At 52.1% G+C, this 64692-nt stretch overlaps 2 protein-coding genes across 7 annotated transcripts; one reads left to right on the forward strand and one right to left on the reverse strand.

Annotated features, from left to right (window-relative positions):
* Positions 1 to 5691: 5691 nt before the first annotated feature.
* Positions 5692 to 53633, reverse strand: BCOR (BCL6 corepressor). Of its 6 annotated transcripts, none has more exons than XM_064278143.1 (15): positions 53588 to 53633; positions 33628 to 33753; positions 32284 to 32362; positions 28429 to 31275; positions 27687 to 27740; positions 27019 to 27205; positions 20182 to 20442; positions 19439 to 19783; positions 18460 to 18785; positions 17894 to 18148; positions 12563 to 12729; positions 10494 to 10639; positions 9902 to 9979; positions 9555 to 9711; positions 5692 to 8300 (listed from the first exon to the last, which is right to left on the reverse strand). In XM_064278143.1, exons 2-15 carry the CDS (start codon positions 33711 to 33713, stop codon positions 8009 to 8011), a joined length of 5280 nt encoding a protein of 1759 aa, XP_064134213.1. In that variant the 5' UTR covers positions 33714 to 33753; positions 53588 to 53633; the 3' UTR covers positions 5692 to 8008. The 6 variants fall into 6 exon arrangements, with proteins under 6 accessions (XP_064134213.1, XP_023413733.1, XP_064134212.1 ...); XM_023557965.2 differs by lacking the exon at positions 53588 to 53633 and adding an exon at positions 52082 to 52386; XM_064278142.1 differs by lacking the exon at positions 53588 to 53633 and adding an exon at positions 52866 to 53122 and having other exon boundaries at positions 5693 to 8300.
* Positions 53634 to 59438: 5805 nt separating this feature from the next.
* LOC135228933 (collagen, type I, alpha 1b-like) lies at positions 59439 to 62266 on the forward strand. Its single transcript, XM_064278424.1, has 4 exons — positions 59439 to 59444; positions 60505 to 61189; positions 61248 to 61360; positions 61880 to 62266. The coding sequence occupies exons 1-4, from the start codon at positions 59439 to 59441 to the stop codon at positions 62264 to 62266; spliced, it is 1191 nt and encodes a 396-aa protein (XP_064134494.1).
* Positions 62267 to 64692: the final 2426 nt, after the last annotated feature.

Genomic DNA, 64692 nt, shown 5'->3' on the forward strand with positions numbered 1-64692 from the left:
CGAGTGTTAACTTTGGTGAAGGGAAAGACAACACACAATATAGAAGTTAGCACAACTTGACCAAGGCAAAGTCAGAGAAGCTTCCTAGGCACACTCAAATACCTTGAGGGACTGAGTTACTGGGGCTGAAGGCTGGGGACCATGGTCTCAGGGGACATCCAGTTCAACTGGCATAACATAGCTCATAAAGAAAATGTTCCACGTTGTATTTTGGTGAGTAGAGTCTGGGGTCTTAAAAAGCTTGTGAGCAGCCATCTAAAATAAATCTGTTGGTCCCATCACATTTGGAACAAAGGAGAATGAAGAAAACCAAAGACACAAGGAAAATATTAGTCCAAAGGACTAACAGACCACATGAACCAAAGCCTCCACACCAGCCTGAGCCCAGAAGAATTAGATGGTGCTCGGCTACTACCCTGCTCTGACAGGGATCACAATAGAGGGTCCCTGACAGAGTGGGAGAAAAATATAGAACAAAATTCTAATTCACAAAAAGAGACCAGACTTACTGGTCTGACAGAGACAAGCGGAACCCACCAAGACTATGGCCCCTGGACACCCTGCTAACTCTGAACTGAAGCCACTCCCAAAGTCCACCTTTCAACCAAAGATTAGAGAGGCCTATAAAACAACACACGTTGTTTTATAGGCCTGTCTTCTCAGTTCAACAAGTATACAGACCAAATGGGCAACACCTGCCCAAAAGCAAAGACAGAAGGCAGGAAGAGACAGGAAACGTGGAGGAATGGATACGGGAACCCAGGGTGGAAAGGGAAAGAGGGAGAGTGCTAACACAATGTGGGGATTGCAACCCATGTCATAAAACAATTTATGTATAAATTTTGGAATGAGAAACTATTTTTTGCTGTAAACTTTCACCTAAACCAATAAAATTAAAAAAATAAAATGGTTAACAAAAAAATTTCAAACCTGTAGAAAAGTTGAAAGAACAGCTTAATATATCCTTTACCTAGATTCACCAATTAATGTTTTGTCATGCTTTTGTTATCTCTCTGTATGTACATATGTGTGTATATACTTGAAAGTAAAATGCAGACATCATGATAATTCACCCCTAAACACCCTAGACACATACATAACCCAAAAATAAGAATATTCTCCTACATAACCACGATGTCACTATCACTGCTAAGAAAATGAACAATTTATTCAATACCTTCTAATTTACAGTCTTTATTTCTATTTCCCCATTGACTCTATACTAATCTAGAACATTCTCTCCTGCTTATTTTGTTTCTCATGACATTGATTTAAAAAGAAAAAAAAAAAAGGCTAGGCCAGTTGTCTTGCAGAATGTCCCACGTTCTGGATTTAACTAATCGTATCCCCATGACTGAATTCAGGCTGCCCATTTTTGACAAGAACACTAGAGGCGATGTGTGTTCTTCTTATTCATCACATCAGGAGACAGATGGGGCCAGACTGCCCCACAATTGATGAGGCTCATCTTGTACTTTCCTGCTGCAGATTCAGGACCAGCCATTTCTTCAAGCAGCCCTTGGTTCTTCACAATTGGGAATGGTATTTAGAAACCAAGAACTGTGTGCTAGGTGTGCTCAATGCTATGAGGGTGTCATTGCTTCTAGGCTTTTAGTGGACAGAGCTTGGAAATTCACATTTTATTTAAATCTTAAATTGACACTTCAAATCCAACATCACTGGGTTCTTTCTCCCTTTCCCACATTCCATATATCTGTCATCTCTCTTCTCCCACACTGGTTCCCGACATTACCATTTATCATTTGTTCTTACAGTGCATATAAAATGTTTTCAGAATTATAATACCACTGCCACAAGTGATTTGCTAAGTATAGTACAAGACACCTTTTGCAGTTATCTTTGTCCTAAGAAAATATTTCACTAAGGATGTACAGAGTATTGCATTCAAAACTTACTTAGGTTCTTTTCTGTATGATAATGTTATGCAATACAAAGTCTCCTTTGTTCCTGTTTATATTCAAATTCATCATTTTCCTTTATGTATCTATTTTTGCTTTTTGAGTATTTAAACTTTTACATGGTGCAAAGGTAAAAGCTATATAAGAAGGCACACACAGGGAAGTCTTGACCCCATCTCTGACCCCTCTGGCCATTCCTGTTGAAAGACAGCATTTGCCACGGTTCCTTTCTGTGTTTTTCCAGTGAACAGGTTCTCACCAGACAGGAGATATAAGAAACCAAAAACCAGTTGCCATCCTACCATTACTGAACCTTTTTTCCTTTTTTTAAATTGTGCTTTAAATGAAAGTTTACAGTTCACGTCAGTTTCTCATACAAAAACTGATACACACATTGTTATATGACCCCAGCTGCTCTCCCTATAATGTGACAGCACAGTCCTCCTCTCCACCTTGTATTTCCCATGTCCCTTACTGAACATTCTGAACAAAGATTCTATAGAAGAATCCTGGTCAAAAAGGGGAGAAATGAAAATGCAGAACAGTTTCAAATTCTCATGGAATCCAGACTTTCTGGAGCTATGGAGGCTAGATGAACACCTGAAACTATTGCCCTGAGATAACCTTTAAACTTTAAAAATATCCCTTAACGTTTAGGGTCGCTATGAGTCGGAATCGACTCTACGGCACTGGGTTTTCTGGATTTTTTAACGTTTACTCAAAACCATTGTCCATATCCACTGTTTCATTAACCCAAATCCCATTGCCATTGAGTCCCTTCTGACTCATAAATGAAAAAAAAAAAAAACCAAACCCAGTGCCACCGAGTCAACTCTGAATCACAGCAACCCTATAGGACAGAGTAGAACTGCCCCATAGTTTCCAAGGAGCGCCTCATGGATTCGAACTGCCAACCCTTTGGTTAGCAGCCATAGCACTTAACCACTACGCCACCAGGGTTTCCATTCTGACTCATAGCAGCCCTGTAAGACAGAGTAGAACTGCCCTGTAGTGTTTCCAAGGAGTGGCTGCTGGATTTGAACTGCCAATCTTCTGGTTAGCACCCGATCTCTTAACCCACTGAGCCACCAGGGCTCCATTATTTTATTTAAAAAAATGGGGTTGTAAAATGGTATTCTATCTTCTCTTCATATATTGGCTGGAATGCTTCACAGAGAAACATCTTCAGATCAACTATCAACCTGAGGTGCAATTCATGAAGGAAAGGCAGGAAAAAATGCTTGATTCTTTCATTTGCCAGTTTTCAGGTCAGTGAGTTGTTTTGTTGTTTTGCATATCACCATGAACTCTTAGATTAAGCAGTTAATGTTTATATTCATTGTAGCTTTCCTCACTGAGGTTCATAGTGTCCTGGACACACAGTACGTATTCAGCAGCCTCTTCAAGTTGGCTACTTAATCTTTTTGACACCATTGCAAGGGCTTAAAAAAATTATTTTTTTTTATTGTGTCTACCCATATTCCCCCTTCCCCCTTGGAGTCAACCACTTCTGCAAGGAACCTTGGTTCTTTTTAGTAAGAAAAGGTACTTAGAAACCACAATCTGGAAGTTTGTGTGCTCATTTCTATTGTACTGATCAACGTTTCTGGGCCATTTCAATGGAGAGAGCTAGGAAAAAATACTTAAGATAATATACATCATGAGTTCATATAGTGATACTTCTAATTCAAGTTCAGGACTATATAATTTTCTTAATTGTATCTAATTTAAATATATAATATTTAATCTCATCAATCCTATGTTTGCATTTTCTTTCTCCTGTGCTGAAAATCCCAGTTCTCAACAATACCAACATAATTTTTTTCTTTCTCTCACGTACAGTCCCAGAATAACAATACTGACACTACCCCCCAATGATATGATCACTGAAAACAACTTAAAATGTTTTTGCAATTCCTTCTGTCATCAGGGTAAGGGTTAATTTATTGAGTTTTAGAGTCACTTGAAACAGTTCCTTTCTGTGGGTTGTGCCACCAACTGGATAGTTAGGTTTATTTCATTTTTCCTTTTTTTTTTTTTTTTTTGGCATTGCCTTTTGATACTTATTTTTGACTTGTAATTATGTAAACTTTAAAGCAGGAGGAGCCCTGGTGCTACAGTGATTAAGCACTCAGCTGCTAACCAAAGGGTCGGCAGTTCAAATCTACCAGGCGCTCTTGGAAATTCTATGAGGCAGTTCTACTCTGTCCTATAGGGTTGCTATGAGTCAGAATCAACTTGACGGCAATGGGTTTGTTTTTTTGTTTATAGTACTAGAAAAACTCAAAATAAAAAAAAATAATAACAGTGGCTTAAACATAATAGAAGTTTATTTTTCTCAAACATAAAAGACAATGGCAGCAGTGCAAGGCTGATGTGGTAGTCTGGTTCCACTAGGACCTCAGAAACCCAGGCCCCCTTGGTCCTGTCGCTCTACAGTGCTTCATCTCCACACTTCATGGTCCAAGGTGGCTGCTCTAGCCGTGGTCATCAAAACCACACTGTAGCCAGCAGGAAGGAGGACAGGGCAAAGGGCATGTCTTCAACCTTCAGGGACAAGTTCAGAAGTTGAACTCCCCACTTTCGTTTTATACCCAGAGCGAGCCCATCTCTACCTGTGGTGAGCTCCCTACACCCATTGTGTGCAAGTCTTCCGCACGCTCTATACCTGCTCTATACCTTTAGTGAGCTGCTCTTCCACAACCCTGGTGAGCCCTTCCAAACTCATGTGAGTTTCTCTATGGCCAGTGTGAGCTCACCTATACCCGTGATTACCTCTAAACCCGCAGGGAATATCTCTACACCTAGTGTGATTCCCTCCGCACCTGTGGCAAAAAAGCTAAACCAAACCCATTGCCGTCAAGTCGATTCTGACTCATAGCAACCCTATAGGACAGTAGAGCTGCCCCATAGGGTTTCCAAGGCTGTCATCTTTAAGGAAGCAGACTGCCACATCTTTCTCCCACAGAGTGGCTAGTGGGTTCAAGCTACCAACCTTTTGGTTAGCTGCTGAGTGTTTAACCACTGTGCCACCAGGGCTCCTTAACTTCTGTGGAGAGCACTTCAATATCCATGCTGACTTCCTCTAAACACACAGGGAGCTTCTCTACACATGTGGAAAGTCTCTCTATACCTTCCACAACCCACTGCCATCGTCTACACCTTATGTAATTTAATTTACACACGATCCCTTTTACACCTGTGGTGACTTCCTCTACCACCCATGGTGAGCTCCTTAACACCCAGTGTGATCTGGTTTATACACACGATCCCTTCTGCACCCATGGTGAAATCCTTCACACCTAGTGTGATTATATTTACACCTGTGATCCCCCCATACACGTATGGTGAGCTCCTTTATACCCATGAGGAGTTCCTTGACAGAAGCAGTGATCTCCTCTACGTTCTGGTGAGTTTCTCTACCGCCATAGTGATCTCATCTATACCCCCGACCAGTTCTTTAACGTCCATATTTTCAACCACCCTGATGGCTCTTACAGTAAATGTTCTGTCTAACTGAATGAACCACAACCTTAAATGTCTCCTAAACCAAGCTTATTACTTTCCTCACAGCCCTTAAACTTGTGTTCTCTCATGTTTTCTTGGCTTAATTAATAGAATGACCATCATCCAAGATGGAAACCTCCGTTGGCCTCAGGCCCTCCCTTTGCCTCCAGCCCAAAGACAAATACAAAGAGCCAAAGGCTCTAAAGTTATATATATATATATATATATATTTTATACATATATATGTTTCTTTTTTTTTTAAATTTGGGCTTTTGAGAGTACCTGATTGCCTACAGTAGTTCAGGCTCACCAGTCCTCTTTTGCTTAAATCATTTTTGCAGGTCTGTTTTACAGGGCTTCCTATCTGCTCTTTTCATTTCTCCATTCCCACCTGCCGTTTGACGTAACTTCCTAAAAAACAAAAATTTAGTGAATTATTAACAGTGGTTAACTCTCGAGTGGGGGAGGGGTGTTGGCATGAGATGACAAGAAATTCTATTTCTGAAGTTTTGGATCAGAAATTGAGAGGGATCTTTTTTAATTTAAAAATAAATATATAAAAAAGTTTTATTCAGAAAAAGCTTATTGGCTTTAGTACTCAGTCTTTCCCAAGCAATGGCACCCTTTCTCATTGCTCACACCCACTATCTAACCATCCTGGATTATACCATTTGCAAGTGTTCCTCACTTCCCCCACCTGTCACGTCACAGTATTTGCTGGCCCCTTCCTCGCCCGTCTTCCCCCTTTTCTTCACATACTTCAAGACCCAATATGGTTTCCATGACCTCTTCCTTGACCCCTCGCTTCCTTTCTTTTGCTCTGCCACTGGCGAGGCATTTTAAGCACAAATGGATTTGATACAAGGAATCAGATGCTTAGCAATCTTTGGAAGGGGATGACACTAGAAATACTGGGTTCAACAACAATTTGCTAAGGCTGCCGCCCAGAGATTAAAAATCTGCTGCTGCCACAGCCACTACTGCCTCTCATCACCCACAAAGCTGAAAATTAGCTGTTGGAATTCTCCACCTGGCCAGCCCATCTCCCTGACCCTTCTTACCTTCGGTCTCTGAGGTGGGAAAGTTCCCCTACCACACTTTGCCTTCCAACCCTAATGTGCATTCAGAAACCTAGCTGCAAGGGAGTCTGGAATATGTAGTTTTCAGCTCTCTAGCTCCTGCAGTGAAAGGAGGGCATAAAAGGATGCAGAGACAGAAATCAAATATCAACCAGCCGTACCCAGCACAGACACTGTTGGAAAAATAAGAGCAATGGAGTTGAGAGGTAAAAGCTACGGTCCTTGACTATCAGGCCAAGGAGTTTGGACTTGATCGTAAAGGTACCAGAAAAACATCTGAGACCTGGAGGATGCGAGATGACACAATGAAAACTGTTTCAGGAAAAAGCCTTCCTAAAGATAAAGGGCTGGCCATGATGCGGCTACTGCAGTACATCAAGGCCGAAGGCAATGAAAAAAGCCTACAAAGGCATCAAAGGAGATGGAGGAGAGAAGGATCTGAGACATAAAAACATATGCCCAAGAATTGAGGTTTTAGGATAGGACTCCAAATCATGTTGAGTGCAATTCCTCTGAAATCCTCCAGTTTGCTCAAGTTCTGCATAGGGACTTGATTATCAACATCGTTTAAAACAAAATCAGTGACAACAATAATATGTTTCAGGAATACATAGGACACAAGGTACTTCAATTTTCTCCTTTCCTCAACAGGTTTATTGCCTTTTAAGAAAATTTTTGTAAAATATAAATACAAAGGCAGAGAATTTACTTACAAAGTTAAAACACAGATTTCAAACATAAACACACGATTCAGAAAATTTTAGTTTTATGTACATTTTCAAGCAACCTCAACATATTATTGTTAGTTTTCAATATTTTACAGGGTACAGAAAAAAATAGCTCAAAGTCTTCTTTAAATAAGAGCATAAAATGTTTAAACATATAAACAATCCGGTTTGATGCGTGAAAACTAATTTCACAGCTTTTAAATTAGGATATAAAAGTTTCATACAATTAGTTGTTGTGTGTGGAAATGGTTTTAATTTATATTACACACTACTGGATTACATCCAATAGCATTTACCTGGCCCGAGCAGGTACTCTGTAAACAAAACATAAAACTACATCACCAAGTGCCTTTACCCAATTCGCTCCCCCAAACCAACCACACAATCCTGACCACACTTTTAACAGTTACAGCTTCTGTCCTCAGAGCTTTGTATGAAAGAAAGCCAAAGTGTGGATTTCCTTGTCCTCATTTTTTTTCTCCTTAAAAAAGAAAAGATGAGAAAAAAAAAAAAAAGTTCCAAGTAAAAACAAACATCCCAAAACATGTGTGCATTTGAAAGTAAAGAAACATCATAACAATTTCACAAAAACTGACTGAAGTTTAAAAAGAAAAAACATGTTTCTAAGTCCTTCCAATTGGAGTCACTTCTCTTATATAAAGAAGAGATATTTTCATATGTAATAGTGTCCTTTCTTTACAGAAATAGTCGTATTATGACACATATGCACAAGGATTAACACTATGACACACTGTACACGGCGGGCCTGGTGCGCTCACCAGTAGTCATCCGAGGTCATGTCGCTGGGGTGTAGCCACTCCACAGAGGAGCCAAGCAGAGCCGGCAGGTCGCTGGTGAATTCTACCAGGTCTAACAGCTCCTTGCTTTCAGGGTTGAAGGCTTCCAGGTCTTTGGAGCAAGAGAACAACAGACTTGCTGAAACCTGACGGTAAAACTCTGCCTCTGCAATTGTGACAACTTCCACATTTGGAAAATTGCAGCGGAATATGCGGGATGACATTTTCAATTTCTTAAGCACGTCTGAAAGCAATAGCCAATTTCGTGGCCTACAAAAAAGAAAGGAGAGTGCTTTAGGCTTTCGGCAAAATTAAAAGAGCTTCCAACCATTAACTACCACTTGACCAGTCCCCACAGCTGTGACAAGGGCCAGTTACTTCTACTTCAAACTCCACCCCTGTCATTTCTCAACATACTCACTCCCTGACTGACTGGCCCCTTTCCAGATGAGGGAAAAGTCTCTACTGCTGGTGGTGGGGACTCTGGACTCATGTGGCTTTCTTAACAGAACACCTAGAGAGGACCAACCGATTCAGACAGAAGCCGAAGCCTCTGTGGGGGAGGCTCCTCACAACGCCCACCTCATTGCTCCTGTGGCTGACAGAGACTAACAGTTCACTGAAGCCCCACTCACCCAGCTTTGCTCTCAATTGGGTCATGACTGAGCATCCCAGTATGGTGGCCAAGGGCAGTGTCTGCATCCCAGCCCCAGAGGGGTTGATCTCTTATTTCCTCCTCCCACCCTCCAGGACATTTTAAAATAGAAAAGGCCGTCTCTCCTTTTCTTTCACATGTCTCCAACCCATCCCTCATCTCTTTTGGGAGAGACGCTTTTGCATCAGGGCACTGCAACTTTATGGGTTCTGCTACTAATAAATGTGGCTATTTGTAATCGCATATGGGTTTGTAGCTTCAGAGTCCGAGGAAGGTGTCATTCATTAAGCATCTTTGTTAACACACGACAGAGCGCAGGTCTCCTGATAATATATGCCCCAAGGGATTGGTCACCAGCTTGACCAGGAGGGGCGAGATTGGATCTAACCAAATCTGACAGCACACCAACATCCTAAGGATCACGTGTAATGACTTTCCTAACTCTAGTCTAGAAGGTACAATTTCAGTACAGCCCAGTTCACCGGAAGTACCCGGGAAGGCCCCCATGGTGGCATGTTGAGAGGGGCAGCTCCTAAGGAGGGCCCCTTCCCAAAGAGTTTAGTGACCGAAGGTGCCAACTCTTCCAAGAAATTTCAGTGACTGACTTCAATGCCCACTGGCCTCTGGGGCGTGACTGGCCTTGGTGGTGTCCTGATAGGGACAGTTTATACTATGCTGTGTTCCCTCACCCCCACTGGATATAATTAAACTTATATATACCTTTTTGGGAAAAGATTTACTGTGTTAAGTGAGATTCATGCACACTTAGAGCTCATTCACCCAACCTCGTCTGCTTAAAAGGAATTTCTAACCCTGACACCCCAAGAGCAGCTCAGCTTTGTTCTCAATCCAGTGGTAGCCATGCTCACCCTTGAGAGACAGACACTTGGATGTTGTAACACGGTAAGAGGGGGCTTTCTGAAAATTCAAATTCAAATACATCGCTATAGGCATCATCATCCTCCTCCAGGTCCTCTGGTCCTGGTGGGTTTGCCAAAACATCATATCCACTTTCATCATTTGGTTCTAACGCAGAGAAAAAAAGGAATCAGTGAGCCAGAGCGAGATCTCCACTGTTGTCAAACAGGACTCTAAATAGAACAAGAGCCTTGCCACCCCAGCCCTGTCTCCAGCACCCACCACCCACCTCCCCTCACCCACACCAGAATGTAACTCATTCACTTCCCACTGAGCCGAAAAGACCAATGGTGCTCACCACACACAGAGCTGCCATAGAAGTCCCAAGAGCCATTGGAGTCATCATCACTGCGACCCTGAAGGTCATTTAAATAATCTGGAAAGAAAAACATAACAAGATAAAATCTGCTGATGAGACCGAAATGCCAGCACAAGTTAGGGGTCATTTTTCCTAAAAATTCAGAACGGGCCGGTGTGTTGCTTCCTGGAGATCCCGCGACCCTCCCCTCCCTTCCTGCCCGTTGGTGCATTCTGCCACACCCTGTTCTCTGCAGCATCTGGCAAAGACCTACATACCACTCAAACAGGAGATGCAACTATATGAGCCACGCCTGAGGTTGAAAGGCATTTTTAGAAAACGCAACTAATTTTAGGAAATGTTTAAAACATTAGGACAAATAGATCAAAGCAAATATAGAATCAATGGCTAATCACCAAAATAATCGGCTTCACTACAGTACTATTTTGTACACCCCACAAAAGCCGAACACACTGCGGCTGTCCTAAAGACATGAAAACTCCACCATTTTACATTTCTCCCCAGTAAAGTCCACATCTGATTTTTGAACATTTCTTGAACTTTGTTATTCCCGTTTCTCGAAGGGACCTACCTGTTAAAAACCTTTCCATAAGTTCGCTGTGAGTCATTTTCATGATGGTTCTACCTGAGTACGTAGCCAGAGTGGGGTCAGCACCGTAGGAAAGGAGCAGGCGAACAATTTCCAAGTGATCATTCTCGACTGCGTCATGGAGAGGCCTAGAGAGAGGCACACAGTGGGAACTGAGCGTGTATACATCATGCTCATTTCCACTAACCACTATAGGCAAAAGTGGATGCAAAAAGCCATGTGTGCGATGTGTTCCAGGCACACTATTTCACCGAGGAGGCGTGCTCTGTCACTGCCATTCCAGATAGGGGAAACCGAGGCACAGTGACTGTCCAAGGTCAAGTTATGAATTAGCCTGCTATTTCTAGACCTAGTCCTTTCCAGAGCAGGGGAAGGACTACTTCAGGCCTAATTCTCAAATGCAAATCTATCTGAATCCAAGGCTGAAGGAGGAGTTCCAGACAAAAATGAAAATGTTTTCAAGAAATTTAAGCAGTGACACAATGTATGAAGATGACTTACACGTAAAAAAAATAATGATACAACCATGACAGAAGTCAATACAACAAACTTTTTTTTTTCTTAAAGCCTACTCTTTTTAAAAGAATGGTCGAGTACAGAAAGAGATGATTAGTGAAGACCCTCTGCAAACCTGACCCTAGGACCTTAGATCAATAATCAACCTTCTGGCCGAGAAGCTGAGGAGAAAGAAGAAACCTGGCCTGAAGCTGACCCAGACCGGTGCATTCTCAGGAGGGTACAAAGCCCTCTCACCCGCATCCATAGGGGGACGGAATGCTGCCCGCGGTCCCTCCTGAGGAAATGCTATTTAGAAACTGTGAAAGAGCAAACAGATTTCAGTTTTACTGTTTTTATGACTGTCCGGAAAGTCCTAGTGACCTGCCTGACAATAACCATCCCACTCACACAACCAGGAAGATGTTCAGACTGACTCTGACCTGAGCTGCGGACCCAACAAACCAAGGTCAAGGACAGAGGGAAGGCCAGGGATAAGGGGGGATCATGGCAGGTCCTATACCAAGCCGGTGGCCATGGGCCTCTGTCTGTACTCCCACGATTTTCATATTCACATGTACTTTGATTGTGTTGAAACAAGGAAGAGCCCAGGGTCTTAAAGCGCAGCACCACTGATTATTCATAAGGCCTCAACGTTTTCATGGGCTTTTGTCCACAGCATCTGACCAGGCCCACCCTTGAGACTTCCCAGTTGAGGGAAGTGACAGGCATACATATGCACACCAGTAGGAAGAAGGAGGGTCCCAAATGCCCCCCAGGTCCCCAGCTGAGGAAGAGGGGCCCTGATAGCGAAGGTTGGAGGTAATGATGAGTGTGACCTCAGAGTTGCTGAGAGGCCAGGCCTCAGCGTGGAGGACTGTGGAGATCACAAGGCCTCGGGCAGCAAGGAGCCCCTCAGCTTCTTCCTTTGGGCTATAGTGCAAAGCTATGCCAATTCAGAGAAAAAAAGGTTTTGAAGCAGCAACAAAATGTACCGTTGGTCTCCATCTCGGCTGTATGTTGTTTTTTCTTCACTTTGAGTACTGGGCTAGCTTGGTCACTGAACTTTTAGAAAAAAAAAGTCAGAGACCAAGAAATTAAGGGAAAAGGCCAGGGTTTATAAAAACAACAACAAAAGTTTTACAAAACCGGAATCACAACGTAAGTTCAAGTGTAACACTGAAGCATACCCTACGTGACCCAGGGAAAGACACACACACACACAATCAGTTTAGAAGCCAGAATCAATCCTACTAGGGTAAAAACGTGCTGCTCTTTTTCATTAAAGGAGTTAGAGATCACAGTCAGAAAAGCCCACGAATGCTTTCTAGTAGCATCTTGGGATGAGAGGAAAAAGAAAATGATGCTGAAAACCCCAGGACGTGTCATAAACGTTTAAAGTTATACCTAATTTGCCAGAAAGGTCTGATTCAACTCCAGAGGATTTTGTCATCAAGGTACTCACATGTCCCTCCCATCTTTCCTCCAGGGTTTCCTGCACACCCTGAGAACCACCACCTGTGCCCAGGCTGAACGAAGCCAGACCCACCACTGACCTGGTTCCATCCTGGGCGCTGCAGTTGACGTCTGCACCATATTCAAGGAGGTGTCGCACGATGTTGAGCCAGCCCCTTGCACAAGCTTCATGCAGGGCACAGTAACCTGCATTGTCTCGATGATTCACGTCACAAATCTTGTTCTCCAGGCAGTACAAGACCACTTCCTGTGGAGACGGGACAGGGGACCACCATCAGATCACTGCCAAATGCACCACGGAAGGGTGACCTCTCTGAAGCTTGGCAGTGCCCACTTTCAAAGACACACACCCTTGGGCCTGGGCAGGCAGAGGATGTCTGGGCTTGGTGCTGGGGCAACTGTACTCTAGGACTATGTCTGAAACCTGGCTCTGCTACTGCCCAGCTGCCTGGCCCGGGGTCAGAAAGAAACTTCTCCAAGCTTCCATTTCCTCCTCTGTGAAAATGAGGAGAATCACAGAGCCTACATAGGGGTGTTGAAAGGATATGATTAGATAATCCTACAAAAGCCCTTAGCCCAGTGCCTGGCATCATGTGTACAGAGGGATCCTGGTTGCTAATATCTTAAATGATGCATTAATACGTACAAGGGCATTCTAAATCAGTTAATTCAGTAGGCGACAGTGATGACAACACAAGCTCAGATAAAAGTACGGCCGAAGGGCTCACGCCAAGAGATTCGATGAGCTAGACCACACCTCGACTTGAGAGAGGGACACCCAGGAGGCTAGCTATGTTCTCACACCCTTTTTAGAAGGACAAGGAATCTGATCCTGGGCGGCAATGCTTCTTCTGATTTTATGCCAAGTAGAGTTAAAGAGAAATCTCTGGACATAGACCATATATATCATCAAGAAACGACGTGAAATGCTTCAAGTCACCCCATTTCCTACTTTGCCTCACTCGCCACCCTACTCGGGGCTGAATCAATAGAATATTTTCATATTTACCTAGGTTAAGGACAGAACCTGATACACCACGTACTACAACCTACACATTTTAAGAACTAGATAAAACAAGTCTATCCCTTCCACCTTTTCGGAATGTGCTCTGTGTCAACAGTTTGCATGAGAATCACTGTTGTTAATCTCACTTCTTCCGGTGCGTTAAAATATTAAAGGAACCTCTCCTGGTAAGCAGAACAGTAATTTATTCAACGTTTTATTACCTTGATTAAAAAGTTTTCCAACACAGAGAAGAATATCTGCCACCAGAAAACATGGTCTACTATTTTCCTACAAGTCACACCCAGCAAGAGCTGTGCGGTTCTGAGAATTGGGGGTAGGCAGAGAGCACGAGTGGCCCAACACACGGTTCACATGCTCAATGGGATCAAAGTGGGCTGCCCTTTGTGACGACTCTTTAATTACTCATCTGATAAATCTAAGACAGGGATCATCTAGCCTGCTCATCAACCCAAGGCAGGTTCTGAAAACCTGTATGCCTTTCTGGGACCCGTCAATCAAAGTGCTCACTCACTTGAGGGCTAACTAGAATGTTCCATATGTGCACCCTATAAGCCCAGTATTCCATCAGTGGGTAAACCTCCATCACTGCCGTCTTGCTTTAGGCTACAGTGGCAGCTCCCTTCCAAAACAAGAGGCAGAAGAGAAAAAGCATGCCCACAAATGCGTTTCTTCGTTCAGATCCTAACCTGCCAGAAAGCCCACAATCCTCTGGGTTCCCGGGCCACCTGCCCTGAGCGCTGGTATCCAGGATACCGCATGAAGCTGCTGCTCTTTTAGCAGGCCCTCACTAGCCAGACTCGAGTGGACGGCTGCAAGCTAATGAGCTGTGTGCCCCAGCCAGGGAGAGGCCCCGTCACGTGACTCCGGGATCAGGTCTGAGCGCCACCGACTGCTGTGCACAGATCAATTTACCCAGATCCCAGCGGCCTGCCTGCTGTCCTGTCAACCCAGGGTTTATTTGTTCTGACAATCATGGCCTTCACCTGGAAACCTTCGTGGCTGCTAGGGCTGATTTGAGGGTAAGTCAACTCTCCTCCTGGAGGATGGCAGTAATGGCACTAATGGCCCGACAGCCAGGTCACACTTTAGTCATGGGCTGTCCTAGCTCAACAGTGGTGATTATCACTGTTTACACCGTACTTCTCAGGTCGTCAAATGAGAACGCCTCTGCTGTCCCACGGTAATGTAGGAGACGCCCGGAAGGGAAGGTGGGACTGCTCTCGTTTGATATTTGGGGAAATTAACGCCCAGAGAGGTTAAACCTCAAGTTCAGATTAATGAGAAAAGTACTAGACCTACAACTCACGTCTCTTGGTACCTGATCCACTGGGAAGACTCAAAAGTCCCAATCACCAGCCCCAGCTCGAGGGCTGCAATCCAGCTCCCTAATCCAGCATCGCTAGACCCTCTTTGTTGGGGTCAAGTGGACTAACTACACCGTCCTGGCTGGGAGGGCAACCTCTAAAGGGATGGCAACTGCCATCAACAACAGTTAGAGAGAATGGCTAAGAGGCCAGACAATTTGTCTACCCAATAGACTTCTTGGTTTATTTTCTACACTAGAAACGGGAGGGGCTGACAGGCAGTCCACCCATTCCCAAACGAAATCCCACTGTTTTTGTTGGACCATTCTCTGTTAAGCGGCTATAAGCCGAATGCCATTAACCGTAAGATGTAACCATAAAGGCCATAAACCCGACATTGTTAATTAATTAAACGCCTCATTAACTTTTTTAAAAACATGATTTATTCAATTCATAGGAAATTTAACCATCACCACGAAACACACAAGCATGTGATGGCACATGCGCATTTTAAACTAAGGAACAGCAGCCTTTTACAGGACGGAAAAGGTTTGGGCGTCTCTGGCCATTCAGGCGTTGTCTTTAATGCATATGTGGGGACAGAGTGTTTCCCAATCTCAAGAACCAGATGAACATGACACAAAGCTCGGACAGCCTTTCCTGCATATGGCATCTTCGGCTAAGCAGTATGTGATAATGGTGAAGGCCAACTTCAGGAAAACCCTTACACTAATGCTGTGCAGTCCAACTGCACCTCGACCAGGTTAAGGAGATTAATTGTCCTTCCACTTGAACAGGCTGAAATCTCCACATGTGACCTAGCCACCTTAACAGGTTTAAATCTCACATGTGATCTTGCCACCATCCCAACACTTTCAATTTGGCAAAGAAATCCCAGCTTTCACCCTGGTTACCTGTGAAATGTACATACTGCAATTTACACTTGAGGAGACAAAAATCAGTAATCCTTATACACACACCCTCATGGCCTCATGTACCACCAAAGGCCTGGTAGCCTACAAAAGTACGGAGCTCTTGCTCCTTGGTTTGGACCCAGCTCTACCCAAACAAAAAATGGAAACTGCTACTTAGAGGACCAACAAGGGTCTCTTGAGGTCTCTGGTCCCAAAGGGAGTGAGACTAGTGAAAATGATGCCAAGTGCAAAGGCCAGGCCAGGGCCTCAGAGAGATGGAGCCCGTGAGCCCTGCACTGTGCAAACCATTAAGCCCTCCCTCCACTCTGGTGCTTGCTGATTTTCTCAGTCCCCGTTAGCCATCATTGGAAGGGAATGCTCGTATGCAACATCCACCGGTCCTCTTAGGTACTAAAGCTCTCAGCTCACAGGATACCACTGGCCGCCGCTTGGATTTCATTTGCAAGTAACTGACCTAACTGTACCAAATCATTCCAGAGAGCTCTCTTCAAGATAATCAAGAGATGTCAAAAAACAAGAGACACGTTGATACAAACCACAACCAAAAATACCCTGAGCTAAGAAAACGCTGGGGCTTCAAAGGACGATCCCACAAGGGTGTTAGCCTACTTCCAACTTCCCACCTATGCAATCATTCCTCAGGGACTGATTCTGGGTGGGGGTGGGGAGCCTGCTGCTGGGCAGTCGCACCAGGAAGGGCTAAAAGGCATAATGGACAGCAGCAGAGCTGGTTGAGGTGTGAGAGCAAGGGTTCTGGCCAAATCCTGGGCGTCTGCAGCCGAGCCCAGGCCAGCCTCAATCCTGCCACCTCCACACATCTGCATGCAGCTTGCCGAGCCACATTTTATTTTCACCTTTCAATTTCCAAAGGGCTGATGCCAGCATTAAAAAAACGTCTTTGCCCTGTGGGCTACTGCATCACAATTTCAAGTCACAAGTGTGGTAGGGGAGCCTCCCCGGAACAGTGGGAGCCATCTATCTAGCAGGGGGTTGCACTGTAAAGCGGGCAATTCCAGTGCGAGCCAGTCCTGGAGAGCTTAGGCAGAGGGGTGAGCTTTGGAGCCAGACAGCAGGGGCTGAATCTGGACCCTCCCACCTATTCCCTATGCAGTAGTGGGTGATGCCATTTAATCCCTCTGCGGCTCAGTTTCCTCAGCGGAAAGCGGGGATATTACTAGTTACTATCACATGAAGTGCTTGAAAGGGTTAAATGAGTTTTTTTTTTTTTTTATGGGCCCATATATGAGTCTGAATCGACTCAATGGCAACTGGTAAGGTTTTTTTTTTATGGACCATATATAAGAAGAGCCCTAGTGGTGCAGCGGTTAAGCGCTCAGCCACCAACTGAAAGGTCTGCGGTTCTAACCCACCAGCCACTCCAGCTGCTCCACTGGAGAAAGATGTGGCAGTCTGCTTCCGTAAAGACTGCAGCCTTGGAAACCCTGTGGGGCAGTTCTACTCTGTCCTAGCGTCACTGTGAATCAGAATCGACTTGACAGCAATGAGTTTGGGTTTTGATGGACCGTACGGGTCTAGAAAGAGCACATAGTCAATATAAGCTATCGGTCTTGTCGGCCGTGCTGGTTGGGGACTGTGGGGATGGGGAGGCAGAGGGGCAGAGAGTCCCCCTCCTCCTGAACCCAGCTCTTCCCTCCTGGGGTTCCCTTGGCCTTTCGCAGAGAGCAAATGCTCAGGTCTGCTCCTCCCCGCCGCTTCCCCCACAGGAGCCCTCTCCACCCAAACAGCACAGGCAGCCCCAAACCCAGCAAGTCATCTCATCTCGCTCATCAGAATCCAAAAGGGCTCATTAAAATTCCCCCAGTCGCCAAGCCCTGGGTTATGTCAGATTTTGTATCAGAGATAAGCGAGTGAGACTGGAGGATGCCGAAGAAGCCTACCTGCCCGAACATGAACTGAACATCAGAGAGGCCTTTCTTTTCACACCGCCATTGAACGTGCCACCAAAGAGACAGCGGTGGGGCAGGCTAACACAAACATCCTGCTGGAAAGCCTGGCCCAGCCCCTCATGGAGGGGGAGAGGTGGGCTCTGCTCCAAGACTCCAAGTGCGCCCCCCTCCACCAGTGTGGGAGCCCCCCCACCCACTGCGTGGCTTCTCACTCCAGAACACCCACAGGGAGACTCACCTCGTAGCCAAGCCGGGCAGCCCGCTGCAGGAGGGTCTCACCAGCATTCTTATTGACAATCAGTCTCCGGGCTTCAGGTGGCATCGGGCGCGACTGTGTCGTCTCTTGAGGGGAAGTTGCACGTGGCAGCTGTGAGGACTGGGAAGCTGGGAGAAACTGTTGCAAACGGTCAAAGGGCTTCTGCTCCTGCTTGGCTGGTGACAGATCATAGTCTGAAGTGGGCTCTGGTCGCTTGCGGAATCTTCGGACGGTCACCTGTCACAAAACCAGGCAGTGCACACAGGTAAGGCCATGTTTCCCAACGCCCCTCCTCCTTCCTGTCTCCTTTCCAGGTTACAAATCCCAGTGGAGGAATGCTTTTTCTTTATGGGGGGGGAGGGGCATCAAAGGGGAGGGGTTTGAATCTTTCTTGTTGGAAACTTCACCCTACCCTCCCAAACCCCTAAAAAGACATACACCTCTAGGACAGGATAGCGATGTTTAGGGGAGGAATCTCTGTGAGCAGCAGGCTGGTGGGATGTGCTTGCACAGGCCCGTGGGGGGGAAGGGAGAAGGTCAAGAGGTACCTTGCCGTCAGCATTCTCCACGTAGTAGTCTCCTGTCAGTGACAGTCCCCGCCTGGGTTCCTGAGGTATCAAGTGCTTAGTTTTGCACAGTCTCTTCCCGGATGGCTTCTCGCTGCTGTCGGTGTATTTCTGCAGCAGGGAGGCGGCCTGGCAATCCTCGTCTTCGTCTGTGCACAGCACATCTGTCTTCTGGCTTTCTTTAATTTTCTGCTGTTTGGCAGGCGGCCTCGAGGCTGGCGTACAGCTTGGCTGGGTCTGCTTTTTGCCGTTTGCACTGGTGGATGAAAGGCTCTTCATGGGCGGAGAGCCGGAGAACACAGGCAAGCCTAAATACGGAGGGGGGCAGGCGGGCGGGCAGGAGAGAGGGGGAAAAGAAGCAGGCATTACACAGTTGTAGCCGGTATGGAAAGAAAAGCCCATTGTTAACACTGATCACTGAAGTGGCTTCAGTTTTTAAAGATATACCAATTATGTTTTCAAAGCATTAATATTTTAATTATCCCACATTCAAATGGCAAATAGGTTAACCCACAAGACACCAAGTGGGAAGTTTCTTCAAAGGGCCCAGACAAGTGGGCAAAAGCCAGCTCTTCCTGCTCTCCCGCCCAGACCCGCTGGAGCCGGTGCAGGATCTTCCAAAGGCAGGCCAGCCTGGGTGCTCAGGGCCCAGACAGGAGACAGCCTGAGGCTGCAATGCGGGCACTGGCAAGCTCCCGGGGCCACCTGAACCCCACTTCCAGCTGGGTGAGGCAGATGGGGAATTCAAGCTCCCCTCTGCCCACTGCACTCCTCACTGTAGGTTTGGAAGGAAGTGGGGAGGGATGGGCAAGGGGGTGTGAATAGACATCATGGAAGAAGTTCCTCATCTGCCACATTCTAATCAGAGTGAACTTCTATGGCCCTAAGGGCCCCTCCGTGGCGCAGGGGACCCACCCTCTAGGCATGCCTCACAGGACAGTAGAGGGGCAGCCTCACATACCTTGTTCATTGTCATTGGATTTGAGGGACTCTTCCGACCAGCTTCTATTGCCTTTGGCCTCTGATCTTTTCCTGCTGGGTTTCTCTTCGGTGATGTTATTCCCCTGGGCAGTGACCTCAGGCTGAACTGCCTGGGTCACTTCCTTCCTGTTTTGTCGGCCAGGTTTGCTCTCTGCTGGTGACACTTGGTGCTCCCAGCGTTCTCTAAGGTGCAGCAAGTGGCGTTGCTTTTTAGGATGGAGCCCTGTTAATTCAATGCACACCTTCAGGTTGGTCAGCTCATTATAATGTGGGTCTTCTAAGTGGTTAGAGGAATTGTTTGTCATTTCCCTCTCAGGCCAGTCATCTAATGGAAAAATAACTACAAATTAATCAAAAAGCCCCCTCGGGGAACAAACTGTCTTATGCATCACTAATGGGGCAGGGGAAGGGGAGGGGCGTGGTCACTGCCTCTGCCTGAACAAGTCACCAAGTCTTGGGAAGCAGGCCTAGTTGTCTTTGGCCATCTTTAGGCTTGAGCTCCTACATCTGGCTTTTGGGGAGGGGAGGTGCAGGTGGTTTCCTTAGGCTCCAGGTATCCAAATCCCTGGAGCTCCCGGGGGCCTTGCGCTCACTGAGAAGAGCTAGGAGGCAGCACCCTGTGTCTAGGCGGGCAGCGTGCCTCACACCCACACCTACACATCCGTCTACCTCTGGCCGCATGCACAGGCCCCCAAGCAGACAGCCGAAGCAGACCAAGCTCACCTTTTGAGACCCGTCTCCGCTTGGCTTTTAGCAGGGGGTCCTCTGGCGTATCTTCCACAGCGGTCTCATTTTGGACGGTGTCCCCTGAGACTTTGCGTTTTCTGTCTAGTCGGAGGGTGGGACTGTGGGGCATGTCCACAGCCACTGGGTCAGTGGGCGGCTCGCTCAGAGGCTGCCTCTCCACGAAAAACTTCTCCACAGGGAGATCTTTGTCTTCCTGGGCTTCAAAGGGATCAAGTTTGTTCCCAGCACTATACTCGCCTGGGGGGAGGGGAGACAAGACAAATGAAGAGCCAAAAGGCCACCGCAAGAAGGAAGGATTTGGGGAGCAGGCGGGACCCTTATGCCCAAGGTGGTTGTTGCTGTTAGGTGCCATCGAGTCGGTTCCAACTCAAGGGCATCTGCTATTATTGATAGAGCCTTCTGTGGAGACCAGAGCCCATAGCCATTCGAGGCATAAGAACCTCAGAAACAGAACTCTCCAAAGGGAGGGCACACGGAAGACAATCAAGAAGTAAAGCAGAATGCAAGTGGTACACCAGACCCACAATTTTCTTTTTCTACCTTTTCATAGCTGGGGGCATGAGGGAACCAGAAAGGAGAGAGGGCATCAACACTCTCTTAAGGGGGAAAAAAAAAGAACATGAAGTTCTTTCCTTCAGCAGCTAGATCCAACCAAGCCAAGGCTAACCTAAAAATCTCTGTGGAAACATCTGCTGAGGTTATTATGCTGAAATAAACTGAAGGCTGATGATGTAACAGTGAGACCAAAGATCCCCAAAATGGCACCAACAGAAGGGATAACACCAATATTCACTTGGGTCAACAGGGGAAATGATGAAAAAAGGGGACAGGTCCTTTGTGGGCAGTGATGGGTGTCTCCTGGAGGGCTCCAGGCCCGCAGAGGCAGGCTGCAGCTGCCTTCAAAGAGGCAGAGAGAGGCAAGAAGCTAGGCAGACCAAGGGTACTGGGAAGAGAGTCCTGGAAAGGCCAAAGGCAAGTCGTTCTAGCCCATGCACAAGTTCAGAGGCAACATCAAATAACTTAATCTGATCACTGCGCCTCACCCTGTCCTCTTTCTCACACATGTGGAGGGAAAAGCTAAACCAAGGGACTGCCCCCACTTCCTGTCCTAGAAGGGAAGCTTCTTCCTGTCCAGAGGAGGCCCTCCAGAGCCCAGCACCCCAGGGACACCCACAGTGACATGAGTCACCCCGGCAGGCATTCCTTCCTTCACACTTCCGCATCCAAGAGAAATCCCCGGACAAGCTGCTATCCCCAGCCCTGCCACGTGTTACCTATCATATACTAAGTCAGCACCTGCTACCTCTGCTCACTCTAGCACCCACCACTCAATCCTCTCTGCCCAACATCACTTCCTACTTTTACTCCAGCCTAAGAACTAACTCATCAACTGCCTTGCTGGTTGCATTCTTTCTAAGGTACAATAAAGTATTAACAACGATTACTTCATAATCACTATAGCATTCAGGAGTTCATCCTCATCCCGCCTAAAATGATCCTGCGCTTCACATCACCAGGAAGATAGGTTTGGTATTTTGGGAACACTGAGCTTAGTGATACAAGTTAATTTCTACATCAGATACTAAACCTATGCTGCCCATCCTCCTACCCTAGTGTCCAAATGGCACTCCCATTTCTGACCAGCTGGGCTCACCCCCTGGTGAACCTTCTCTTGGCAGCATTCCCAGCATCGTGTCAGTCATTTCTGGTGGTGAGCTTCACCCTGGCCTTAGCTAGCCTGTCCCCTCAACCGTGGATGGAGTGCATTCACCTCCTCTTCAAGGGTTTCCTAAGGCAGGACGAGACCGCTGGGGCTGAGTCTACTCTTGGAAAGGAATGGCTGAGCCTCCCAGCTCACAGTGGTCCACCATATGGTCTGGGAAAACTGGAAAGCCAGGCAGTAAGAGTCCATGACTTAGCAGCCAGGCCCACCCTCCACTCCCGGTCTCTGGGATACACCTGGCACTGGTGGGCATCAAAACAGAGCCAACACAGGCCTTTTGTCACGGCAGGGTCCTAACACATTGCTCATTGGTGGCGGTGGTAGCAGCAGCAGGAGAAAACACACAGAATCCCCTAAACCCCTGCATACAAAACTCTGCAAACAAGAGGACCGAAGGACTAAGTGGTGGCCAGGAGACGAGCACAGGCGGGCTGCAGGTCCTCCTCTTGTCTGCTCTGCGACCCTCTTAACCACACTAGCAGTAACAGCGCCACTTTACAACTCGGCCCCCTTCAGCTGTAAAATGGGAATTACTGTGAACCTCCTCCCAGGGGTGGCCTTCATAAACACAGGCTAAGCATCGCCAATGGAAAGGCCAGAGAACCCGCTTTAACAAAAAGATGCTGTGACTCTCAAACCAGCTGGCATTCAAGCCCCTTTATTTATTTATAAGATTTCAAGATATGACCCCTGTTTACTATGTCATTGGACTTCCCTAGTCCAATCCGTCTTCCCTAACAGTCCTGTGGGAGGGGGCGGGCACACAGTGTGAAAATGTAAGAGTGATCCGAAGACCCACCATGTTGTGCAACTGTACCGTTAGGTTAAAAATGTACTTTTCCCCACTTTGGGTAAGGAAGATGGTTTCACACCAGGTGGTTTGAAAGCTAAGTTAGCTGGTGATGTCACAATGCCTTTCAGAGTCACAATCAAACAGCAGTTGAACCGGTGTGGGGCCCCACCCAAAATGAGCTCCCCTCCCTAATCAGATTAAGAATCCATTTCCAGATTCAGCTTGGACATTTCATATTTGGACTCCAGGTTCCACGTAGTCCCCTTTCTCTGGAACAGTCTAGACCAAGTCTTTCTCGGAGAGAAGGTTTTCCACTTAAGTTTTCCCTTCAGTGCAAAGTCCATATTCCCTGCCAACTTCCTTCCTAACAGTGAGATGAGCTCATTATCTCACCTACCCAACCTTCTGCCAAAAGGCCAGCATCTTTTGCCCATAGCAAGCCACCTGGAGAACTTGTGGTCATTATTTTCATAGATCTGAGTGTGCAGTGACCGACTGGGGACCTCATCTCCCTGCTCCACAGGTCACTGCCCCTTGTAAAACAAGAGCACCCCCCTATAAGATGAGCCCTTCCTGCCTGTTTCGTTTCGTACAGCCCTTCTGGGTTCCCCATCTGGTAAACAACCCCCCACTGCCAGTGGAGAGGGCTCACCTTCACACACTATCGCCTGTACCCCCACTCACGGGGAGGCTAGGGGGTGAGTTTTTGCCGCTGTGGGATTGCGCTCCTGTGCTTATGGTCTGGGAGGCCACAGATGACCCTACAGACCTTCCTCTCCTGCCTGGTCACGAGGGACCCATGTCTGTGGTTCCTCATCGTGGACTATTATCAGGAACCCTGGACTGCTAAATTCGGTGTTCACCGAAATCACACCCGCCCACACACACGGTTTAGCTGCTTTTTTCTTCCACTTCTCTGAGAGGATCTTTTCCCAAACTGGTTCCACCCCAGCCCCCCCCCAAGGCATTATGAGGAAAAACTTAAAAGAAGTGAGACTTTTTCACTACAGCGTCTCAGGGCAAAGACTGATTCCCCTAAGGGAAGCCAAGACCAGGCCATTTGCTGGTGTAGCTTAAGCAGTCCAGTAATAAAACTGAAGACCACCCACCCTGACTGCCCAATATACACACAACCACCAGCTACCAGTGGAAGGCTCCATGTTACATTCTTATACACCTCAACTTGGGCTCCACACATGAGGCTATTTCAACCACTAACCAACCACAGGATTACTGTTGAGGGCATATGCGAAAGGAGCAAAGCCAATAGGCAGGGCTCCTAACCATCAGGTTCTACCATCGCTGCTACTTTTGGCCCTTTTAAAAGCAAGAAGCCATGTGTCCTTGATCACGCAACCTAGGCAGATGTGAGCAGACGTGAATGCGGCTGGGTTGGTTGTGGTTTAACACTTGTTCCCTGCAGCAGCACTATCATATGACTCGCAGCACACGCATCCCATAATTTATCGTGGTTGTGCCACAGCAGTGCCTCACAGAAGCATCTCCATGGCAACATTTACAAGTCGCCGTGGCAACAAAGCAACCTCACCACTGTGGTAAAAATGCACAGAGAGTCCCAAACAAGATGGGAGAGTATTAAGACATTTGAGGGCTACCCATGAGTTAAACTCTCTCCTCTGCAGGTAACCATCACCTCTAGCAGAGGCTAACCTTGTTAAAACTTACACACTCTATGGAAAAGGCACTGGGAATCTCTCTGCTCCAAATTCAGAGTAGTTTACGAAACACGCAGGTGCTCTGCCAGAAGTTTCCTGAACTAAGTTATGTGAAGCCCTTGTACTGCTCCTCACTAATTAAGAGCACCCCCTACAAGATGAGCCTTCCCTGTCTGTCTCGTTGTCCAGTTCCCACCACAGTAATGCCACTGAGTAGGGCCTAGGTCCACCCAAGCCAAGTGGCTAGCAAGGAAAACGGTCACTTCATGCTCAAAAAAGGAAGGGAACCAACACTTCTTTGTCCTCCCCATCTTCGAAATGCCACTGAGAGTTGGTTCCTAGCGGCAAATGGCCTAATGAACTTTGAAGTATGAGGCTCTTCCTAACTCATTTGTTGAACTTCTAACTAAAATACAAACTTAATCCCGCTGCCCATACTATCATAAAGAGTAAATGAAAATTCTGACCATTGTGTTTCAAGTTAACTAACTTTTCTCAAACAAACCCTTCCCAAAAAGACACACCCGCCCCCAGGTGGCAGAAGCATCCACCCATCTCAGGTGCTTTTTGGAGGCAAGACCCGAAGTTACTAGTGCCTCCAGGAGTGGAGGGCTGCCTCAGAAGGGGGAAGGCTTCTGGGAAGTGTCCCACACCCTTTTTGTGACCCCTGCCCTCCCCAAATCTCTACCCCAGCTCACATCTGCTCACAGCTCAGTTCTCTTGCCACACTGACACCCAAGGCAGGTGTGGTGGCCAAAAGGACAAGAAAGTCCAGTTAATTTGCAGCTGAACAGATCCAGCACTGGCTGTCCAGGCCAAGACCCTAGCCCTGGATGAGGTGGGAGCAGCAGCAGCATGGCTTGCTAGGCCTGTTCTGGGTGCTCTGGGACAGAGCCAATTGGACTGAAGCTTGGAGGGGTCTAAGGGTAGGAAGAAGAGACCTTGCTCCTCATTGGCTACACCGTGTTCTCTTCTCTAGGTTCAGCAAGAAAGACAGGGAAGGGCACAAACTTCTCTGGGAAGAAGGCAGGGGAGATCCTGAGCTGCTACCGCCACTAGATTTGAAGGGCAGTGGCCACCCTGGGCCTGGCCATCTTAAAAACCAAAGGTTAAGAATACTTGAGGCTGACCTATTTCTTGCCCCCCTCCTCCAGCCTCCCTCACCATCCACGCAGAACCTGTTTTCCCTCCCCTAGAAGCACCTTCCTGTCAACTCGGCCTCATCCCACTTCTACCAAGTCTCTGAGAAACCGAAGCAACTCAGATGGGAAATGCATCAGAGGAGAAAGCTTGCTCTTTTCTACTTTACTGAAGGACAGTTTGGACCCTCCTTTCCCCATATCCAGCTCTTTGCCCTCAATCCTCTGAGGTAAAAAGGAGTAAGGAAACCTTTCCTTCAGGTACACCAAGAGTCCCTCACACTTGGGTAAGGCCATCATTTATTAGCAATAGTACTCGCTCTTCCTTGGGACTAACTTTGAACAAACTGGTCTTGGTTTGGCTTCGGGAGAGAGAACCCTGGCCCTGGCTGGTGGCCTTTGTCTGTCTGAGCCAAGGAAGGTCTGGGGGTTGAGGGAGCAGGGTGAGGAACATGCTCTCCCAGACCACAAATTCTCTCAAACTCCATCAGGCACTGGGGCATGGGTGGGAGCACCAAACCTAGGATTGCTCCAATGGCAGAGCTCTCAAATGTACCCAGTGTTCCTGACTGTCCTGTCTCAGGAAGGTTTTACACACCCTCTCTCCTCAATGTTCACTCAGACACCTTTGCCAGTGAGGTTTCAGAGGTCCGGAGCAGGCCTCAGGCCTAAATCACACACACTGAAAAATGAGGAGCAAGGCCCTCACCACTTGCTGCCAACACATTTTATCAATTGTAAGCAAGCCTGAAGTCGACCACAGTGGGAGGGAAGAGAGTGACTTGAGGAAAGCGCTAGATGGCTTTTCTCTCCACAGTTCGCCTCCCAAAACATAATCCGCCCTCTGTCTGGTGGAAAGAACACCCTCATTTATGCCGTGCTTGCTTGGATTATGTTGCCAATTCCTAATGGTGGCAAACAAACCTGACACAGTACAATGATTATGCTCCTCTTCATGGTGGCTTCACCACCCTTGCTGCCACTTCAACGAAACCTGTGCCTTTGGAGGGAAAATACTAGAACTGTCCATTCCCTATCAGGCTGTCAATACTCGTAGAGGCGGAAGGGAGTGGGGAAATGAGGAAAACCTATGGTGCCTTTGGCTGGAAAGTGTAATTCCACTGTTACAAAACGAAACATGTCTGAACCACACCTGACCTCTAGCATTGCCATGCCTCTGCTACATTGTGTACTCTCCCACTAACTCTCCCAACTAGACTGTGTTTCTAACTATAGGACAATAACCTCTCCTAGATGCTTCATTCCTGGAGGACACAACATTCAAAAGGACAATCAGCCCTTCATTTCATGGGTAGCAAAGCAGTCCCTTTCTACGAAGCAGACACTAACTGGACCCTGGGCCATTGGAAGTGAATTGCTTCCTCTCATCTCCCTCTGCTCAAGAACACTTTCAGGTTAACAGGAGGATTGCCTTGTTCTCGCCAATGTGGCAACACACACAAGTCACTCGGGTTTACTTACATCTCTCACTGTCATTCTGGTCTGCAATGGCCTCCTCCAGGGCGACCGACTTTGGCTTTTTGTCCTGATTTCCTTTCAGCCTCTCCCAGTCTGCTGGGCTGAATTTGCACACCTCGGAGTCTTTGGTTGCTGGGTGGCCACCTTCTCGCTCTTTCATCTCCAACTCGGAGAAGCGCATCATTGCACGCTAGAAAGAGAACGGAGATGAAAAAAAAAAAAAAAACACCACCTTACCATAAAAGCTAGTTCATTGGCCTTACCTTAACGGAAATTATTTTCAAAGAAAATTTTGCCCAAAACCAACCACAATTTATGAGGTACAACTCAGATACTTTTTAAAATTTAACAGATAAAATATAAGAGTATCTATATGTAAGGAGTCACACATTCTTTTCATAAAGTTGTATGTGCAGAGATTTATATGTGGTGTGTATGTATGTCCATACATACACCATCGCAAAGAGACAGACATTCTCTTTTGAAGATAAATAAAACAAAACAAAAACACAACGCAAAGAAAACAAAACAAAAACACAACAGAAAAGAAACAAAATGCACAATGAATAAAGACGACCATGGCCCACAAACTTCCCTTTGCATATTTGGAAATGAAATTTAACTCAAAAGGTTTATGTAAGATTCTAGTAATAAAAATTTGAAGAACTGACCTCACAGTAAGCAGCGGGTAGACATAAAATACTGTCCTCTTGTAATCCTTCCATCTATGTAATTAAAATGGGCACTCAATGGATCATTTAGATAATTTCATCCATTTTTATAAGCATAAACCAATTTTTTTCTTAACATTGCAAAACAATTTGGCTTTATTCATCTTTTAATTAAAAGTAAAATATCTTAGGAAATTCCTATACAACATCTATCGAATTCACTAGCAAGTTAAATACATACTCTCTCCCTTCAAGCGAGCTTTTCTTTCCTCTCTCTCTCTTTTTTTTTTTTTTTTTGGTGAAAAAAAATTGCACGAATCCCACAGACATGCGGCTGCTACACATTTCCACCAAGTATCACGTAAGGCACTCTAAGCAGCACTTCTAGCCATATTTGCTATCTTACAGTAAAGGCAGAGAAATCAAAGCAATTGATAGGTAACCATCATGCAATCTTTAGATATCCTTCACAATATTTACAACTTACGTTATCAGCTTTCGAGTGGAGTTCTTTTAAAAGCTACAGAATAAGTTAATGTAGCCACAGACACACGAATCTCCTTAGTGTTACCACTCACATCCCCTTACTGGGCACGTTTTCATACGTTCAAGTTCAAATTACCATCAGCTGAGCTAACCACATCTGACTGGGGCCCTGCCCTACCATGCTCCCCCAATTCTCTTTAGACATTAAAAAACTGACAGCTGGTGAAGGGGCTGAAGTTAGGGTGGGGGGGCTCACCTGCAATGCCCGCTGTTCTCGGCTGAGCTGACTGGAATCCGCGTACAGTTCGGTAGTGACACACTTGAATCGGTCACCAACGTAACCAGCGGAGTTTGCAATTCTTTTCGCCAGTTTGGATGGCTTCGGTTTCAGAACTTTGCCATCATTTGATTCGGCATCATCAGATCCATCTTTGGTATAGGTGGGGGTGCCATCCACACTCGACGGGGGGGCACTGCCTACACAAAATGGTTTGGGCTCCTCTTGGGTTTTACCAAAAGTTATGGCAGGGCCATCGCCCCCCAGAGCCGGCTCAAGGAATGAAGTCGCAACAGGCACCCCCAGGTTCTCTTTGTTGGTACCCGCTGGAACAGTCTCCTTGCTTAAGCTGAACATCGACTGGCCTGGGGCCTGTTTGAAAGCATATGGTTCGTTGAAGTCGCTGATGTGCCCCAGTTCCTCCCTCAGGGCGATGAAATCCCGGTGCTGCTGCAGGCCCGGGTCAGCCGGGGGCTTGGTGGGCTCTGTGCTCTGGCCAACACTCTCAGCTGCGAAGCTAGGTTTGGACACATTTGTGTCTGTTTTAGTATCTTGTTCTTCTCGGAGAAGGTCTACATAGACGAGCTTGTCGCTTTTGACAACGGTTTTCCCTTGATTCCAGCTGGGGTTTGCCTTCGAACTCTTGTCAGCGGGGACTTCTGGATGTAACTTGGTGCTGCTGGCTTCCAACATCTCAGAAAACCGATTCCGAAGAGTTGGGTCCTCGTAGCGGGCTCTCTCATGAGACCGGGACCTCCTCTCTGGTTTCTCCTCTTTAGAGATCTCTATGGGCGTGTGTGGTATCAGCATGGGATGCACCATGCCCAAACCCAGTGCATCTTGGTAGGTCACAAACTCCGGCCGACCTGTGGGCAGCCCATAGGGCAGTCCAGGCTTTGGGGCAAGGTGCCCAGGAAAGAGACTGCCATTTGGTAGCAAAACTGGGTGAGGGTAGACAGGTCCCTTGCCATGTAAGGAGAGGGGACTGATAGCAATGCCCTCGGGCGCTGGGTAAGGGAGGTAACTCCTGGGGTAGGGGATTGGTGGGGACCTGAATGCCTCATTTGGAGATAGAAATATTGAGCTTGGCGGGAGGCCATTCTCATTTGCTTTGAAACTCGGTTCTGGGTTGCTGGCTTTGGCGCCCTTGCTGCTGGTGCTGCCACTATGCTTGGCAGGCGTGGTCGGGGGCTGGCCCACATGCTGAATGACGGATGGCGTGGTGTCCATGGAGCTCCGGCTTGTCTTGGTGCCATCTGCATTGGCATTTGGGGCGGGCGAAGCGGAGGCTGGACGGCCTGCGCTCGACACTGACCCCGAAACATTACTGATCACGGCGTCTGTGCCACCCATGCGGGGACAAGAAGAACTCCGCTGCTGCGGTATCGCCCAGTCCAATGCTTTGTTTTTCAGTGGCATGCTTTTGCCATTGTTCTCTTCGTTAGGACTTGGCCCGGGCACCACCCAGGATGAGGGAGCAGTGCTAATGATTTCAGATCTATAGATAGCACAGCCATTTCCTGGAGGAGATAATGTTTCTTTCGGAAGCTCACTTCCAGAGAGCACTAAGCCACTTCCACCTCTGCTGTGAACTAAGACCGTGGGAGCCATCTTTTTCATGTGGTCAGCTTTGGAGGCATCCACGTCCACCACTTTAGAAGACAAGTCTAGTGGCTTATCAGTGACGTCTTTGGTAACTGTCTGCTTCTCCAACAGAGGAGGTGAGCCGCCATCTTTTCTGTCTTGAACCACTGTTTTCCGGGCATGCCCAGGAACTGGTTGGGCACCTTCACCCCCTTCCGGAGCCTTAGGATACTTGCCATTGGACAGCCTGGCTGTGGGGAACTCGCTGCTGACCGTCATGTATGGCTTCGACAGGGTGACTGAGGGAGAGGTGGAGATCCTGGCGTAGTGCTTGTGGAATTCTGAGTAGGTGTCTGCAGCAGGCTGTGTAGGGAGGTGGACACGGGGCGAAGGCCGAGGTGAAGGGGGCAGCAGGAGAGCTGTGTCCCCTGGGAGGCCACTAGCGACCGCCTTGGCAGGGGGCACCCTGGGTTGTTTACTGTTCTGGATGTGGGGATAGGCATGTGACTCAACGGGGTTCCCAGGACTGACGCCCATCTTCCACGGTAGGCTTTTGTCTGCACAGTGGACAAGAGGTGGGATGGCAGGGGAGGCTGACGGTGTGGAGAGCCTCATGGGCGAAGCCAAGGATGATGGGATGTGGGGACTGACGTAGTGAGGCGGTGGCAGGTAGAGAAAGCGCTCCCCGTTGGTGCAGACAGGGGAGTACAGCGGCTGGGCTAAGCTGTAGGACTGCTGAGGTAGCAATGCCTTGTACATGTTCAGTGAATACTTATTTGGCGAGTCGAGGAAAGGGTAAATGGCTGGTGTGGCCCCCTCCATGTAAGGATTGACCCAGGGCAGCCGCAGGTAACTAGCACCATTGATGTTGAGAGGGCTCTGTTTGTCACTTGCAGGCCTGTCCAAGCCCAGCGTTTCCGCCGTGGGCACAGCACTTTTTTGTATTCCAGGTGGTGTTTTGTAGATAGCACTGAAGCCATTCGGGGGTTTTCCAGAGACAGTGGAAGCCTCCACTGTCTCGGGTGTATTCTGTTTGAACTGCATCTCTGGATTTCTTTCAGAAGAAAACCCAAGACCACCTAGCGTGCTCGTGGCAGCCTCTCGACCTTTCTCTGAGCCCAGTCCACACAAGCTAGAGTAGACGATGTTTCCCGGGACACGGAGCCCTTCGCGGATCAGGCCAGTGCGGTCCATGCTCAGCGCTGCCAGGCCATCAATCCGATGGGCCGTAGTTGCATCCACCTTTGCAGAAGAAGAATATGCATGTTACTTAGGACACTCCTTCAAGCCAGCAGTGCCCATTCCCACACAGACATTCTTAAGAGAAACCACGCTCTAGTTCGAGATATAACATTAGCCTTAAAATCTGAGCAGAAAGGGCTAAAAAAAAAAAAGCAAAGAAAGAAAGAAAGGGTAAAGGGTTAAAGAAAGGACTTGCAGGGCCTGCTTTTCCCCACTTTCTGAAACCCTTTCCTAGGGTGGGTTGCTACCTGCTTGCTTTCTCACCTCCATTCAACTGGTATTCTGAAAGCACAGAAAACATTGATCCCTTTAGACTTCAGGACCATACATTAATGCAATCATCTATTTACTCTGGAAATTTCACTTTCTCAGCAAAAATTCTTTGCTGCTACTGAGAAGACACCAATTTCAATCCTCTCGGCGCCACCCTGATGGGGTACAGTGCAGGCACTAACACTCCCAGGGCCTGTTAGGCTTGGGGGAGGGGGTGTTCGTTTTGCCTTTTCTGGACAGAAGAAGGCATTATTTAACATAACAAGAAACAATCTTCGATGGGACAACAGGAACGGAGGACTTTGTCTCGTTTCTAAATCAATAAAGAGGCCATGGGTCAAACTATGGTTGCGTCCTCTTTTGACTTCCTCTCCCCGGTGCCTAGAGAGACAGTCCTGTTGTTTCATGTTTTCCTGGAAAGGTAAACCCTAAGGGTCTATTGGAGGCTGGAAATTTATCCAGCTGGGAACATCAATGTGCCACAGGTGTATCAAAGGGAATGCCACACATATCCCACCAGTAAGAAGGCACAGACTTAAGTGGTGAATATGTCAACTCGAGCACACCACTCAGAAGGCAGGAGAAGAGATTTGAAGAGAGCCTCCCCAGCAGCCTTTCTACTCAGGCTTGCCCCAACCAGGGACGGCCCTTTAATCCTATGCAAAATAACGCACCATTGATTACAGAATACTGACATTCAGATACCGCGCCAACACGCAGCCATTAATCTCTTACCACAGTGTGGTTCAAGGGATTTTCTTCCCTCAGTTCCAGTCTGGCTTTTGAAGCGTCCCCATCACTTACAGGAATTTTCCTATTTAAAAGGATACACCAACTTCATGAAAGCATTCTTCACGCAATCCATCTTTCAGAGATCTCCCCCTTAAAAAATTCCTTCCCAATAGCCCACACTGAAGGGGCCCCCCCAGTGGTGAGGTGACTTGTCTGGCAGGGCAGAGCGCGTGGACGCGAAATCACACATCAGTCCCCAACTTGGGTAAGCCAGAAATTAAGCACAACCACTTCTGCTGAGCAAACCTATTTCTCTAGAGAGGCCAAAACGTAAACAAGTAGGCCAATCTGAGCTCCGCTGTCTTAGCCAACTCTTATTCACTCTACCAAAAGGCAGACATTTAAGTAGTAAAATGGCCAAAGACCAAAGGTGGACCACAGGGCGGGCTGGCCACATCAATGAGGGAAGACTTTCCAAACTTTCTCCCCATTAAAGTCATGTACCATGTCCTATGAAACTGGTTTCCATGGTGATAATGAAGCTGTATTTGACTGCCTTTATCAAAATGATGGGGGGGGGCGGGTACACACTACTATCATACGAATGTCAGCTGCTCCAGGCTGAAGAGGAAGCTGCACATCTGTGCCAGGCTGGTGCGGCTGCCCCGGGACTTGTTATCAGAGAGAGCATCGATAAAGAAAGTGTTTGGTGTCAACTACTAAATCCCAAAGATAAAATCGCTGACATATAGCACAGGAAAGTTTCATCATTACCCCCAAAGAGCAGCTTCAATCATCTACTACTTAAGTGCCTCTACCCCACACTCCAAAATTACCCATTAAGAAGCGTAACAGAGCCGTTGAGTGGCTAAAATCCAGAGCCAGCATCCTCCCCAAACAGGCGGCAGAGGACAACAAGAAGCCCTGGGCTTAAATGAAGCAAAGGGTGGCTATCTTCCCGTTTATTACTGAGCAAACTATTTGTTTTAAAAGCACATCGAATGCCGATCCACCTGGGCCCACACTCCTGACATTTAGAGTTAAAGCAGCATATAGGCTGGGATTAATTCTCCTTCATAAATATGAAATAATAAATTAAGGACGAAAGTGCATTGAAAGGCCGCTTTAGGGGCTAATCTTTTAAAGGGCGGCAATGCTTCGCTGAGCCGGGTTGCCTGTTAAAACTGTAAATCAAGGGCCGCCAGCTAGGCGGGAGATCGTTCTCGCCCACCCCTGTTAGAGCTGCTCTGGCTGGGAAAAGGTGAGGCGAGCTTTAGCACCCGCGTGGCTCAGGAGCATAGAGATTGGCTCGCGTTCCTAGGGCCTAAAACAGACAGGCACATTCACCTATCTTCGTTGATCCCACACATGCGGACCCTCTCGCTGTTCATCCAGCTGTGAACGTTCCCATACAGGGGGGTTGCAGAAAGCATGTCGTCTTCTTGGATTGCAGCTTCTCTTCAAGCGTCTAGTCTGTTAAAAAAAAAAAAAATCCCAGGAGGTTGAGTAACCAAAAAGACCAAAAGCTGTTGCCGTCGAGATGATTCCTGACTCATACTGACCCTGTAGGACAGAGTAGAGCTGCCCCATAGGGTTTCGAAGGCTGTAATCTTTACAGAAGCAGACTGCCACATCTTTCTCCCGCAGAGTAGTTGGTGGGTTTGAACCGTCAACCTTTTAGCAGCCAAAGCTTTAAACCCTGCACCACTAGGGCTCAAACAGGGAACGAGAGAGGTCCTCTTTCTAAGCAATTCATACAGAATGCAGACTTAGAAGATGTATTGCGCTAGACGTTCTACAGATGATGAGTGTGGAGGGGGCGCACCTGACCCAAACATCCAGGTGAGGGAAAATGGACCGCCCAGACGGAAGGCCCTGGGGGTGGGGAGAGGGTCAAAGCAGAACTGCATGCAACACAGTCCAAGGCACAGACAGTGCTTATTCCTCCACCCACTCTCCCTTCCCTTTTCCTGGCCTTTTAAGGTTTGAAGGTGTATGGTACCAGACCCCAGGGTTTCACACACTGAGCCTTCTTGGGGCTGAAAGGATGAGGGGGTGGGCGGAGAATGCACAACAGGGGCCAAACCGCCATGCATTCCCAGGGCTGTCGCATGTACACCTTCCAGACTGAGGGTTAAAAAAGGGTCGGTGGGCTGGTGAGCCGCCCCACCCGAGCCCTAGGTTAGATTAAGCACCTAACCCGGGTGGTTTTGCCTGGGTGGTTTTGCCTGAGAGCTGCAGAGGGAGCGGCTGAGTAATTCAACGACACCTGCTCACTGGGGACAAGAAATCATTAGTGCGCGCACAAGTCTTAGCAGCCCCCGTCTGATGGGCTCCGAGCTGCTGGCACCCAGGAACGGGCAAAAGCCACCCATTTCTACCTCTTGGGAGGGGAAGGTGGCCGGCCGAGGCAGAGAAGCCCAGACAATCTCTCCCCCTTCCTTACCTTCTCTGCCCACCACCCCCACCCACATCACATTCTAGTTTGCTGCATGAGTGAAGGGTCAGGACAAGCTGCATTTTATTAACAGGATTATCACGGCGCGTGATTTATCCTCGTGCAGGATTTTAATTGCTCTTTGGAGGTTGAGCCGTTTCTTTTGACTGCGCTTCAGCCCATATCCTGCTGTTAAATGCTGGGTTAATAAGTAGGGGAGCCTTTAATGCCTGGGACCGATGGCCCTCAGCAATTCCCTGCTCACAAACACATCTCAGTCCCCCTGTCCGGCCCTGGGCCACGGCTCTGACGCGGCACCCAAACCTTGGTGTGAAATAATTGGTGTGCACATCATCAGGGGAACTTTTCTTTCTCCTCCCTCACATACCCACCCACACAGTTTCCGAAACCCCAAATGTTCCATAAGTCGACACATTTCCTTTGTTAGCAGGAAAAATATGCAAATGCTTGCTTTTACACTTTAGCACCCGGAGCAGACCTGCTAGGTGGGATGCAAGCACCAGGTCCCAGGACTCTTTCGAGGGTAACTGAGGGTGGGAGAGTTGAATCCAAAAGCCAGGTGATCCTGCTGCATTTCTTTGTCTTGCCTAGATCTTTTGTCCACGGACATCCACCCCCGCCCCCCCCGCCCCGTCAGTCCCCTGGCACATAGAACGACGTCTGTTAATCAAAATCCCCACGTGCACACCACGCACAGTTAGAGCTCAACAAAGACAGTGGAGAAGGAGAGGGCCCCAGAAGAGGCCGAAACCTGCAGGAAACCTGCAGATGTGGCAGTCGGGGTGGGGTTCCCAAGAAGCTAATTTCCTAGGACGAATGTCTTTCTTCAGACAGGCCTAAGCATTTCCCAAGAGAATGCCACACCCCAAAAAGACTGTTGAGGGAGGTTTTGTCAGGGCTCATGGGCTTTTCTTCCATCTTCTAAACATAAAAAATCAAGTTGCGGGAGGGCCGCCACTACTGCTGGACAGACCCCAAAGCACATTCAATGGATGTGCCCTCCCTGAGCCCTGTGGACCCTTCTAACAAAAAGGAAGACATTCCAGGGGGCGACATTCCTTGATGCTCGAGTGTATCCTTGTTATGGACTGCAGTGGTGGAACTGCACCACGCCATTCCCTTGCTGTGTGCTGTGATGAAAAGCTGAAATTACATTAGGAGCAAAAGGGTCACTCAATCAAACCCCAAAGAAAAGGATGAGGGAAGAAGAAAGCCTATCCTGAAGAAACCTCAATCTTCTGGTTTCCATGGCTTAAAAATTGGCCTCCCCTTACACAAGGCACCTCCTAGAGTAGTCACCTTTCGTAAAGGACCTCTCAGCTCCTTACCAAGGAATAATAAAGGGTGCGCGGCCTCAACCATCCTATCAACTAACCCCTCAAAAAGGCCAGTGCCCCCGCTTCCCTTGAAAAGGCTTTATTCAGCAAAGGCAGCCTGAACTTAGCCGAAAGATGAATGTAGTTTTGAGACATCTGGGACACTGGGTACTTCAGAGCATCTCCCCTTCTCCTCGGGTCATCCTGTGGGGTTTTCAATATTAATGCCACACAGATAAATGACACCAAGCGTCAGAGTAAAGTGCTCTCACATGCACAGGGTCAGGTGGAGTGTTGAGGCCCAGAGTGCCTGTCGGTGTCATCGGTGTGTGTGTGGGGGGAGTAACAGGGCTGAACATAAAGAAGCAAAAAGGAGTGGGGGTCCATTGTTGGACTCCGCTGTGGACTATACACAAACACACACATTTATAATCTTTAGCTGCCCCATGAACTTTTTGTGAACTGTTTAAAAGTGGAGGTCTGTTGAACAAACAGCGGCGCCACTGCCAGCCATAATTTCATTGCAACAAGCTGAAGACTTTTAACTCTTCAGGTTCCTGGTAAAAGATGGAGCTGAGTGGAAAGGGCCAATGAGAAATGGCCCTGCCTGGCAGGAGGACCTTCTCCAGGGTGACTAACAAGAGCAGGACCATCCTTAGCAAAGGCCATACTGCTGACACAGTGCTGAAGAACAGAGACCCCCCTCTTCCCCATTTCTCTGGGATGTAGAACCAACAGGACAATGGGGTGAAAAATAGAGAGGCTGATGGGCAGAGGTACAGTAATACTCACCCCACCCCACTTGTAGATGCTGCTGGGGAAAGAGTTGGGGCTTCTTCCCCTCTAAGGCAAATTGCTTCAAAACCAACTTTGCTGACCCCCAGCTGAGACATATGGTGTAGAGGGCCAACGATCTGACTCAATGACAAAGTGCTTTGCTCCTATATAGAAGAGGATCATTTGCCCTTACTTCTCAATGCCCACCCCCCCTCCTTCCACATGCAGGCTATGCTTCTAGAAGTGCCAAGATGTGTGAAGTCACTCATGAAAAGCACTTTACAAGCACCAACCTGTTCCTAGTGTGAGCTGCTAAGCTGTACCTTGGCTCTGGGTTTTAACCCTTTTTTCCAGCACTGGAGAGAAGGGGGCAAGGATGGGGGATGGGGATGAAGGGAGAAGCTGGGGCTGAGAAAGAGGGGCTGAGAGAAGTCTGGTTTCTAGAAAACAGACAGGGAATTGTAGTGGCTGCCCGCTGGAACACCCAGTTCTGGGGAGACCTGGCTTGCAAAGAGCAAACACACACTGCGTGGTCTCTGGCTCATGTGTGGTGGTAACCGAAAGCGCAGGAATTTGGGTCTCCCGCAACAGACTTGGGGCAGTCATTTGCTGCCAGAAGCCAAGAGTTACTAGAGTACCTGGGTTTGGCTTGGACACTGGGGAGAGGGGCCCGACTGGCACAGGGGAATCCAGAGGACCAAAGTTAAGAGTTGTTGCCCCAACAGTGGCATTCCTGAAAAGGGGGTGTTGCTGTCTTCGGTGAAAAGACATCAGGGGCACTACGAGCCCTTGGGCAGCACCCATCACCACCCCTTTGTCAATTCCTGTCATGAGGACACCTTTCTGGACTGAGAAAAAAGAAATTCTTTGTTTAAAGGCGATTTACCCTCACAGGCAACAAATAGCCTGTTGAAAGGAAGGTGCAATGGCCCTGAGAGCCTCAGGGTAAGTGAAGGAGTGGAGGCAGCACCAGGCCACTCTTGGCACCTTTCCTCCCCCTCCCCCACCCCCCCATCTCCTCCTGGCACCAGGCCACTTTCTACTGCTACCCCCACCCTGGAGACAGCAATCAGTTAAGATGTGCACATCGCGCTCATCAAGTGGCCCCGACAAAATGGGAAGCATCAATTACCACACCATCCCAACTCCCAGAAATCAAACAATGTCTCCCAGCTCCCCATGCAAGCACCAATAGTGACCATTTCTTGGGTCTTTTGAAAGTCTCTCTAGGTTTGCCCAGAAGGTCTCTCTTACTAGGCAGGCGTCCTCTGCCCCCATTGAGCAATTATCAATTAGTGGCCAAGGAGGGCTGGACATGTCGGTTTGTGGGGGCTTCCGGCTCAGAAGGCCAAGCAGGCACCAGGGATCCCAGCCAGAGTGAGCTGGGGGGCCTCTCTGGTTAGGGGTCTCACTCACTGCACGGCTTAACCCAAGGGCAGCCTGTTAACTCAAAGGTCTCCTGTTTGTTAAGAACATGTATGAACGTAGTCTACCCTCACCCACAGGGTGTCCCTGTGCTGGTGGGCAGACCTCTTTCAACCTTGGTCTCCTCATCTATAAACATCTGGCACTGTGTTTTCCAGGGAATTAAACTTATCTCTCTCTCACCGACTTGAGTTTTGTCTGGCAATAACTGATGCTGGCCAAGTTTAACCCCATTTAAACTGCATCTAACTCCACTAAACACACTAACAAACCCCGGAATCGCTGCAGTTTCCTTTGGGTGGCAGCACCCCCACTCACCCCATCTGGGGAGATCGCTGAGACAGGGACACACACAGGGGTACAAGCCAGGAAGGGGTGACCTTCAGCAGAGTTGTATGGATTTCACCCAAGCCCAAAGCTTCCTGGGGCTGCTCCAAGCGCAGACTGAGTCACGCACAGCAGCGCTTTGCTCCTGGTGTCAAGGAAGGGGGGGTGAAGAAGCTCCTATTTTAGGATGGGGGGGTGTGGGGGTGGGAGAAGATGAGAAGAAAAAGCTCTCCCGGGTGTGCAGCGTTCGGTGGGTCCTCCTAGGCTGCTTTCTCGGGTGTGTAGGGGAGAGTAAGGGACCCCAAGACTGCCCCCAGGTCCTGACTGCAGCCTGGGGCTTCTAAGGGTGTTGCTGGGGCAGTTGAGGAACCATGGTTAACTCCGTGGTTGACTTCCCCGTGGGTGTCAGAGGGAGGGAGGGGTTGGGAGGAGTGATTTGGCTCGCACTGGCGGTGCCTCTTGGCACACTCGCCAGCAGCCGCCATTGCCTCGGGGTGTCCCCACCCACTCCCAAGTTTTGCATTAATAACAGATTGAGCAGAAGGGGAGAGGGAGAACGGACGGTAAACTTGAGCAGCCCTGACCCTTCTGAGCACCCGGAACCTTCCCTGCCTCCTCCCGGGGAGCCTGGGTCAGAGAGGAAAGCCACGGGGCAAAGCTACCAGCCAGGGAGTGAACTTGGCCCTTGCGGCAGACGGCGGCGGCACGGCTGCAAGGGAAAGGGGGAGGGGCGCCCCTCCCCCTCCCCCCGCGCCTCAGCCCGAGCACGATCGGTTGGCAACAAAGGGATTTACTCTCCCACCACACACACACACACACATACACACACACACCCGTGCTGCTCGGAGCTCCCGCCCTCCTTGCGGTTCCTCTGCTGCGGGCCCGCACGGGGGTGAGCCAGAGCACACACCTACACCCTCGCGCCTGTACCCCACTCGACCTTCCAGGAACGCGGGGAGGAGCCAGGCCTCCACAATCCCCGACCCCAGTTCACCCCTGGGGCCTTGCGGGTCCACCCTTCCTGAGCCCCGCCGCACCTCTGTCCCGCTGCGGAGTCTCTGGCGAAGAGAAACTTCGGGCGGGCACATGAAGAACCCATGATAACCCGGGATCTCCTGGGAAATAACGCGGAGCCCACCCGGGAGTGGGCACTGCAGACCCCTCCCCACCATCGACCTGTGCTCAACCACAGATGGGAGTGTTGCTCCATAGCAGAGTGTAGCCAACTCTGGGCGGGGGGGGGGGGGGGGGGGGGGGGTGGTAGTTTATGGGCCCTGGGGTCCTGGGGGACACCAGCAGGAATCAACCTAGAGAGTCTGTCACACCTGGTCAACCCCTGCCTGGACCACCCTTCTCCCCACAAGGCACAGCCTTGGCCTGAGGTCGGACGTGATAGCCTCTCCCAGCTCACAGAGGGTCGGACACTTCCTCTTCTCCCATGATGGCCTCCTCCAGGCCACTGCTATGGCTTTTTGTTCCTTTCACTTTATCTCATAGTTGTGCCACAGAGAACCATGTGTATGGGAGAGGGGGTGCATGTGGAAGCTGGTGTCCCTCAACAGAAGGTGCCTGAGCACCAGAAACCTAGGAAACCCCCCTTGTTCCCTCCAACACACACACACACACACCTTTCAGTCTGGTCCCTAAAGAGCTGGGTCCCCACTCAGAATCTATGCAACCTGGGGGCAGATCCAGAATAACCGATCCACAGGACACCTCCAGAGGCTATGTCAATGTGGTTCAGTCTCCACCAAGCTGTCAGGGATAAAATGCGTTTAATGCTTCCCCCTCCCCAACAGAAAGGACCAGGCTCCACCATAAGGCTAATAACAACAGCTATCATTCGCATACCCAGGAAGCACAAAAGATGTGGAGTGCAGGGGCCCTAAGGTCTGCACTCAAGTTCCTTGCTGAATGTGCGCCACCCCAGAGTGCCGGGAAGGCTGAGGATGCGGGCCAAAGCCCGACAGGGGAACCCACTTTCTTTACAAGGAACAATAGGAACCCCACGTCTGCTGCTCGATCTTGGAACTTGAGAGATCCAAAACAAAGCCTTGAAACAACTGCGGTAGAGATGGGGCCCATGAATTTTTGTAGCTGTTCAGAGCTTAATTACTCCTCCTTGATCCGTGGGACTAGACACGACACCGCCAAGGTTAAAATGCCCCGAACAGCGCCGAGCAGATGTGAGCGAGCTGGCAGACGCGCAAATGAGGCCTGCCTCGGAGCACGATAACAAGTGACTAATACATTGCATATCGTTGAAAGAAAATTATTTTTCTCTAATTTGCATTTGCTTGGGGGGAAAAAAAAAAGCCAAACCGAGTCCCTCCTCACAAGCACTGAGGATAATCCTGGAAATACAGCCCGGCTGCTTTAAGAGAGCTGGAAGGAGGGAAAGACTGCCAGTGTTTTGGCGTTGCAGGCTTGTTTATCTTTCCGCCTTTCCTCCAAGGCAAAACTCGTTTTGCAAGCAACATTCCTACAGAAAATGGCACACGTCATAAAAAGAGACCAATTTAGAGAACTGGCACCGAAGTTCACGTATCACTCCAGAAGCATCTCCCAGTTCCCCACTAAGGAACCCAAGTAGATGTGGAAGTCCACATCAAAACTCAGAAAGGCTAGACCCTAAGGGACAGAATGGGCTCTGGGCTAGATTTGCAAACATCCCAAGGCTGTAGCCTAGGGACCAAAAGACATATATATATAGAAGAGCAGGACATAAAACTGAGCCAGTCCTGAAAGATCCCTGCAACCTCTGGGGCCAGGGCTGCGAAGGCTTCGATCTTGCCCCAGGACAGATCAGAGGCAGGCCCAAGTTTCTGGCCATCCTGAGCCCACCTGCTAGGGCTGGCCTGAGATTGCAAGGACTGCGTGGGCGATTGCAGTCACCCACCAACTGCTTTCCCTCCCGCCTGCCTGCCCTGGCGCCTCCCTGCAGTGCCTGGCGGGGTATCAGGAACTCAGAGAAGGCCCGTGGCTGTGGCCATCCAGTTTAATAAGTCACAGAGTGGGTGGTGCTGCGGGCAGACCTCAGGACTGCACCTTTGTGTCCTGCAGCTGAAGGCAAATGTGCTCCTGAGAACAGGAAGGCTTGGGAAGGGAGGTTAAGGGGTGTGGGCAATAAAAAGTCAACCTGCACCCTCTCCCCGCAAGACACATCCCCTTGGGTCCTGAACCTACACACACTTGCATTTCCAATCATGGAAACAGCGCTGAGGGCAGCAGAACAGAGCGCCCGCCTGTCTCTAACTTGCATGAATAACAGGGCCATTTCAGAGGGGAACAACGGCCTTCAGAGCCTCGCAATTTCCAGAAAGCCTTCAGTTAATAACACATTCTTTCCAACAAGCTTACTTATGGTACAAGTTATTTTCGAAAATCTTAAAAACCCTGTCATAAGCAGCTGAGGCCTCAGGTCCACGGATCCGGGCCAAGGCCCTCCGGACAGTGACACTCATGACCCCATGGGCCTTCTCCCACCGCCTCCAACAAGTTCTCTAAACCCCAGCATACAAGTCATCCCGCACTCCCACCCCAGCCCTGGGAATTCATAAAGGTGGGGGTGGAGGAGGGGGTGCCGTGCGCTTTCTCATCAGAGTATGCGAGGGCCAGAAAGTGGCTGCCACCTCTGCAGCTCCTCCGCTGGCCTGCATAGTGCGCGCTTTGTGTAAGTGCCGAGGAGGCGCAGCGCTGCTCGTGCGCCAACAGCTGTCACATTATTTGCACTCGCTGTAAACAGCCTTCACATTCCCTCCTTACCACATAGTTAAAGCCAGACTAACAATCCACAGTTAGAGATCAAACCAACAACAGCAGCATTGTGTCTGCCTTCCCTGCCTTCGCACCAAGCCCAGCAGCTGGCAGGTTTCTCCGGAACAAGGGACCCCCTCTCCCCCCCACCCCTACCCCCACCCCCGCGTCTCCAGCCAAGGCTAGCCAAGGAAGCCTGCGTTTGTCAGTGCTGATTGTTCCAGCGAAAGAGCACAGCCATTTCACATAGATTTCTGTGTGGTTTAGCAGGCCTCCCCCAGAGTTTTCTCCTTCTGGTAGCTTGGGGAAGCACCCCTCCCCCAACCCATTTCCTCAGATGGGAATAAAGGGTGTTCTGATTCACAACGTTGGTTTCTAGGCTTCACAAAGTGGGGGCCGGCCTGCCCTGGACAAGCTGAGGTCGGGGCAAGGAGGCTCACAGCTCTCTGTGCCCTGTCACCAGAGGCCTGTGCTTCCTGCGGCCTGCGGCGGTTCTCCTCTTGTTTCTGAAATTGCCCAACTCACTGAATAGTTACTGGTCGCCCCACTGATCAAAATGTCTCCTTTATGATTTTTGGTTAAGTTGAACATTTCCATAATCGTCATTATTAGCGCAAATTACACGCCTAATCGGTCCTTAAATAGATTTTAATTAAATAATCATACAAGGCTCATTTTATGACTTAAGAAAGACATTACTTTTCGTTATAAACTTTCCACCAGGATATAGAATAACGATACCAGACAAATACTTATTCTTTGAAAATCTCCAATAACCAATGGGCAGTATCATGAAACACACCCTGTTTTACCTTCTGGAATGGAAGCTGAGACCAGACACATGGCATCTGTACAACTTTCCTCCTTGTAGCCACCTGAGAGGGGAGAGGGGATTGTTTCCTGCACAAGGTCACTTTTTGTCTTCTCTTGGGCCAGTAAAAATAAACCCCCAATGCTACTTTTCCTTATCCACCTGAAGATTTTTCCAGAATCTCCTCCAGAGAACACTCCTCCCTACTCCCACCCCCTTTCCCACCCTCATTCTGCTAAGAGTTGTGGTGCAAAGCAGCCAGGCTGTGCTTGTTAAATGCTCTGTAAAATGCCGTTAATAAAATAATAAATACAAAGGATGGAGGCTGCTGGTTCCATGGGTGTTTTGACTGGCAATGCCTTGGCACTTGTCATGTGTTCATGGGAGGGCAGACTAGTCTTGGATTTACATCGTTTGGACATTTCTGTACTTCATTTCGTCTTTCCTAAATGACATAGGCCTAGAGCTATTTCAAGTCTGCATTTGTATGGAACTGTTAAATGCCTAGGAGTTTCTCTCATTAAGCCAAGTTTTAAATCAGATGCAAAGCTGGAACCTAACTCTCTGATTTGCCCAACCCCACCCTCAGTCGCTGGAGAAAACAGGCAGACACTGGAAAACTCTCCCCTGTCCTTGCACTCTCCACCTTCACCCCCTTCCAGGGCACCTAGGGCACAGGGTAAGCCATCTTCAGATTGCAGGCAAGGCCCAGGTGACCCACTGTGGACGCCATGGAAGTTAGGTGCATCCTCCAAAACAGTGAGCAGAGATGGGGGGGCCGTGCCGGCCTGGTAAAAACCACTGTTCACAAAACAATGTCAGCAAAGGCTGTAAGGCGTTCTTTCCAGAGGGACCAGGAGTTCGTGCCTACTGAAGCTCTTTCAGCACAAAGGCTTTTAGGGGAAGAAGGGAAAAAGAGGAAGAGGGGGAGGGAGGGCTCCTGTTTCAGAGCAGGCATCCCCTGAGAGTCAAGAACCAAGTGTAGCTTCAATCAAATGCTGACTTCCCCTCTGGGAGTTGAGTAGGAAACCTGATCACAGTAGCTTACTACCGGTCTGGATCCATACAGGTCTGGTTTTCTTCTCATGCTAGCAATTTTTTTTTAAATATATATCGGTATAAAAGAAGCAATCCCTGGCAGACTTTATTGAAAACCACACCAAGACCTCATAACATCCGGACTTAATCCCTATCAAACAAACCACAGCACCTCTGGCCTCTGCAGCAGGCCACCTCCTCTCACCTCTTCCAACCAGGTCTCTCCCCTCCAGCCGCTGTGTTCCCTCCCTCTAAGTAATGACAGGAAGGCTGGCCAAAGAGCACCTAGATAACAGTTCTGGAATCAATTCCTAACTATATAATGATCCCACTTAGGGGGAAAAAAATCCAAGTCCTCTCATATGGAATCCTTTAAAAAGTAGAATGCAAAACACTGTAACAAAGGGAAAGAGGGACTCACGGAGGCAGACCCAGAGGAATAGCCTCAGAGGGGAGCTTCAACCTGCAGTGTAGGTCCTGGGCCACTTGGCCTAGCAGGTCTCTGAGGGTGTCAGGGTCAGCAAGGGATGAAGGCGCAACCTACAGGAACATGGCCAGTCATTCAACGCAATTATTAATCCTTGGGGCCTACTATGTGCCAAGTGTTCTTCTTTGATCCCAAAGGTGGATAATTATTGCCAGTCTTACAAATGAAGAAACTTACTGAGGCTCAGAAACCATAAATAACTTGCCCCCAAGGTCACACAGCTAGTAAAAATGGGCCACGGTTGAACTCAGTCTTGGAGTTGCAGAGAGGAACCAATTATTGGTCTAACTGTTCCATTTGAAACTCCCATTTTCACATACTGTCTCCTTGAAGAAGTTCGGAAGATTTTCTTAGGTCTTGTAGCCAAGTTCAGGGTTAAAAGGATGTTATTTAATTCCTATGTAACTTGTCCACAAGGAGACTCGAACCTAGTTTCTCCTACACCCAGTAATCTTTTCGTCCATTTAAAGTCTTTTGCAATTTTTCGCTACATCCTACAACTCTCCCTACACCTGAATACCCTGGGGTACCAGGTCAATGCTTGCAACCCGGCTGAACTTGCCCCTCCTCCAGCAGCCCATTAATAAGCAGGGTAGGGGGGTCCCCTACTCTCAGGTCCTGGAGAAAAATGCTGACTCCTGGCACTAGGAACTAGATTTTGCCACCCTAGTTTTGCCACATACAGCAATAAATCAAATTACTTAGAACAAGAGCTCTCTGAAAGGAGCTCCTACACCTTTCCTAGGGTTTAAACAAAAAACAGTAGAGACCAAAGAGGGGAAACAGAATTAATGGGAAATGCCTTGCAAGACGCTGGGCCCTACTGGATCCCCAAGGGAGCTCCAGAAAAAGAAACAAGGGCGGGGGGCCTTTCCTCTCCCCAACTTCAAGTCCCAGGAGTCACGAACCACTGAAGGTCTGGGGTGGCAAACCACAGTGCCCGACATCCCCTCCCCATGCCCACTTTCCAGGTCTGCCCCATGCTTTCAGATGCTTTAGGAACTACCCACAACAACGCCGCGGGCTTCACCGCCCATGGCCGTCTCCACCTCAGCTCAGTGGGGACAGGCGGAGACACCAGAGACTCCGCCGCCCCAGAGGACGTCCCGGCCCCGGACGGGTCGCTCCTCTCGACGCCGAGACTCCGGATGTGCGAAATGGCTCCGCGGCGCGGCCGGGCCAGCAAGGTCCTCGGCGGCGGGAAAGGACGAAGGCGATGGCGGCGCCGGGCCCTCGCCCCGCTCGTCAGCCTAACACGCCCCCGAGGCCGGACCTTCCCTGGCTCCCGGCCAGCCCTCCGCAAGTGGCTTTTTTTTTCTTTCTCTCTCTCTCTCTTTTTTTTTTCCTCCAACTTTCCGGCCTCGGCGATCGATCCGGGCAGTGTTTCCAGCCCCCTTCCCGGGATCAACGCCGTGAGGACCCTTCCAGCCTCCCGGGAGGCTGGCCCCTGCCCCGCGCACCGCAAGACTGCGGCCCTGGCGGACGCCCCCCCACCCCGTCCCCCGCGCCTAGTTGATCCACCTGGAGCCGGCGGCTTCCCGAAGCGATCGCCGTCCAGCCGAGCCTGGGACCGCTGTGTCCGGAGCAGAACTCCCGCAGCCCCAACGGTCCGGGCCTGGCTGCCAGGCGCCTGCAGCGCACCCGACGCACCCGCGCTCTCTGCGAAAGGTCTTCTGCCTTCGGGGAGGGGGAAGGGAGAGCGAGGCGGGAAGGGGTAAGGGCAGCTGCTTTCTTAAAATTTAACTCTTCAGATGCAAGTTTTTGGTGCCCCTGGCAAGACTGCGAGCGCTCGGGCAGAACAATAGAAATGGGAGGGGTGCCGGAAATGGTGCAGGAAGACCCCTATAACCCTATAAACCTCCCCTCTCCCACTCAGTTACTATTAGCATTAAAAGACCCCAGTGCCTTGAATGCAATAATGCCTTTTTATAACTTTTTTCTGCTGGGTCTCCATTCCCTAAACGTGTCCCCTTACCCCACATTATGAAATCACAAGGGCAAAGATCTGCTCCTAAAGTTGTGACCTCCAGAAACTCTTGGGACTCTCACCTGCTCTGCCCCTAGCACCCTGACCTGACCCACCCCCCTCCCCCAGCAGTTCCTCTGGTTTGCACCTAGACAATAAATTTAGTTTAATTTAGCTTCCGGTCTTTAATTTTAGCAGGTCTCCTTTTTGCATGCAAATCAATATGGCAATTACCATCTAAAAGCTCGCCCAGCCCCGGGTCAATGTAAATTGATCATTGTCCGCCTTCTACAAAATAACACCGGGAGTCTGTGGTGCATAATGAGATTATACTGGAAACTGTCTTTTAGATCACAAATTATATTTTATGCTGTCAGGATCTTCTCCGAGCAGACTTCCCCGTATGTCTAATCATGGGGAGCAGAGTCGTGAGCGTGGAGGGGTGACGTTGGTTGGGAGACGCAGCTCTAAAAAATAACCATGTGGTAGCCCCTGTTTTTGAGACCCTCGATTGAGAGCTCGCAGAGATGAGCTTGTGCCCAGAAAGAGGGTTTTTTACAGCAACATCGCAGAAAAGCACCCTTAATGAACTCCTGCCCAACAAAAAGTCAAATATCCCTTTCCGAGGTACACATCGTGAACAACCAGCGAAAGCCGTCGGGTCGGGCGGAGGGCTTTTTTGGGGATCGTTAGACGCCCCCGGCCAAGGGCCCGGCCAGCAACGAGGGCGGCTCGGCCACCACCCGGGCCGCCCGAGGAGACGAGACATTCGAGACCATACTCCGGGCCCAAGCGGCTCCTCCTTCCGGCTGCCGCCACCTAGGCCTCAGCAGCGCAGCCGGCTTTGCAAACAGACGGAATCCCGCCAGCCACAAACACTGGCAAAGGAGCCGGGGCGGGCCGTGGCCGGCCTCGGGCTCCCCACCCCGGTATGGGCGAGGCCCCAACCAGACCCGAGCCGTGCAAGGGGGCAGCAAGGGACCCGGTGAGAGAAGGTCTCTTCTCTCCGAGAGCCCTGCTCTCCCGCCCCTCTGCGGCCCCCGGGGCACGGGTGTGACCTCGAAGCCTAACAAAGGGCCTTCTGAGCTCCCTTCGGCCTGGGGTCGGCGAGGGAGGGGTGGGGCGAAGCGGCCGGTGTGGACCCACGCGTTCTCCCGCCCCGCTGCGCCTGGCTGCGTCGGCCGGGCCCGGCGCCCTCTAGGAAACCACCAGGGTGGCATTGTCAGGACTGCAGGGAGCTCCTGAAGAACGTTCTGGCCGTCCTGGGGTTCGGGCGGTACTGCGGCCTGCGAGCCTCCCGCCCAGCTCGCGGCCCAGCCCTGCCCCGCCCGGCGCGGGCTCCACCCGAGTGCGGTCTTCCCAATAAAAGCTGGAATTCCCGACTGGGCTCAGACAAAGAGGGACCGCGGCAAATCGACGCCGCGGGCAAACCGAACCGTAGCCGGAGTTTACGTGCGCGTCTGGGGTCACAGAGGCGCCTGCTAATCCACCCTACAGAGGCCTTCCCTGCATGATCTCCAGAAAAAAAAATTAGAGCATACCAAAATGAAAGCATAACTCCCCTTTATTCCTCTCAGAAGCCACACTTCTTTGGTTCTGTCCCAGTCCACTAAGCCCTGTTCCACCATAGCAAACAGGACCCCAAGCAGTGTACCATCCACTCCTCATGACCAGAGTGGAAACCTAGTCCTCTTTTTCCATTCACTCAAAATCTCTTAGAAATCTTCCACCAGGCTCAAAACGTCCTCTTCTCTCCCCCACTCCAGAAAGGAAGAAACTGTAACCAGAAGTACAATCCTAGTAATTGAGAGCCATCCACCCTTGGTGAGGTTGCTTTGCCCTCAGTTTCCTTCTGGCCAAAGATACATTATTTCCCTGTGAATAACTGTACCAATGTGGTTGTATGGTCCACACTTTGGTGCCCTGCTTAGATCTCACTTCACAGGCAAGTCTTCTCAGGCATGGAGTTTTTGTCATTCCGCCTGTGTATCTAAGCATTGATGTATGCATATGAATGCTTTTTGTGTTTCCAAGTGACCCTCTTCACACCTTTAAATGGGCTTTTGTCTCTGGAAGGCACTTAAAGAAATTTTGTCCTAGTTTCCAGCTCAAGAAAGTCTGGGATTTTCCCCTAGAATAACGATATATGTCTGTATTTGCATATCCATGTTTACATTCCTCTTGGCCAGCTCTTCATCTCTTATGTAGCTCTCGTTCCATGTGGGCACGGAAGCCCAAGTGTCTTGATTTGTTTCAGCGCATGTCATTCAGGCACACATCTTAATCTGAGCCTTCCTGTCTAACGCACATACCTCCCTGCTACTTGCATCCCTTTTGCTTTGTCTGTATGGCTCATCCCCAGGCCAGAAAAGTATAGGTTTGCTGTTAGAGAAAAATTTAAAGGTAACTTGAGGGTCACTTAGACTATAAACCCGACAAGAAAGAAAAAGGAGGGGGGAGGAGACAGTAGTGTTAGTAATGATTATATATGTACAGGGTGTGCATCTCTGATCTGAAACTCACCCACCAACTGCAAACTTTGTAAAGAACTAAACAAATGTCTGCAGAGTTGTATTAAATTTTTAGACCAATACAATATTGACCCCGTGTGTGTATACAAATCATTGATCCAGTACCTATCAGAGTCTAACTCCTGTTTGAAGTCTGTCTCCCTGCACATTTCTGATTCTCTCCCCACAAGTTCATGGTTTAAAGTGGGTCTATTTATACAGACAACTCAAGGGCCCCCTAGCTCTCTCCAGCAGGAGTCTCTGTCAGAGACCCCACCCCACACTACAGCTCTGAGCAGGCCTTCCAGGGCTACCACGCCCACATGAATTCTCTGGTAACACTGAGGTCTACATCTGCATTTCCCAAACTCAGTTCCTAAAGTGAGCTGTCCATTGTGTGTACTCCCAGCTCCACCACTGAGAAGTACCAGGTCAAACTAGATCAACGCAGCTGGCTCTGGTTTGTCGAAGAATCGAGCCCGATGCAGCAGGACATGAGCGTGCACATACAGAAGAGAAAGGAAAACCCTAGGCCCAGACTCTCGCCCCCTCCCCTCTGGGGGCTACGTGGCCTCTAGGAATTTCTACTAGGCTTTTTTGGCCCTCCTCCCCATTACACTACCTCCACCATCTTTAAAGGAAACCCCAGCAACCTTCCATCCACCCTGCTCGCAGGGCCCGCTGGCTAGCTGGCTCACTCGCTGCTCACGGGAGTCTGCTGCCGCCTCCGCCCCCCCCCCCCCGCCCGTCCTTCAGCCGGGAGGGAGCCTACATGCCTGTCTAGACCGATCTATCACAGGCACACCAACAACACCCGCGAGAGCGCGGAGACCCTGCCCAGGTCCCCCGGCCCGCAAGGTTCACAGCGGACAGAACCCAGGGAGCGTAACGGCGCCTGCGGGGGCGGGGAGGGGCCTACGGGCGCCGGCCGCCCGAAGCGCATTGCCGGTCCTCCCCGGCCCTGGCCCCCCGCGCTCCCGCCAGCCCGGCTGCCAGGGCACAGTCACAACTCTCTTGCGCGCTGGGCAGTCCTATTTTTATCTTGTCTAATCCCAAACTGGGCGGGGAGCACAGGCGTCGTGCTTAGAGAAACAAGAGATAGGCAAGGGAGGAGCAGCCAGGCAGCGACGCGAGCCGGACCGAGTTAAAGGCACAGTCGAGGCCACCGCGAGCAGGAAAAAAGAGCGGGCTCCGCGGGCCTCTCCGCGCCGCACTCAACGCGCCGCCCCGCGAAGTTACACTCGCCTCCCCGCCGCCCCTCGCGGCTCGGCCCCTCCCCACTTCCCAGCGCCGCTCTCCTCAGCCCCGGCCGCGGGGCCCCGGCCTGTGTGGGAGGCGGAGGCCCGGCCGGCCCTGCAAAGGGCTGGAGAGAATCGCTAATGAGCTGTGCGGCCCATTGATCCGGAGAACACTTCCTAATTAACTCTCAGTCACCTACTGGTGACAGCGCCTCAAAGGACAGCGCTGGGGCCGGCAGAGCCCCAGCCTCGACCTGCCCGCCGAGTGCCTGGCGCCCGAACCCCGCGCGCTCCCCAAAACACCCCAGGCAATCTGGGTGTGTGGCGGCATATACACGCACACTAAGGCCACCCTCGAATTAAACCTGGACGGCATATTAATCATCGCCATCTCCCCCCTTCCCCTACGCGGTGAAACTGTGCCCAAAATAAACAGGAGAACCAACACTGCAAAGCTCAGACCAGATAACAGGTCGGGGGTGGAGTGGGAAGGGTCGAGAAGCGAAGCATATTACCCAAGTGCCCATGTACAGGAGTCTACGAGGCCGACAATTAAAATGCCATCTACACAAGCAATTCTGTTGGCAAAACCGAATCCAACACCTCGTAAGGATTGATTTCGGCCCGCGGTGTCCGTTTCCAGTGCCACAGGAAGTGTCAGATGGCCAGAAATACCCAAGTCTGTCTGCGCTCACCACCCACCACCTTCTGGGGTGGGCCGTTTCCTCCTCATTTTTACTCCTAGGCCATTTTAAGGATTTCTCTCCAAGAGGCTACCCCTAGAGTCATTACCCCTCCCCTAACCTCCTTTCCAAAAAAAAGAAAAAGCTAAAACCCGGAGCTGTCTGGTCTAGACGCAGTGAGGCTGTGCGATACCTATTTGAGGCGCGCTGGTTTCTTTTTAAGGTTTGTTTTTAAATACACACAACCTTCCTTCTCCTTCCTTCCTCCCTGTTCATTCCCCAACCCCCACCCTCCAGACGTCGGCGGCGCGCGCCCCCGCGCGCGGGCACTCACAGCCTCTAGCTGGAGATCGCGGACTTTCTGGAAAAGATTCATTAACAGCAAATTAAGCCTCGCCTGGTCTCGGCCTACAGGCGGCCAGGCTCCGTCGTCTCCGGGACCCGGGAACATGCCCACTCGAGTGTGCAAGCGGCGGGAAGCCCGCTGGGACCATGGGTGCCTCGAGCCGCCCCACTCCGCACTCGGGGCCCTAGGGCTCGCTCCGTAAACAGTAGGCGCACGTCGCCGCCGCCCGGAGCCCCCGAGTTGGCGGAGTCTCTGCAGCGAAGCCGCGTACCCACTCAGAGACCAGGGCCCGCAGCGCGTCGGCGCCCTGCCCTCCCCGCCTCGGCCGAGGATCGCGCCACGGTGCGCAAGTTCTCTTCCACCTCAGCCTCCGCGCTGCACGCACCCGTGAACCTCTGAGTGGGATCAACTTCCTCTGGCCGCAGACACGCACACGCCCAGCAGAGCTTCGCACCAGACTCCTCGCTGCCCAGCTGAGGGCCCCGGGCGCGCCCCCTCCCACCGCCCGCCCTTCTCGCTGCCGCCCCCGCACATGCTGCCCCCACCCCAGGGGTTCCTAACTTAAAACCGAAGCCGCAACGCGGAGTGGGGGTCGGGTGGAGGAGGGAGGGGGGGATGCGGAATATAATCTAAAAAGGACATTAACAAAACAAAGCGTCTGACCTGGCGGGCGGGCCGACCGAGTCGGAACCCCCTCGTTCTGCTTGATTTCCTAGTAGTTTTTTGGGTTTGTTGTTGTTGTTAAATCCACGTGATTCACGCTTTGGGGCAAGCCAAGAAAAAACCGGGGGCTCCCCTCCCGAGTTGCGCCGCGGCGGCTGCAGGGGCAGGTCGAGCTCGGCTCGGCCCGGGGCGCCCGCCACACACCCTCGCGCACGCACACGCCGTCGTTCCACTTGGAGAAACGGCCGGCCCCCAGAGAGGCGAGGCGAGGCGGCTGCTGGGGGTTTTTACAGTTCTTCCCCGAGTCGGAAAAAAAAAGCAGACGGGAACCCGCCGCCCTCCCCTTCCTGCTCGTGAGCGAACGCCGAGCCGAGCTTCCCAGCTTCCAGCGCCCCCCCCCCCGCCCGCGCCCGACTCGCGGCGCTCCGCGGCGACCGCGCTCCCGCGCAGACACACACAGCCTGCAAACTTCCACTCCACGAACTCCTTGCTCTCCTCGCAGCCCCCCGGGAGGCGGCGGGTCCCGGCGCTTTCCCCCCCGTTCCCGCTGCCCACGCGGGGCCGCTTAGGTTGGTTGCATTTTTCATAACTTAAGAGCTGTGAAATAAAAACGAAAGCGAGCAAGGCAGCCAAAGGGAAGCGCGAAGGCGAAAGCTTCGCGGGGTACGCGAGAGAGTCGGAGGAGACACCCGCGGCGAGCGGGGGCCCCCGGGAAGGGGGCTAACTGCAGCCTGGGGCGCGCCCGCCCGCAGCCTCCCCCGGGAAAGGTGTTCCGGGCACTGACCTGAAATCCCCAGCAGGGGAGTAGGCAGGGCGCCTGCGATCCGGCGCTTCGAAGTTTTACCCCCCCACCCCCGAGCAAAGTCGAGGCGGCAAGGAAGAGCAGGGGACGGCTCGGAGGGTGGGGAGAGGTGTGCGGGGGGCGACGTGGAGGCGCGGAGAAGGAGCCGGACCGGGGAAGCGCGGCGAGCAGCAAAGTTTGCCGTCCCCGGCTGCCCACAGCCCGCTCGCGGATCCGCGCCCGCTCGCCTCCCTCGCCTGTCTGCTGCCAGCCGGCTGCCCTCGGGGTCGGCCCCGCCGAGGGGTGGGCTCTGGGCCGGGTGGGGGCGGGGCGGGGCGGGGCGGGCTCGGCGCCTCCGGGCAGGTGGCGACAGCCCCGCGCGATCCTCCGGGCTCCCGCGACTGCGCCGGGCTCGGCCCGGCTCAACAGCTCCCGCGCCGCCGCTGCTGCCGTCCGCGCCCGGGCAGAAGCCCCAGCGCCATGTTGACGGTTCGCCGCGAGCGCCCGCTCGGGCTGGATGTGTGTGAGTCTGTGTGAGTGCGTTGGTCAAGTCGTCCCTACGCGGCGACAGCACGGCTTGTGCTCCCCGCCCGGCGGCTCGCGGGCTCCCCCTCCGCGGCCGCCCGCCTAGCTCCCGCTCTCGGTCGCAGTCTGGGCTCCGGCGCGTCTCCCCCGCAGCCGCCGAGCTCCGCCAGCGTTCAGCGAGGAGCGCAGCTCTGCCTCACCTTGCCGCTGGGAGCCCGGGCTCCGTCTGCCGCCGCACGCCGCGATCCCAACGCGTCCCCCTCCCTCGTTCCCTCCTCTTCCTCCTCCCCCTCCCTCTGCCCGCCCGCCCTCTCTGCCTCCCTCCCTCCCTCCCTCCCAGCAGCCGCCTCCCCTCCCCCGCAGGCGCAGCACTCGGGCGACAGCCGCCCGCCCGCCGCCGCCTCCAGCTCTCGCAAGTTTGAGCTCCCCAGCCTCCGCTCACCCTCCGCTGCGGCGCTTCAGCGGTGGGGCTTCGGGAGGGGTGATTCCCCGAGAAAGGTCTGGCCGAGTTTCCCCGGCCGTCATTGATTCCCGGCCGAGCGCATTTTGTCTCTCCGGGTACGAACCCCGGACCACTTGGGTGGTGGCTCTCTCGCCCCCGGCCCTCCCCTCCCCCTCGCGGGCCGAGTTGGCTGCGCACGCCGGGCCTGGGCGCACGTCCTGGGTGAGCTGGAGACCGGCTCGGGCGGCGGCGGCCCCGGCGGCCCGCAGAGCCAGAGCCGAAGGAACCCGGGGCGGCAGGGGCAGCTCTCCCAGCCGCGCGCCGAGACTCCCCTCGCTACCCAGAAGGCCAGTGGAGGACCACAATTACCATAAAGCGCCTCGCACTCCGCTCCGCCAAAGCTGTCAAACCCCAGCGGCTGCCGCCGCTGCTGCCTCTTGCCACCAGCGCTGCGCTCTCCCGGCCTCGCCGCCTCGCTGAGACCACGCAGAGCTGGGCGGGTGCGCGTCCGCGCCCACTCCACCCCGGGCTGCCCCTTCCTCCCGGAGGCGCCCTTTCCCGTTTCGGTGTCAAAGCTACATGAAAACACCACCCAGGACAAGAGCGGCCATTCCATTCGAACTCCGTCCCGAGTTCCCTGGACATTTCAATTGTATGGGAATTGTTTGGAGAGGTGGGGGGCAACCCGTGGGGCACAAGGAGGCGGTGGGGGGGCGGGCAGGGAAGCGGAGATCCGCCGGAATTTCTCCTGGTTCGCGGGCGTTTCTAGGTCTGCACCTCAGATGATTGGAGGGTCTGCCCTGGTCCCTCACGCCAGCCTCGGGAGATTATCTCTCGCGTTTTATTTTCCTTGGCAGGGAGCAACTTTTGGCGCAGACCGTTCGCCCTATAAATTTCCACTCGGTAACGTCGTGTTGATCGGTGCTCGGCGGCGGCGTACAGCCTGCGCCCGCAGCAGTTCAATTGACACGTATTGAGCTTCTCCAGCGCACCCGGAGCGGCGCGGAGCACGGGGCGCGGGGGCAGTAGGTGGGAGGGGGAAGCGCAGAGGACAGGTTCCGGCTTCCCCGGAGAGCAGAGCCTCAAGAGCGAGCCTAGAAGCCCCAGTTGGTGAAGCTGGCGGGAAGGGGTGGGGGAGGGGCTGTTCGGCCTAACCGCACCCAGACCGTGGGCCCGGACTTCGGGGCTAAAGGTGATCCCACTTGGCTGCTCGCTAGGGTCTTTTTATGCTGGGGTGGGGGGGGGGGCTGTCACTTTCTGCCTAAGGACAAGATGGTGCAGGCTCCATGAAAACATCAATCTGAAATGGAGGTGGCCTGTAAATCCACACGGAAAGAAAGTTTCAAAATATCCTTGAGTGTCCCCATGCCAAAAATAATCAAAAGCATCTCAAGTTGATTACTAAGTCAAGGTCAGGGCCAAAACTGGCTCTAGCTAACAGATATTTTCCCTTTTAAAAATTAGACTGCAGGACTGGTATTAGGTGAGATTTTATTCATTCTGTTTTAGTTCTCAGCACGTAGCTGTAAAAACAGACCTTCTCAAAGCAGAAGTGAAACATCTTTACCGTTTGAAACCCGAAACTTGGGGCAGAATTAAATCTTCATGCTCCAGAGGTGCTTATAACAACTGATGCAAAAGACAGGCGGGCAAGTGCCCCCAAGAGCAGTGCCCAGCCTGGCTGGGCCTCCAGCTCAAGCATCTAGTGGTGAATGCTTCCAGGACCTGGGCCTGCAGGATGGAATGCATGTCTTTTTCTTCCTGGTCTTTCTGAGGATGGATGTCGCTGAAAGCTAACCCACACATTTTTTTAATCTCCGGTAACAAGCAGAAAGACACCTGGACTATTATGCTGTAAAGCTATTTTTTATAAAGACATTTTAGGGCCAGGCATTAAAAGTTATTAGACTGAACGCACGCGAGTTACAGACACAGCTGGAGAAAAGACCTCTGGTTGTGTGTTTTAGCAACATTTCTTTTTGAAGCGACTCCTTTTATTCAAAACAAGTCTAAAATAACTAGGGAGGCTGCAGTTGGGTATTTGTGGGGAAACTCTCTGAACGTGGTTCCAGGCGGGAGGCCGCAGCTCTGGGCAGTGCAGGGGAGCTGGCCTGGGCAAATGCGGAGCGGTGCCAGGCTCTTCCGGCTCGGTTAGGCCGCACCGCGGAGGCCCTGGCTCGATGCCCAGCCACCTCCTCTCTCCTCCCCTCGCCTCCCCAGCTCTTCCCCCAGGCACAGGCTTTTCCCAGAGTTCCGAGTCGCAAGTAACCGTCCAGAACTTTTGGGAAACCCAAGGACTGAGCAATAGCAAGGGGCCTGAGGCCTTTCGGAGCCCTGAGGCCTCCCAGGGTTGCTAACAAAGGGACCTGTTTGTCTAAGTTTAAAAGTCCGGGAGTTAAAATGAATGGGGGGGGGGGTGCTGTAAACGTGAAGGGGCCACGGGGATGGCGACTGCAGGAGAAATTTGATGCTGGAGACAAACAGGCCAGTAGATTTGCCTTTGACGTAATTTGCAGAATTTGCCACTGCACCTCTCCTTTTCTTTTAGGGGAGTCTCGCCTCCAGAGTATCCTAGTGTGGGCTGGTGGGATTAAAGGGTTTCTGTTCCATCTCGGAGGAATACATTTTCCAGCTCCGTGGGATTTTAAAAACAGCTTATTAAGGGAGGCCTAAGAGGCATGGAAAGAGCCCTGGTGGTACTGTGGTTAATGCGCTTGGCTGCTAAGCAAAAAGGTCAGCAGTTCGAATCCACCAGCAGCTCCGCAGGATAAAGATGTGGCAGTCTGCTTCCATAAAGATTACAGTCTTGGAAACCCTATGTAGCAGCTCTACTCTGTTCCAGAGTTGCTATGAGTCGGAATGGGCTTGGTTTTGGGGACGGGGGGGGGGGTGACTCACTGGGAGTTAAAATGTGGGATTTTCCCTAGCTGCTCTAAGGCTGAGGTTACACCTACTGGTCCTGAACTGGATTAGATAGGATTGTGCCAGGGAAGAGAAGCAGAAAGCTCACGAAGGGCAATCCCATCTTGTGTCCCCACTTGGGAAGGAGCTCGAAGAGGTGGGGACGCTGCGGGGCCAGCAGCATGTGCGGGCGTCCTGGCCCTTCCCCTGCTCCCTCCTCTGCCCTCCCAGGAGCCCCTTGGGAGCTGACCTGGGGGGGGGGTTCAGGCCGCTATACCGGGCACTCCGTGAGGGGAGGATTTCAATGAAAACGGAGGAGGTGGAGTGAGCAAGTGAGCGCAAGGGAGGGGAGGCCGCACAGTGAGCAGAGAAATAAATAGCCGCTGAAATGAGAGGTTCAGAGAACTGAGTGGCAGAGCCCCTGCCCCCCACCCCTGGAAGAGTCCCCCATTTATGACATATGGCTCGATTTCAGGCTCTTGGGCACATTTTTACTACAGGCTCTACTCAGGCTCTGCAACTCTCAAGCAAGCAGGTTGGCGCTTCTGGAAGCAGGCCTTGAGCCTGGTCATTCCTTTCAGGCCAGACTGGCCATACCAGGCCTCCCAGGCCTCTCCTGCACCTCCAACCACACCCAGGCCTAGGGGAAAGGCCGCTGCGGCATTCTGTGGTGTGGTCTTTATTCCATGTTTGGGGGGTCCTGTGCTCCTAACATCCAGTGGAAGGTTTGTTCCTAATACATGTGTAGAATTTAAATCACACAGCTCCATAGACCTCCGATGGTCATTCTCAGGAGGCTGTTCTCAGGCCTATGACACTGGTTATTAGGAGGAACTTAGATGATTGCAGATACTGTGTTTTTACTTTACAAGTGTAAGGCAGCCTGTTACTGTTAACTATTTTAAAAAATAACAAGTGAATTCTGACACACTGATATCCTTCTAGTTACTTTATGGCACTGGCCCACCCTCCCTCCAAGCACAGGCCATGTATCTGGCTTCCCCCGGAAAACTCGAAGTAACAACTGACGGCCCATCCTTGCCCCGGGAATTTCAATAATCTGGAAATATCTAAATGTAGCTGCTTTCCAGGGCAGGAGACTGCTGGAATTAGAAGTCACCGGGTTGAAGATGACTGCTCTTTCTGCCTGTCCTTTGGAAGGTTATTGCGTGTTCAGGGGCAGAGGCCTAAAAGGACAGGCCCAACATCATAGCAGCTACCGTCCCTCAGATTTTCAGGCCTGGGATCAGTTGGTGCCAGGCCTGAGCTTCTCACACTGAGGCACTAGTGGATAGACCGCTGTCTACACTGCGGGGGCCTACTGGGAGAATAGATGTCGGCCTAATGGGCATAAATACCGGCGACTTGAAGGAGGCTGCCTCTTGCGCTTGGCCTGACCCCCGATTAAAAGCCCTCAAAGCCGCCTCCTTGGTCCGGATGCTCTGGCAGATAAACCCGGTCGCCACGTCCCGCCCGGGCAGCTTATTCAGCGAGGCGCCTCCAGCGCATATTTTACCCGGCTGGGGGCAGTGAGTGGGAACCACAGGGAGAAGGGGCGGGAAACCAACTACTAGCCCGCAGACCCAGCGTGCGGGCCTCCTGCCCAGCCATATTGTATCTAGCTTCCCTCCTCCACTCCCGCGTGCCCCTGCAGAGACGCACCACCCCGGGACTGGAGCGACTTGGGGAGCCCCGCCAGCCCCTCTCCTTGGACCCCTCCCTAGCCAGCAGATGGAAACGCGGCGCGGATCTGCCTCTAAACCTCTGAGGCCCCCACAAAGTCGGGTGGAGAAGTGAGTGGCGCGGGGTGGCTGCCTCGGGAAGATCGCAACCAGGAGCAAAGCTTGGGGCTTGCGTAGGGCTGGGGATTCCAAATGGCTTGATCCGAGACACATTTTACCACCTTCCGACCCACTCTGTTCTGCCTCCGCCCCCGGTGTCCCCCCATCCCCGCGTCCAGCGCGTTAGCAGCCGCGCAGCCTCCGGCCACTAGTGCGGGAGGGAGGCGGGGGGCGCAGGGTGGTTTGTGTTGCGAGGCCTGACAGAACCTTCTGTGTGCGGCGGAGGGAGGAGGCTAATGCATAATGCACAGCGCCTGGAAGCCCGGCCATTAGCGGCCTGTCGGTGACACAGACAAACGACTGAGAGGGAGGAGATCCAGCTCGCTCTGGAGTTTAAATATACCAGCGTGGAGGGGAAACGCCATGATTTAAAAGTGTGTGTTTGCAGACACTCGCATATATTTTAATGATTTCCAGCAGGCCATGTGTCCCAGCCATGAATACCCCTCCTCAAAAGGAGGCTGTGTATCGAGGAGAGGAGGATGAAGGCCGAGGCCTTAACCCGAGACCCACCGCCAGCTTTTAAGAGATGAAGGGGAAGAGAGGTTGGTAAATGCAACATGGAGCAAACGGAGAAAGCAAGGCCTGGGGAGGCCGCACGACCCAAGGCCATCCCCAGAATTTTTTTTTTTTTGATCTGGTAATCGGACCTCCAACCATCGACTGGACCCTCTTCCTCTACTAGACAGGCCTGGGGGAAAGAATAAATCCATCCTTGCTCCCGGTAGGCACCCACATTTTTGAATCTTCGTTTTCCTCAGACAATCCAGAGACCTCCTTTCCTCCCCGTTTAACACAACAGTGTTTTTTAGCAATTAAGGCGAGAAGGGGGTGGGGATAAAGATAAGCCAATTTTTTTTTTCCGCCATGCAAGTGTGAAAGATAAGATAACGCTAAGCTGGGGCAAAGCGGCTGCTTACAACCTCCCCTCAGCGATTTTGATCGGTCACTTCTTATCTCACAAAAATGCACCTTTCGAAAACTGAATCAAAAAAAGAAAGGCTAAAGGAAAGCATTTTCATTTGGAAATGACATTTAAAACCCCCATCTCCCCCTACACCAGCAACCCCCTCCCCATGCGCGGGGCTCCCCAGGAAAAGTCGCACCTTGACTCCAGGGCTTCAGGCTTTCTCATGGGGGGGCAGGATTACTAGTGTAATTAAGCTGAATAAAACCAGGGATGCGTGATGAGGATTTATTCTCCATCCAACCTCCAGCTTGTGGCCGGTTTTTCCTTCTCCTAGTTACTGATCGGTGTTTGTGTTTCACCATCGCGCTCCTGTGTTGAAACTAAACAGGTAGTTATATTTGGGAGGGTCATGTAACTATGTCAACAAGAGGTGGTTGTTACTGAGAAATAATAAGAAACTCTGTTGATTTTTTACAGGTCCCTGTAAAGGGAAGAAAGGGCATCATATGCCCCAGCACCCGACAACTCCCAGACGAACCTGACTCTCGGAGAGTTATATAGAATCCTTTTTCCATACCAGAATCTAACGAAGGGATTTCCGGAACACTTTGTGTTTGTTGAGAAAGGTTCGGTATTGAACTCCAGGTCCGCAGGGCGGCCTGAGAATTCCCCCAGTCCAGGGACTGGCCGCAGTCAGCAAATGTCAAGGCCAGCGCCCCAGGCCGCGCAGACTAGCCTCGGCCCCCGCTCCGGCTCCAAAGCTCCCACCCCTCCCCCATCCCGGGTCCGAACCTTGGCGCCACACACACACACCTAGTCCGCCCGCAACCGGACCAGACGGCACGACCCAAAGCCAGGAGCCAGCCGCGGCCGGATTGTCCCCAGGGAGCCGAAACCGCCGAGCGGGGAAATCCCTTCTCTCGCCCTTCCCCGAAAAGCCTGGTCGCGGCGTAGGCGCCGAGCGAGCAAGCGGGCAGCCGCTGACAGCCGGGCCTCACGTAAGGCCCACACGCGTCCCATTAGTCAGCCCGAGTTCCCCTCGGGCGAGCCGTCTGGCGCGGCCCCAAGGACCGCCGCGGGCGGGGAGGGGGCGCGGGGCCGTGGCTAGCTGGGGGCGGGGGCGGGGGCGCGGGCTCTGCGGGGCCCGGCCGGGCTCGGTTCCGCGTTCCTGGGCCCGCGGGTAAGCTGAGCCGGCGGGGCAGGCCGCTCCCAGGCTGGCGCCGGGGCGCCGAGCTGCGCTTCACGTGCCCGCCATATCAGCGGCGGCAACGGCGAGGGTGGGGGGCAGGGAGGCGCGCGGCTGCTCGCACCGGGTCTCGGCCTCCGCCTCCCCGCCCCACTCGGGGGTGGGCTGGGACCACCCCGCAACCCCTGTCCCCGCAGCTTCGCCTTCCCGCACTAGCCGAGCGCGGCGCTGCCAGAAGCCGAGAAGCTTCTCGGGCGCCGCTCCGAGAGCTTCGCGGCGGCTGCGGCGGCAGCCAAGGGAGGGTGCTCCTCGCGGCCGCCCCGGGAACTTCCCGGCCGCCCCGCCGCCGCCGCCGCAGTCACGGGGACCGGAAGCCCTCGCGCCGCCCTGAGCGGCCTCCGCTGGCCCTCAGGGCTGTTCCAGATGAGGGCTGGCCGCGCGTCACACCCGATCCCTCCTGGACCTGGGCGGCCGCCCTCGCCCTGGGGCATCCCCATTTAAGCCCGGAGGACCCTCCTCTCGGTCCGGGGAGACATCCTGCTACTGCCTAAGCGACACCTTCCCCCCACCCCCGCCCCAGCCCCGCAGCTGGGACGGGAGGGGCGCGGAGCCGCAGCTCTGGCCGGGCAGGAACACCTGCTCCTGAGCCCTGCAGCTGGGCGCGTGATGCCGGGAGAGGCAGCCTACTGTTGTGTGCAGAGATCGTGGAGGAGAAAATGGGGATCTGAACCTCAGGGGCAGGCGCAACCCTACCTCGGCTGCCCCGATCTCCTACCCCCTCGGGGCGATCGAGCCTGAAGCCAGCAAGCCTGCTAGGGGCCCGGGTCTCCCTCTGAAAGTCGAGGGGCCGCCACCCCTGAGATGCGGCTTCCGGCCTTAAGAGGTCGTTCGCAAGACAGATGGGGCAAAACCTGTTTTGGGAGCCTTCCCGGTATCTGCCCCGGCTCTCCAAACCAGACATACTCCTCTCCCCTAGGCCCCCACTCTAGCCTCAGACGCGGGTAGGGAGTAGGTCGTGGTGGCACCGGCAAGCGTCCTTCCGATAGGGTCTGGTACCGGGTACGGACTTTGCCACTCCTAGTGGGGAGGGCTAAGGGACCCTCCCCATCTCCTCCTGGCTGGGAGGCGATCCGGCGGCCGTGCTGACCCGCGCGGCCTGCCCTGCCTCACCTCCCCCCTCCCGTCCTGCCCTCCCCGGCTCTCCTGGCCCAGGGCCCGGCCGGGGAAGGCGTTGTTTTGCCAGCGGGAGCCGAGCGAGTGCGCAGAGAAAAGCCTCCCTGCTCTAATGAGAGTGCACACAGCGCTGCAGCGAGGAGGATGATTACCCGGCGGGCGGGGGGGGGGGACGCGGGCCGGGGCCGCGGGCGGCGTGTGCGGCGGCCCCGCGGGCCCGGAGTCCCCGCCTGTCTGGCTGCTAATCGCACGCTTTCTGCTGTTACGGAGGCAGGCGGGAGCCGGCGGCCGAGCCCAGCGCCGGCGACTCGGCGGGTGACACGGAAACATGGCGCAGCGCCCCTCCCCCGCCCGCCCTCCCCGCGCTCCCGCCTCCCGCCTCCCGCCTCGCACTTCCTCCCGCCCGCGCGGCTTTTGCAGTTCTAATGCTCTGCTTTCGGCCCGGGCACCATTACGCTAGCAGCCGCTTCTCCGGGGCCCTGCGCGTCTCTTTCCCCTTTGTTTTCGGGGTCTATAGAAAACGTTTGCTTTTGTCCCGAGCTCTCGTTAAACCAAACTTGTGGTGGCAACGGAAGGCGGTGCGGGCGGGGAGGGGCCCGGGGATTTTGGCAGCAGCAGCAGACCAGAGCGTGGTGGAAACTTCTCTTGCTGGGTTCCCCGCCACCCCGCCTTCCACAGACCCCCCCCCCGCTCCGCGCGCGCGCGCGCACGCACACACACACACACACACACAGAGGCCAGCCCGCTTGCCGACGCTTCCCCCTTCTCTCCTGAGAGGCCCCAGCGCTCCAAGGATGTCTGGGCTGCAGGAACTGGGACCTGGGGGGAGGGGGGCAGGGTGTGCGTCTGTCAGACCCTAGTTTTGGGCTCTTTGCAGCCCCTACTTGCCTCTCTCTCCCTTTCACAATTTGGGGCTTTATGTCGGCCGGTGGAGAAGGAAGAGAAAGTGTTTCTTGTGTGTAGTTTTTATTTTAAGGATTTGTTGGAATCCCTCACCCGCAACTGCACAGACTCCTCCTTTATAGGGTCTTGGGCGAGGTGGGGGGAGGGTGGGCTCCACCGGTCAAGAGTTGGAAGCCAAGGCCTGGCGTCTGGGTAGTACTCTGGTGGCTGGCTCAGCCACAATCGGTCCGCACGTGAGGTGGGGTGACCCCACAGAGTGGGGGACGCGAAGACCAGGTCCCCCAATCCAGGAGACGCCAAACCTCCCTCCCCTGGGCGGGGGCGCAGGATCGCCCCCCGTGGCGTGCTGGGGGGGCCCTAGAGCACCCGGTGGCTTTCAGCACTGGAGCTGCTCAGGCGGCAATTTTTTAAGCCTGCAATTAAGTGAGGCGTCGCCGTGTCCTCTGTTAGTGTCGATCCTGTCAGTCGCACATGGCCTTGGTGCTCCGGTCCGAGGCCCCGCGATTAGTCACAGGCTCGCTTCGCCCCTTCCCTAATCCGCCTCTGCAGGCAGCCTGGGGACGCGGCCGACTTGGCGGCGCTGGCAGGGAGCCACGGCGCGCGGGGCGGGCCGCCTGGCCAGTGCCAGTCCCGCTGCGCCCGAGCTGGCGCGGGCCCCGGGGTGCGAGCTTGGCGCCCCCCTCTCCCTCCCCGCCCTCTGGCTGGGGCGGTGGCGCCCCTCCCCCTCCCGCCCCTCTCCCGGGCCTGCGAGATCTATTTGTGTGGTGTCATTTGCATAAAAATAGGACAAGTGTTTCACTGCGTTCGAACGCGGGAGGCGAAATCTTTATTGATGTGTCTGTGTGGAGCCTTCGGTTGTCGGAGCGGTTTGATTTAGGGTGTTTGTGTTGCCTTCTGCGAGAAATGAGAGTAAACCCTGCGTAACGCTTTCGCGGGCCAGGCCCCCGATGCATCCCCCTCTGCGCGGCCCGGAACGGTCCACCGCCTGGGCCCCGGCGTGCCGAGTCCACTGGGAGCAGGTTGAGGGCCAGGCGGGCAGCCCATTATGACTCATAAAACCGGGCGGCCTAATCACCAGCTGCCAACCCGTTTACGTGTGGCGCTTCCAAATGCTCCCTTCGCCCGGCCCGGGCCTCCGGCGAGTTCGCCCGGAACAGGGCTCGAGCCGCCCGGTGGGGGCTAATCAAGTGGCCACTGGTTCCCATCTGCGGTGCGGCTCCCCTGCCCGGGCGACCCCCGGTCTCTTGGCCTCTACGCTACTCGCCAGCAACTCCTCAGCTTGGGCAAATAGCTGGGAGGGCGCCGGCCGCGCGGAGCCAGTAAATCAATCATTAACTCCCCAGCGAAGCCTGGAGAGGAGGAGTGTGGAGCGGCGGCCAGGGCCGTGTCCGCGGGCCGAGCGCGAGGCCACAACCCCAGTTGGAGCCGTCCACGCGCCAGCGGACTGGGAGGGGGCGCCGGGAAGGCAGGTCCCGCCGGGGCCTCCGGGTGCCTTCCAGAAGCCTCTGCTCGCCGGGCCTTTCAATCCCGCACCTCGCCTCGCTGGGCAGGTCGGGTTCCTGCTCGGCCATGGGGCGGGCTTGAACATTAAGGAGCGGCCCCAGGGTCTCGCGGCCTGCTCTCCCCCCGGGGAGCCTGCCGCGCTCCGGCAAGGTTCTCGGATCCGGCTGGGGTCCTCCTGGCTCCAGCTTGCCAAAACAAACTGATCGCATCCTGTGTAGCCCAGCCTCCCTGCGGCCCCCTCCCCCGCAGGGGGTTAAAAGGCCCGCTTCGCCCTGGTTTCCTCTGCTGCGCGTCGGAAACGCTGATCAAAGTGCTTACGGGGAAAGAAACACAAGCATACAAGGGCCCAGGTCGGAGGAAGCCGAGTGGAGCCAGCTCCGAGCCGCCCGCCTCGACCCGCTTCCCACACTCCCGGGAACGCGGCGGCGGCGCTGGCCCGCGCGATT

The sequence above is a fragment of the Loxodonta africana genome, chromosome X, assembly GCF_030014295.1.
Source record: "Loxodonta africana isolate mLoxAfr1 chromosome X, mLoxAfr1.hap2, whole genome shotgun sequence".
NCBI lineage: Eukaryota > Metazoa > Chordata > Mammalia > Proboscidea > Elephantidae > Loxodonta > Loxodonta africana.

Coding starts and splice junctions, on each gene's coding strand:
- LOC135228933 (XM_064278424.1), top strand. Junction 61,190..61,247: donor CCCGGAGGACCCTCCTCTCG/GTCCGGGGAGAC, acceptor CCCCCGCCCCAG/CCCCGCAGCTGGGACGGGAG. Junction 61,361..61,879: donor GAGAGGCAGCCTACTGTTGT/GTGCAGAGATCG, acceptor CTCCTGGCCCAG/GGCCCGGCCGGGGAAGGCGT.
- BCOR (XM_064278143.1), bottom strand. CDS start 33,713: ATGCTTTCTGCAACCCCCCTGTATGGGAACGTTCACAGCTGGATGAAC. Junction 27,206..27,686: donor TACCCGCTGCTTACTGTGAG/GTCAGTTCTTCA, acceptor TTCTCTTTCTAG/CGTGCAATGATGCGCTTCTC. Junction 12,730..17,893: donor CTGCCCGGCTTGGCTACGAG/GTGAGTCTCCCT, acceptor CCGTCTCCACAG/GAAGTGGTCTTGTACTGCCT.